This window comes from Rutidosis leptorrhynchoides, chromosome 1, assembly GCF_046630445.1.
Source record: "Rutidosis leptorrhynchoides isolate AG116_Rl617_1_P2 chromosome 1, CSIRO_AGI_Rlap_v1, whole genome shotgun sequence".
Taxonomy (NCBI): Eukaryota; Viridiplantae; Streptophyta; class Magnoliopsida; order Asterales; family Asteraceae; genus Rutidosis; species Rutidosis leptorrhynchoides.
In genome coordinates this window covers 621,603,160-621,675,248 of record NC_092333.1, presented here as the reverse complement: position 1 = coordinate 621,675,248, position 72,089 = coordinate 621,603,160, and positions in this window count along the sequence as shown.

Genomic DNA, 72,089 nt, shown 5'->3' with positions numbered 1-72,089 from the left:
ATATTATGTAATCTTGAGATACCATAGACACGTATACAATGTTTCGACCTATCATGTCGACACATCTATATATATTTCGGAACAACCATAGACACTCTATATGTGAATGTTGGAGTTAGCTATACAGGGTTGAGGTTGATTCCAAAATATATATAGTTTGAGTTGTGATCAATACTGAGATACGTATACACTGGGTCATGGATTGATTCAAGATAATATTTATCGATTTATTTCTGTACATCTAACTGTGGACAACTAGTTGTAGGTTACTAACGAGGACAGCTGACTTAATAAACTTAAAACATCAAAATATATTAAAAGTGTTGTAAATATATTTTGAACATACTTTGATATATATGTATATATTGTTATAGGTTCGTGAATCAACCAGTGGCCAAGTCTTACTTCCCGACGAAGTAAAAATCTGTGAAAGTGAGTTATAGTCCCACTTTTAAAATCTAATATTTTTGGGATGAGAATACATGCAGGTTTTATAAATGATTTACAAAATAGACACAAGTACGTGAAACTACATTCTATGGTTGAATTATTGAAATCGAATATGCCCCTTTTTTATTAAGTCTGGTAATCTAAGAATTAGGAAACAGACACCCTAATTGACGCGAATCCTAAAGATAGATCTATTAGGCCTAACAAACCCCATCTAAAGTACCGGATGCTTTAGTACTTCGAAATTTATATCATATCCGAAGGGTGTCCCGGAATGATGGGGATATTCTTATATATATGCATCTTGTTAATGTCGATTACCAGGTGTTCACCATATGAATGATTTTTATCTCTATGTATGGGATGTGTATTGAAATATGAAATCTTGTGGTCTATTGTTACGATTTGATATATATAGGTTAAACCTATAACTCACCAACATTTTTGTTGACGTTTAAAGCATGTTTATTCTCAGGTGAATACTAAGAGCTTCCGCTGTTGCATACTAAAATAAGGACAAGATTTAGAGTCCATGTTTGTATGATATTGTGTAAAAACTGCATTCAAGAAACTGATTTCGATGTAACATATTTGTATTGTAAACCATTATGTAATGGTCGTGTGTAAACAGGATATTTTAGATTATCATTATTTGATAATCTACGTAAAGCTTTTTAAACCTTTATTTATGAAATAAAGGTTATGGTTTGTTTTAAAAATGAATGCAGTCTTTGAAAAACGTCTCATATAGAGGTCAAAACCTCGCAACGAAATCAATTAATATGGAACGTTTTTAATCAATAAGAACGGGACATTTCAGTTGGTATCCGAGCGTTAGTCTTAGAGAACCAGAATTTTGCATTAGTGTGTCTTATCGAGTTTGTTAGGATGCATTAGTGAGTCTGGACTTCGACTGTGTTTACTTGAAAAATTATTGCTTAACAAATTTTGTTGGAAACTATATATTTTTAACATGTGAATATTATGTGATATATTAATCTCTTAACGCGTTTGATATTATGTGATAGATGTCTACCTCTAGCACAAATCCCATTGACTCACCTAATAATAACGAAGAGTCGAATATATATTGGACTGATTCACAAGTTCCCGAAGAGGAACCGGAAGAAGAATCAGAACCGGAAGAAGAATCAGAACTGGAAGAGGAGGAACCGGAGGAGGAAATAGAACCGGTGGGGAAAATAATAAAACGGTTAAGTAAAAGAAAATCCTCAACCAACCGACCAAGGTTAATTATGGTCAATGGTGTTTCCGCCAAGGAAGCAAAATATTGAGAGGATTACCAATTCTCCGATGAATCGGATTCCGACGAGAATTCCGATGATGTTATAGAAATTACCCCAACTGAATTTAAAAAGGCAAAAGAAAATAATAAGGGAAAGGGCATAAAAATAGAGAAATCTAATTCCAACCCCGATGAACTTTATATGTATCGTCAACCCCCGAAGTCCTTAAGTTGTAACAATGACCCGGGAACCTCTAAACCACCAGGTTTTTCTAAACCAATGTGGAAAACGACGGCTCGTATTAGGGGAACATCATATATCCCTAGAAACTTGGCAAAACGAACCAAAACTGAACAAGAAGAAACGAGCGAGTCGGAATAAGATAGTTGTATTCGTGTGGTGTAATATATGTAATATAGTGTTCTTATGCTTTATGATATATGTAAAATTTGCTTGTATTAATAAGTATTTTTTTTATGAATCTAACTCTTGTCTAATTTACAGTATAAAAACACAAAATGGATAGACAACCCAATATTTTAAGAGACCTACCCGGAGACATGATTGATGAAATCTTGTCTAGAGTCGGTCAGAATTCTTCGGCACAACTATTTAAGGCGAGATCAGTTTGTAAGACATTCGAAGAACATTCCAAGAATGCCTTGGTTTATAAAAGGCTTTTGTTCGAAAGATGGGGGATATCACATTGAGAAATCGATAAGTTACGATGTGTTTACTTTGACGCATATATTGCGGGGAACCCAAATGCTATTTTACGCAATGGGTTAAGAAATTATTTTGACTCAATATATCCGAATATTGGACTTCGTGATTTAGAAAAAGCGGCTAACATGCAACATAAAGAAGAATGTTATGCTTACGGATTAGTAATGTTCGCTTCTCACCAAAGTGAGAACAAGAACATCGGGCTACAACTATTAAACAAAACGTTCCCACAAGTGACGGAGTCAGTAATTGGTGTAAGAAATGAGGTTTTTTAGATTGTTACGGGACTGTTGGACATTACGTAACCCTCGTCCCTTTGACGACGTTACAACACGCTGTCTTATCAACGGCCATAACGGTTATGTTCCACAAGACCAAGGATGGGAAGTAATCCTAGTAAAACCAGAATGCATGACTTGTTTCTGGACGTATGAATTACGTGTCTTTATTGCCTTTGCTGAACGACTTGTGTACTAGCTAGAATTATCTTCACAACCATCTTGTATCAAATTTATTGTGTGCTATATTTCATGCTATATGTAAAATAAGCGGTATTGTAAGTTTGTAAAATATTATGTAAAAGTTTGAACGCGAAATATTATTATAATCAGTTTTTCATATAGAATTGTAGTAGTTGAATTGTATATTAGCTACTAAGTATGAACTTAACGGGTAGGTACTACCCGAATTTAAACTTATAAAACGCTAATATGAAGAAAAAGCTTTTATAAACGAGTTCATATTATGCTACGAAATACTATTAACTACTCTTAATATTCTGTATGATTAACTTGTTCCATTTGACTATTTTGAAGGAAATGGCACCGACTACTCGACACACCGTGAATATGAATGAAGAGGAATTCCGTACTTTTCTAGCTTCAAACATAGCCGCAGTACAGGCTGCGCTACATACCAACAATAACCTTGGATCTGGCAATACAGGAAATCGTGTAGGATGCACCTACAAAGAATTCACTGCCTGCAAACCTTTGGAATTTGATGGAACCGAAGGACCGATCGGATTGAAACGGTGGACCGAGAAGGTCGAGTCGGTGTTTGCCATAAGTAAGTGTACTGAAGAGGACAAAGTGAAGTACGCTACGCATACCTTCACAGGTTCTGTGTTAACATGGTGGAATACCTATCTAGAGCAAGTGGGACAAGATGATGCGTACGCAATACCGTGGTCAGCATTCAAGCACTTGATGAACGAGAAGTACCGTCCCAGAACCGAGGTCAATAAGCTCAAGACAGAACTTAGAGGGTTATGAACCCAAGGATTTGATATTACCACGTACGAAAGACGATTCACAGAATTGTGCCTATTGTGTCCGGGAGCATTCGAAGATGAGGAAGAGAAGATCGACGCGTTTGTGAAAGGATTACCGGAAAGAATCCAAGAAGATATAAGTTCACACGAGCCCGCCTCCATACAATAGGCATGTAGAATGGCTCACAAACTAGTGAACCAGATTGAAGAAAGAATTAAAGAACAGACTGCTGAAGAGGCCAATGTGAAGCAGGTCAAAAGAAAGTGGGAGGAAAACGGTGATAAGAATCACCAATACAACAACAACAGCAATTACAACAATAATCGCAACAATTATCCCAACAATCGCAACATCAATCGCAACTACAACAAACGGCCCAACAACAACAACAACAACAACAACAACAGCAACTACAACAATCATCCCAACAACAATAATAACCGCAACAACAACAACAATCAGAAGCAGCTATGCCAAAGGTGTGAAAAGTATCACTCGGGGTTCTGCACCAAATTTTGCAACAAGTGTAAAAGAAATGGTCATAGCGCGGCGAAGTGTGAGGTCTACGGACCAGGGGTTAATAGAACGAAAGGAACAAATGGTGTCGGAACGAGTAATGGCGGAGCAAGTAGTGTGGGAGCAAGTTATGCCAATGTAGTTTGTTATAAATGTGGAAAACCGGGCCACATTATTAGAAATTGCCCGAACCAGGAGAACACGAATGGACAAGGCCACGGAAGAGTTTTCAATATTAATGCGGCAGAGGCACAGGAAGACCCGGAGCTTGTTACGGGTACGTTTCTTATTGACAATAAATCTGCTTACGTTTTATTTGATTCGGATGCAGATAGAAGCTATATGAGTAGAGATTTTTGTGCTAAATTAAGATGTCCATTGACGCCTTTGGATAGTAAATTTTTACTCGAATTAGCAAATGGTAAATTAATTTCAGCAGATAATATATGTCGGAATCGGGAAATTAAACTGGTTAGCGAAACATTTAAGATTGATTTGATACCAGTAGAGTTAGGGAGTTTTGATGTGATAATCGGTATGGACTGGTTGAAAGAAGTAAAAGCAGAGACCGTTTGTTACAAAAATGCAATTCGCATTATACGAGAAAAAGGAAAACCCTTAATGGTGTACGGAGAAAAGGGCAACACGAAGCTACATCTTATTAGTAATTTGAAGGCACAAAACTAATAAGACAAGGTTGCTATGTTGTTCTAGCACACGTCGAGAAAGTACAAACTGAAGAAAAAAGCATCAATGAGGTTCCCGTCGCAAAAGAATTTCCCGATGTATTTCCGAAAGAATTACCGGGATTACCCCCACATCGATCCGTTGAATTTCAAATAGATCTTGTACCAGGAGCTGCACCAATAGCTCGTGCTCCTTACAGACTCGCACCCAGCGAGATGAAAGAACTGTAAAGCCAATTACAAGAACTTTTAGAGCGTGGTTTCATTCGACCAAGCACATCACCTTGGGGAGCTCCTGTTTTGTTTGTCAAGAAGAAAGATGGTACATTCAGGTTGTGTATCGACAACCGAGAGTTGAACAAACTTACCATCAAGAACCGCTACCCACTAACGAGAATCGACGACTTATTTGATCAACTACAAGGCTCGTCTGTTTATTCAAAGATTGACTTACGTTCCGGGTATCATCAAATGCGGGTGAAAGAAGATGATATTCCAAAGACTGCTTTCAGAACACGTTACAGTCATTACGAGTTTATGGTCATGCCGTTTGGTTTAACTAATGCACCAGCTGTGTTCATGGACCTTATGAACCGAGTGTGTGGACCATACCTTGACAAGTTTGTCATTGTTTTCATTGATGACATACTTATTTACTCAAAGAATGACCAAGAACACGGTGAACATTTGAGAAAGGTGTTAGAAGTATTGAGGAAGGAAGAATTGTACGCTAAATTTTCAAAGTGTGCATTTTGGTTGGAAGAAGTTCAATTCCTCGGTCACATAGTGAACAAAAAAGGTATTAAGGTGGATCCGGCAAAGATAGAAACTGTTGAAAAGTGGGAAACCCCGAAAACTCCGAAACACATAAGCCAGTTTTTAGGACTAGCTGGTTACTACAGAAGGTTCATCCAAGACTTTTCCAGAATAGCAAAACCCTTGACTGCATTAACGCATAAAGGGAAGAAATTTGAATGGAATGATGAATAAGAGAAAGCGTTTCAGTTATTGAAGAAAAAGCTAACTACGGCACCTATATTGTCATTGCCTGAAGGGAATGATGATTTTGTGATTTATTGTGACGCATCAAAGCAAGATCTCGATTGTGTATTAATGCAACGAACGAAGGTGATTGCTTATGCGTCTAGACAATTGAAGATTCACGAACAAAATTATACGACGCATGATTTGGAATTAGGCACGGTTGTTTTTCATTAAAGACTTGGAGGCACTACTTATATGGGGTCAAAAGTATTATATATACCGACCACAAAAGTCTTCAACACATATTTAATCAGAAACAACTGAATATGAGGCAGCGTAGGTGGATTGAATTATTGAATGATTACGACTTTGAGATTCATTACCACCCGGGGAAGGCAAATGTGGTAGCCGATGCCTTGAGCAGGAAGGACAGAGAACCCATTCGAGTAAAATCTATGAATATAATGATTCATAATAACCTTACTACTCAAATAAAGGAGGCGCAACAAGGAGTTTTAAAAGAGGGAAATTTAAAGGATGAAATACCCAAAGGATCGGAGAAACATCTTAATATTCGGGAAAATGGAACCCGGTATAGGGCTGAAAGGATTTGGGTACCAAAATTTGGAGATATGAGAGAAATGGTACTTAGAGAAGCTCATAAAACCAGATACTCAATACATCCTGGAACGGGGAAGATGTACAAGGATCTCAAGAAACATTTTTAGTGGCCGGGTATGAAAGCCGATGTTGCTAAATACGTAGGAGAATGTTTGACGTGTTCTAAGGTCAAAGCTGAGCATCAGAAACCATCAGGTCTACTTCAACAACCTAAAATCCCGGAATGGAAATGGGAAAACATTACCATGGATTTCATCACTAAATTGCCAAGGACTGCAAGTGGTTTTGATACTATTTGGATAATAGTTGATCGTCTCACCAAATCAGCACATTTCCTGCCAATAAGAGAAGATGACAAGATGGAGAAGTTAGCACGACTGTATTTGAAGGAAGTCGTCTCCAGACATGGAATACCAATCTCTATTATCTCTGATAGGGATGGCAGATTTATTTCAAGATTCTGGCAGACATTACAGCAAGCATTAGGAACTCGTCTAGACATGAGTACTGCCTATCATCCACAAACTGATGGGCAGAGCGAAAGGACGATACAAACGCTTGAAGACATGCTACGAGCATGTGTTATTGATTTCGGAAACAGTTGGGATCGACATCTACCATTAGCAGAATTTTCCTACAACAACAGCTACTATTCAAGCATTGAGATGGCGCCGTTTGAAGCACTTTATGGTAGAAAGTGCAGGTCTCCGATTTGTTGGAGTGAAGTGGGGGATAGACAGATTACGGGTCCGGAGATTATACAAGAAACTACCGAGAAGATCATCCAAATTCAACAACGGTTGAAAACCGCCCAAAGTCAACAAAAGAGCTACGCTGACACTAAAAGAAAAGATATAGAATTTGAAATTGGAGAGATGCTCATGCTTAAAGTTGCACCTTGGAAAGGCGATGTTCGATTTGGTAAACGGGGGAAATTAAATCCAAGGTATATTGGACCATTCAAGATTATTGATCGTGTCTGACCAGTAGCTTACCGACTTGGGTTACCTCAACAACTCGCGGCTATACATAACACTTTCCACGTCTCGAATTTAAAGAAATGTTTTGCTAAAGAAGATCTCACTATTCCGTTAGATGAAATCCAAATCAACGAAAAACTTCAATTTATCGAAGAACCCGTTGAAATAATGGATCGTGAGGTTAAAAGACTTAAGCAAAACAAGATACCAATTGTTAAGGTTCGATGGAATGCTCGTAGAGGACTCGAGTTCACCTGGGAATGAGAAGATCAGATGAAGAAGAAATACCCGCATCTATTTCCAGAAGATACGTCAACACCTCCAACTGTTTAAATTTCGGGACGAAATTTATTTAACGGGTAGGTACTGTAGTGACCCGAACTTTTCCATGTTTATATATATATTAAATGAAATTGTTATTTACATGATTAAGTGTTTCCAACATGTTAAGCAATCAAACTTGTTAAGACTTGATTAATTGAAATAGGTTTCATATAGAGAATTGACCACCCAAGTTGACCGGTGATTCACGAACGTTAAAACTTGTAAAAACTATACGATGACATATATATGGTTATATATATATAGTTAACATGATTTTATTATAAGTATGTATCTCATTAGGTATTTTAACAATGAATTATATACATAAAAATGAGACTATTAATTTAAGAAACTCGAAAACGATATATATAACGATTATCGTTATAACAACGTCTTACTAGGTACATATGAATCATATTAAGATATTGATACACTTAGTTAATTATGTTAAATGATAAGTAAATATATTATTAAGTGTATTAACAATTAAATACATATGTAAAAATAAGACTACTAACTTAATGATTTCGAAACGAGACATATATGTAACGATTATCGTTGTAACGACATTTAACTGTATATATATCATACTAAGATATATTATATATCATAATATCATGATAATATAACAATTTAACATCTCATTTGTTATAATAAACAATGGGTTAACAACATTCAACAAGATCGTTAACCTAAAGGTTTCAAAACAACATTTACATGTAACGACTAACGATGACTTAATGACTTAGTTAAAATATATATACATGTAGTGTTTTAATATGTATTCATACACTTTTAAAAGACTTCAAGACACTTATCAAAATACTTCTACTTAACAAAAATGCTTATAATTACATCCTCGTTCAGTTTCATTAACAATTCTACTCGTATGCACCCGTATTCGTACTCGTACAATACACAGCTTTTAGATGTATGTACTATTGGTATATACACTCCAATGATCAGCTCTTAGCAGCCCATGTGAGTCACCTAACACATGTGGGAACCATCATTTGGCAACTAGCATGAAATATCTCATAAAATTACAAAAATATGAGTAATCATTCATGACTTATTTACATGAAAATAAAATTACATATCCTTTATATCTAATCCATACACCAACGACCAAAAACACCTACAAACACTTTAATTCTTCAATTTTCTTAATATAATTGATCTCTCTCAAGTTCCATCTTCAAGTTCTAAGTGTTCTTCATAAATTCCAAAAGTTCTAGTTTCATAAAATCAAGAATACTTCCAAGATTGCAAGTTTACTTCCAAGTTTTCTTATCCATTCCAAGTAATCATCCAAGATCAAGAAACCTTTGTTACTTACAGTAGGTTATCTTTCTAATACAAGGTAATAATCATATTCAAACTTTAATTCAATTTCTATAACTATAACAATCTTATTTCGAGTGGAAATCTTACTTGAAATTGTTTTCGTGTCATGATTTTGCTTCAAGAACTTTCAAGCCATCCAAGGATCCTTTGAAGCTAGATCTATTTTTCTCATTTCCAGTAGGTTTATCCAAGGAACTTGAGGTAGTAATGATGTTCATAACATCATTCGATTCATACATATAAAGCTATCTTATTCGAAGGTTTAAACTTGTAATCACTAGAACATAGTTTAGTTAATTCTAAACTTGTTCGCAAATAAAAGTTAATCCTTATAACTTGACTTTTAAAATCAACTAAACACATGTTATATATCTATATGATATGCTAACTTAATGATTTAAAACCTGGAAACACGAAAAACACCGTAAAATCGGATTTACGCCGTCGTAGTAACACCGCGGGCTGTTTTGGGTTAGTTAATTAAAAACTATGATAAACTTTGATTTAAAAGTTGTTATTCTGAGAAAATGATTTTTATTATGAACATGAAACTATATCCAAAAATTATGGTTAAACTCAAAGTGGAAGTATGTTTTCTAAAATGGTCATCTAGACGTCGTTCTTTCGACTGAAATGACTACCTTTACAAAAACGACTTGTAACTTATTTTTCCGACTATAAACCTATACTTTTTCTGTTTAGATTCATAAAATAGAGTTCAATATGAAACCATAGCAATTTGATTCACTCAAAACGGATTTAAAATGAAGAAGTTATGGGTAAAACAAGATTGGATAATTTTTCTCATTTTAGCTACGTGAAAATTGGTAACAAATCTATTCCAACCATAACTTAATCAACTTGTATTGTATATTATGTAATCTTGAGATACCATAGACACGTATACAATGTTTCGACCTATCATGTCGACACATCTATATATATTTCGGTACAACCATAGACACTCTATATGTGAATGTTGGAGTTAGCTATACAGGGTTGAGGTTGATTCCAAAATATATATAGTTTGAGTTGTGATCAATACTGAGATACGTATACACTGGGTCGTGGATTGATTCAAGATAATATTTATCGATTTATTTCTGTACATCTAACTGTGGACAACTAGTTGTAGGTTACTAACGAGGACAGCTGACTTAATAAACTTAAAACATCAAAATATATTAAAAGTGTTGTAAATATATTTTGAACATACTTTGATATATATGTATATATTGTTATAGGTTCGTGAATCAACCAGTGGCCAAGTCTTACTTCCCGACGAAGTAAAAATCTGTGAAAGTGAGTTATAGTCCCACTTTTAAAATCTAATATTTTTGGGATGAGAATACATGCAGGTTTTATAAATGATTTACAAAATAGACACAAGTACGTGAAACTACATTCTATGGTTGAATTATTGAAATCGAATATGCCCCTTTTTTATTAAGTCTGGTAATCTAAGAATTAGGGAACAGACACCCTAATTGACGAGAATCCTAAAGATAGATCTATTGGGCCTAACAAACCCCATCCAAAGTACCGGATGCTTTAGTACTTCGAAATTTATATCATATCCGAAGGGTGTCCCGGAATGATGGGGATATTCTTATATATATGCATCTTGTTAATGTCGGTTACCAGGTGTTCACCATATGAATGATTTTTATCTCTATGTATGGGATGTGTATTGAAATATGAAATCTTGTGGTCTATTGTTACGATTTGATATATATAGGTTAAACCTATAACTCACCAACATTTTTGTTGACGTTTAAAGCATGTTTATTCTCAGGTGAATACTAAGAGCTTCCGCTGTTGCATACTAAAATAAGGACAAGATTTGGAGTCCATGTTTGTATGATATTGTGTAAAAACTGCATTCAAGAAACTGATTTCGATGTAACATATTTGTATTGTAAACCATTATGTAATGGTCGTGTGTAAACAGGATATTTTAGATTATCATTATTTGATAATCTACGTAAAGCTTTTTAAACCTTTATTTATGAAATAAAGGTTATGGTTTGTTTTAAAAATGAATGCAGTCTTTGAAAAACGTCTCATATAGAGGTCAAAACCTCGCAACGAAATCAATTAATATGGAACGTTTTTAATCAATAAGAACGGGACATTTCATATAACCCATATTTTCCTTAGCTCTATCCCGCTCGTAAAACTTGTTTTTAAATTACTCGAACGGCACTCCGTCGTAGTATTTTATGTATAATACTAATTAATAATACTAATATTAATAAGATTAATAATAATATTAATCTTAATATTATTAATAATAATAATAATAATAATAATAATAATAATAATAATAATAATAATAATATAATAAATAAATATAATGCATACAGAGTGAGGATAGATGGATAGATGAAAAGGTGTAAAAACTGAACCCAAACTCGAGCAATTTATAGAACCTTTTCTGAAAAAGTACCCCATGCGATCGCATGAGATTTGTGCTTCAAGGCCATGCGATCGCATGGCCCTCTGATCCAGCTCACAAACTTTTAACTTTTTGTTTGTCGACATAATTTTATATAATATATATAATATATTTAATTTATATAATTAATTATATATTATATTAAATTCACATGCATAGTTGACTTGTAATTTTCGTTCCGATGACTCGTACGTTATCACTCGACTTATGTCCCGGTTCCGGTTTCTCGAACGCATTTTCGTACGCTTAGAAAACTTGTAATTTACGTTTTGTGACTCGTACCTTTGTCAAAATATAGTCTTAAATTATCAATAAACTATATCATTCAAAGTGTATCTTAAACTTTCGAGTGTTTTGGTCATTTACTTCTATAAATCATTGTCTAGCTATTTGTTGATATATATATATATATATATAATAACAAATCGTTTTATGACCAAGTTAATATATATTTTCAACATTCATAAATACGTTTTAAATATACGTCGCAAGTTATTCATACAATTAATATTCCAACTTATCATATATATTCAAATAAATATTTAAACCAATAAGTTTAATGTACGGTATTAAACAATTAAAACTTTGTTACGTTTTCAAGTTATAGTATATATATGTATCTATTTACATATAATGGTTTGCGAATCGTTGAGAACAACCGAAGGGTACTTGAATAGTTCAAAAATTTTGAGATTCGGTTTTACAGACTTTGCTTATCATGTCGAAAACATTAAATCATTTAAAGATAAAGTTTAAATTTGGTCAGAAATTTCCGGGTCATCACAGTACCTACCCGTTAAAGAAATTTCGTCCCGAAATTTAAGTGAGGTCGTCATGGCTAACAATAGAAATGTTTTCATGACGAATATGAGTTGATAAATAGAATTTTATCACCGTTGAATTATATGGATAAAACAATCCAATTTCTCGAAGTGTATGAGAGAAGTTATCGTAAAAGAGTGAAATGAAAGAATAGAGATTCGTCTTAGCTTTTGACGTAGTTACGATTGATTTCCGGAATTTAAGGAATAGAAAATCTTCATAATCTAAATAAGATTTGATTCTTCGGAATTTGCTGAAATTAGGATTTTCTTTGATTAAATGCGTAATCTGCCTCGATTACTATGTCTGATATTTCGCTATAAATTGACCTCTTCCATTTCATTTGTTTTCATCACTCCTATAATCTTCTTCCTTATTTAATACTTCTTAATAGATTGTGAAAATGTTCATCCAGTTCTGATTCTTGATATACTCCTAACTTTCATATTTATCATTCTTCTTTTTCATCTGCCGTCGGAGGAATCTATTCACTTTTACTATACTCTTAGCTTTGTAGTGTTTTTAGTTCTCCCGTGTCTTTAAATTGATATACGCATTGATATACATGGTTTGTAAATTTCGGGTTTGTTATCGGGATTATATTCTCCTTTATATTTCGAAGCTTCATGCTTTCATTCTCTCTTCCCACCTTCAAGTCAAGCGAATAATGGTCCAGAATTCGTAGGTATGGAGTTTTGGATGAACATAGTTTGTAGTGACCCGAACTTTTCCATGTTTATATATATTAATTGAGATTGATATTTACATGATTAAATGTTTCCAACATGTTAAGCAATCAAACTTGTTAAGACTTGATTAATTGAAATATGTTTCATATAGACAATTGACCACCCAAGTTGACCGGTGATTCACGAACGTTAAAACTTGTAAAAACTATATGATGACATATATATGGATATATATATAGTTAACATGATACTATGATAAGTAAACATATCATTAAGTATATTAACAATGAACTACATATGTAAAAACAAGACTACTAACTTAATGATTTTTAAACGAGACATATATGTAACGATTATCGTTGTAACGACATTTAACTGTATATACATCATACTAAGATATATTATATATTATAATATCATGATAATATAATAATTTAACATCTCATTTTTTATAATAAACAATGGGTTAACAACATTCAACAAGATCGTTAACCTAAAGGTTTCAAAACAACATTTACATGTAACGACTAACGATGACTTAACGACTCAGTTAAAATGTATATACATGTAGTGTTTTAATATGTATTCATACACTTTTGAAAGACTTCAAGACACTTATCAAAATACTTCTACTTAACAAAAATGCTTACAATTACATCCTCGTTCAGTTTCATCAATAATTCTACTCGTATGCACCCGTATTCGTACTCGTACAATACACAGCTTTTAGATGTATGTACTATTGGTATATACACTCCAATGATCAGCTCTTAGCAGCCCATTTGATTCACCTAACACATGTGGGAACCATCATTTGGCAACTAGCATGAAATATCTCATAAAATTACAAAAATATGAGTAATCATTCATGACTTATTTACATGAAAACAAAATTACATATCCTTTATATCTAATCCATACACCAACGACCAAAAACACCTACAAACACTTTCATTCTTCAATTTTCTTCATCTAATTGATCTCTCTCAAGTTCTATCTTCAAGTTCTAAGTGTTCTTCATATATTTTACAAGTTCTAGTTACATAAAATCAAGAATACTTTCAAGTTTGCTAGCTCACTTCCAATCTTGTAAGGTGATCATCCAACCTCAAGAAATCTTTATTTCTTACAGTAGGTTATCATTCTAATACAAGGTAATAATCATATTCAAACTTTGGTTCAATTTCTATAACTATAACAATCTTATTTCAAGTGATGATCTTACTTGAACTTGTTTTCGTGTCATGATTCTGCTTCAAGAACTTCGAGCCATCCAAGGATCCGTTGAAGCTAGATCCATTTTTATCTTTTCCAGTAGGTTTATCCAAGGAAATTAAGGTAGTAATGATGTTCATAACATCATTCGATTCATACATATAAAGCTATCTTATTCGAAGGTTTAAACTCGTAATCACTAGAACATAGTTTAGTTAATTCTAAACTTGTTCGCAAACAAAAGTTAATCCTTCTAACTTGACTTTTAAAATTAACTAAACACATGTTCTATATCTATATGATATGCTAACTTAATGATTTAAAACCTGGAAACACGAAAAACACCGTAAAACCGGATTTACGCCGTCGTAGTAACACCGCGGGTTGTTTTGGGTTAGTTAATTAAAAACTATGATAAACTTTGATTTAAAAGTTGTTATTCTGAGAAAATGATTTTTATTATGAACATGAAACTATATCCTAAAATTATGGTTAAACTCAAAGTGGAAGTATGTTTTCTAAAATGGTCATCTAGACGTCGTTCTTTCGACTGAAATGACTACCTTTACAAAAACGACTTGTAACTTATTTTTCTGACAATAAACCTATACTTTTTCTGTTTAGATTCATAAAATAGAGTTCAATATGAGACCATAGCAATTTGATTCACTCAAAACGGATTTAAAATGAAGAAGTTATGGGTAAAACAAGATTGGATAATTTTTCTCATTTTAGCTACGTGAAAATTGGTAACAAATCTATTCCAACCATAACTTAATCAACTTGTATTGTATATTATGTAATCTTGAGATACCATAGACACGTATACAATGTTTCGACCTATCATGTCGATACATCTATATATATTTCGGAACAACCATAGACACTCTATATGTGAATGTTGGAGTTAGCTATACAGGGTTGAGGTTGATTCCAAAATATATATAGTTTGAGTTGTGATCAATACTGAGATACGTATACACTGGGTCGTGGATTGATTCAAGATAATATTTATCGATTTATTTCTGTACATCTAACTGTGGACAACTAGTTGTAGGTTACTAACGAGGACAGCTGACTTAATAAACTTAAAACATCAAAATATATTAAAAGTGTTGTAAATATATTTTGAACATACTTTGATATATATGTATATATTGTTATAGGTTCGTGAATCAACCAGTGGCCAAGTCTTACTTCCCGACGAAGTAAAAATCTGTGAAAGTGAGTTATAGTCCCACTTTTAAAATCTAATATTTTTGGGATGAGAATACATGCAGGTTTTATAAATGATTTACAAAATAGACACAAGTACGTGAAACTACATTCTATGGTTGAATTATCGAAATCGAATATGCCCCTTCTTATTAAGTCTGGTAATCTAAGAATTAGGGAACAGACACCCTAATTGACGCGAATCCTAAAGATAGATCTATTGGGCCTAACAAACCCCATCCAAAGTACCGGATGCTTTAGTACTTCGAAATTTATATCATATCCGAAGGGTGTCCCGGAATGATGGGGATATTCTTATATATGCATATTTTTAATGTCAGTTACCAGGTGTTCACCATATGAATGATTTTTATCTCTATGTATGGGATGTGTATTGAAATATGAAATCTTGTGGTCTATTATTATAATTTGATATATATAGGTTAAACCTATAACTCACCAACATTTTTGTTGATGTTTTAAGCATGTTTATTCTCAGGTGATTATTAAGATCTTCCGCTGTCGCATACTTAAATAAGGACGAGATTTGGAGTCCATGCTTGTATGATATTGTGTAAAAACTGCATTCAAGAAACTTATTTTGTTGTAACATATTTGTATTGTAAACCATTATGTAATGGTCGTGTGTAAACAGGATATTTTAGATTATCATTATTTGATAATCTACGTAAAGCTTTTTAAACCTTTATTGATGAAATAAAGGTTATGGTTTGTTTTAAAATGAATGCAGTCTTTGAAAAACGTCTCATATAGAGGTTAAAACCTCGCAACGAAATCAATTAATATGGAACGTTTTTAATCAATAAGAACGGGACATTTCAGTTGGTATCCGAGCGTTGGTCTTAGAGAACCAGAAAATTTGCATTAGTGTGTCTTATCGAGTTTGTTAGGATGCATTAGTGATTCTGGACTTCGACCGTGTTTTCTTTAAAAATGATTGCTTAACATTTTTGTTGGAAACTATATATTTTTAACATATGAATATTATGTGATATATTAATCTCTTAACGTGTTTGATATTATGTGATAGATGTCTACCTCTAGAACAAGTCCCATTGACTCACCTAATAATAATGAAGAGTCAAATGTAAATTGGAATGATTCGTGGACTGATTCACAAGTTCCCGAAGAGGAACCGGAAGAAGAGTCGGAACCGGAAGAAGAATCGGAACCGGAAAAAGAATCGAAACCGGTGGGGGAAATAATAAAACGGTTAAGTAAAAGAGAATCCTCAACCAACCGACCAAGGTTAATTATGGTCAATGGTGTTTCCGCCAAGGAAGCAAAATATTGGGAGGATTACCAATTCTCCGATGAATCGGATTCCGACGAGAATTCCGATGATGTTATAGAAATTACCCCAACTGAATTTAAAAAGGCAAAAGAAAATAATAAGGGAAAGGGCATAAAAATAGAGAAATCTAATTCCAACCCCGATGAACTTTATATGTATCGTCAACCCCCGAAGTCCTTAAGTTGTAACAATGACCCGGGAACCTCTAAACCACCAGGTTTTTCTAAACCAATGTGGACAACGACGGCTCGTATTAGGGGAACATCATATATCCCTAGAAACTTGGCAAAACGAACCAAAACCGAACAAGAAGAAACGAGCGAGTCGGAATAAGATAGTTGTATTCGTATGGTGTAATATATGTAATATAGTGTGCTTATGCTTTATGATATATGTAAAAATTGCTTGTATTAATAAGTATTTTTTTTATGAATCTAACTCTTGTCTATTTTACAGTATAAAAACACAAAATGGATAGACAACCCAATATTTTAAGAGACCTACCCGGAGACATGATTGATGAAATCTTGTCTAGAGTCGGTCAGAATTCTTCGGCACAACTATTTAAGGCGAGATCAGTTTGTAAGACATTCGAAGAACGTTCCAAGAATGCCTTGGTTTATAAAAGGCTTTCGTTCGAAAGATGGGGGATATCACATTGGGAAATCCATCAGTTACGATGTGTTTACTTTGACGCATATATTGCGGGGAACCCAAATGCTATTTTACGCAACGGGTTAAGAAATTATTTTGACTCAATATATCCGAATATTGGACTTCGTGATTTAGAAAAAGCGGCTAACATGCAACATAAAGAAGCATGTTATGCTTACGGATTAGTAATGTTCGCTTCTCACCAAAGTGAGAACAAGAACATCGGGCTACAACTATTAAACAAAACGTTTCCACAAGTGACGGAGTCGGTAATTGGGGTAAGAAATGGGGTTTTTAGATTATTACGGGACTGTTGGACATTACGTAACCCTCGTCCCTTTGACGACGTTACAACACGCTGTCTTATCAACGGCCATAACGGTTATGTTCCACAAGACCAAGGATGGGAAGTAGTCCTAGTAAAACCAGAATGCATGACTTGTTTCTGGACGTATGAATTACGTGTTTTTATTGCCTTTGCTGAACGACTTGTGTACTAGCTAGAATTATCTTCACAACTAACTTGTATCAAAGTTATTGTGTGCTATATTTCATGCTTTATGTAAAATAAGCGGTATTGTAAGTTTGTAAAATATTGTATAAAAGTTTGAACGCGAAATATTATTATAATCAGTTTTTCATATAGAATTGTAGTAGTTGAATTGTATATTAGCTACTAAGTATGAACTTAACGGGTAGGTACTACCCGAATTTAAACATATAAAACGCTAATATGAAGAAAAAGCTTTTATAAATGAGTTCATATTATGCTACGAAATACTATTAACTACTCTTAATATTCTGTATGATTAACTTGTTCCATTTGACTATTTTGAAGGAAATGGCACCGACTACTCGACACACAGTGAATATGAATGAAGAGGAATTCCGTACTTTTCTAGCTTCAAACATAGCCGCAGTACAGGCTGCGCTACATACCAACAATAACCTTGGATCTAGCAGTACAGGAAATCGTGTAGGATGCACCTACAAAGAATTCACTGCCTGCAAACCTTTGGAATTTGATGGAACCGAAGGACCGATCGGATTGAAACGGTGGACCGAGAAGGTCGAATCGGTGTTTGCCATAAGTAAGTGTACTGAAGAGGACAAAGTGAAGTATGCTACGCATACCTTCACAGGTTCTGCGTTAACATGGTGGAATACCTATCTAGAGCAGGTGGGACAAGACGATGCGTACGCACTACCGTAGTCAGCATTCAAGCACTTGATGAACGAGAAGTACCGTCCCAGAACTGAGGTCAATAAGCTCAAGACAGAACTTAGAGGGTTACGAACCCAAGGATTTGATATTACCATGTACGAAAGACGATTCACAGAATTGTGCCTATTGTGTCCGGGAGCATTCGAAGATGAGGAAGAGAAGATCGACGCGTTTGTGAAAGGATTACCGGAAAGAATCCAAGAAGATATAAGTTCACACGAGCCCGCCTCCATACAACAGGCATGTAGAATGGCTCACAAACTAGTGAACCAGATTGAAGAAAGAATTAAAGAACAGACTGCTGAAGAGGCCAATGTGAAGCAAGTCAAAAGAAAGTGGGAGGAAAACGGTGATAAGAATCACCAATACAACAACAACAGTAATTACAACAATAATCGCAACAATTATCCCAACAATCGCAACATCAATCGCAACTACAACAAACGACCCAACAACAACAACAACAACTACAACAATCATCCCAACAACAATAATAACCGCAACAACAAAAACAATCAGAAGCAGCTATGCCAAAGGTGTGAAAAGTATCACTCGGGGTTCTGCACCAAATTTTGCAACAAGTGTAAAAGAAATGGTCATAGCGCGGCGAAGTGTGAGGTCTACGGACCAGGGGTTAATAGAACGAAAGGAACAAATGGTGTCGGAACGAGTAATGGCGGAGCAAGTAGTGTCGGAGCAAGTTATGCCAATGTAGTTTGTTATAAATGTGGAAAACCGGGCCACATTATTAGAAATTGCCCGAACCAGGAGAACACGAATGGACAAGGCCGCGGAAGAGTTTTCAATATTAATGCGGCAGAGGCACAGGAAGACCCGAAGCTTGTTACGGGTACGTTTCTTATTGACAATAAATCTGCTTACGTTTTATTTGATTCGGGTGCGGATAGAAGCTATATGAGTAGAGATTTTTGTGCTAAATTAAGTTGTCCATTGACGCCTTTGGATAGTAAATTTTTACTCGAATTAGCAAATGGTAAATTAATTTCAGCAGATAATATATGTCGGAATCGAGAAATTAAACTGGTTAGCGAAACATTTAAGATCGATTTGATACCAGTAGAGTTAGGGAGTTTTGATGTGATAATCGGTATGGACTGGTTGAAAGAAGTGAAAGCAGAGATCGTTTGTTACAAAAATGCAATTCGCATTATACGAGAAAAAGGAAAACCCTTAATGGTGTACGGAGAAAAGGGCAACACGAAGCTACATCTTATTAGTAATTTGAAGGCACAAAAACTAATAAGAAAAGGTTGCTATGCTGTTCTAGCACATGTCGAGAAAGTACAAACTGAAGAAAAGAGCATCAATGATGTTCCCGTCGCAAAAGAATTTCCCGATGTATTTCCGAAAGAATTACCGGGATTACCCCCACATCGATCTGTTGAATTTCAAATAGATCTTGTACCAGGAGCTGCACCAATAGCTCGTACTCCTTACAGACTCGCACCCAGCGAGATGAAAGAACTACAAAGCCAATTACAAGAAATTTTAGAGCGTGGTTTCATTCGACCAAGCACATCACCGTGGGGAGCTCCTGTTTTGTTTATCAAGAAGAAAGATGGTACATTCAGGTTGTGTATCGACTACCGAGAGTTGAACAAACTTACCATCAAGAACCGCTACCCACTACCGAGAATCGACGACTTATTTGATCAACTACAAGGCTCGTCTGTTTATTCAAAGATTGACTTACGTTCCGGGTATCATCAAATGCGGGTGAAAGAAGATGATATTCCAAAGACTGCTTTCAGAACACGTTACGGTCATTACGAGTTTATGGTCATGCCGTTTGGTTTAACTAATGCACCAGCTGTGTTCATGGACCTTATGAACCGAGTGTGTGGACCATACCTTGACAAGTTTGTCATTGTTTTCATTGATGACATACTTATTTACTCAAAGAATGACCAAGAACACAGTGAACATTTGAGAAAGGTGTTAGAAGTATTGAGGAATGAAGAATTGTACGCTAAGTTTTCAAAGTGTGCATTTTGGTTGGAAGAAGTTCAATTCCTCGGTCACATAGTGAACAAAGAAGGTATTAAGGTGGATCCGGCAAAGATAGAAACTGTTGAAATGTGGGAAATCCCGAAAACTCCGAAACACATACGCCAGTTTTTAGGACTAGCTGGTTACTACAGAAGGTTCATCCAAGATTTTTCCAGAATAGCAAAACCCTTGACTGCATTAACGCATAAAGGGAAGAAATTTGAATGGAATGATGAACAAGAGAAAGCGTTTCAGTTGTTGAAGAAAAAGCTAACTACGGCACCTATATTGTCATTGCCTGAAGGGAATGATGATTTTGTGATTTATTGTGACGCATCAAAGCAAGGTCTCGGTTGTGTATTAATGCAACGAACGAAGGTGATTGCTTATGCGTCTAGACAATTGAAGATTCACGAACAAAATTATACGACGCATGATTTGGAATTAGGAGCGGTTGTTTTTGCATTAAAGACTTGGAGGCACTACTTATATGGGGTCAAAAGTATTATATATACCGACCACAAAAGTCTTCAACACATATTTAATCAGAAACAACTGAATATGAGGCAGCGTAGGTGTATTGAATTGTTGAATGATTACGACTTTGAGATTCCTTACCACTCGGGGAAGGCAAATGTGGTAGCCGATGCCTTGAGCAGGAAGGACAGAGAACCCATTCGAGTAAAATCTATGAATATAATGATTCATAATAACCTTACTACTCAAATAAAGGAGGCGCAACAAGGAGTTTTAAAAGAGGGAAATTTAAAGCATGAAATACCCAAAGGATCGGAGAAGCATCTTAATATTCGGGAAGACGGAACCCGGTATATAGGGCTGAAAGGATTTGGGTACCAAAATTTGGAGATATGAGAGAAATGGTACTTAGAGAAGCTCATAAAACCAGATACTCAATACATCCTGGAACGGGGAAGATGTACAAGGATCTCAAGAAACATTTTTGGTGGCCGGGTATGAAAGCCGATGTTGCTAAATACGTAGGAGAATGTTTGACGTGTTCTAAGGTCAAAGCTGAGCATCAGAAACCATCAGGCCTACTTCAACAACCCGAAATCCCGGAATGGAAATGGGAAAACATTACCATGGATTTCATCACTAAATTGCCAAGGACTGCAAGTGGTTTTGATACTATTTGGGTAATAGTTGATCGTCTCACCAAATCAGCACACTTCCTGCCAATAAGAGAAGATGATAAGATGGAGAAGTTAGCACGACTGTATTTGAAGGAAGTCGTCTCCAGACATGGAATACCAATCTCTATTATCTCTGATAGGGATGGTAGATTTATTTCAAGATTCTGGCAGACATTACAGCAAGCATTAGGAACTCGTCTAGACATGAGTACTGCCTATCATCCACAAACTGATGGGCAGAGCGAAAGGACGATACAAACGCTTGAAGACATGCTACGAGCATGTGTTATTGATTTCGGAAACAGTTGGGATCGACATCTACCGTTAGCAGAATTTTCCTACAACAACAGCTACCATTCAAGCATTGAGATGGCGCCGTTTGAAGCACTTTATGGTAGAAAGTGCAGGTCTCCAATTTTTTGGAGTGAAGTGGGGGATAGACAGATTACGGGTCCGGAGATTATACAAGAAACTACCGAGAAGATCATCCAAATTCAACAACGGTTGAAAACCGCCCAAAGTCGACAAAAGAGCTACGCTGACATTAAAAGAAAAGATATAGAATTTGAAATTGGAGAGATGGTCATGCTTAAAGTTGCACCTTGGAAAGGCGTTGTTCGATTTGGTAAACGAGGGAAATTAAATCCAAGGTATATTGGACCATTCAAGATTATTGATCGTGTCGGACCAGTAGCTTACCGACTTGAGTTACCTCAACAACTCGCGGCTGTACATAACACTTTCCACGTCTCGAATTTGAAGAAATGTTTTGCTAAAGAAGATCTCACTATTCCGTTAGATGAAATCTAAATCAACGAAAAACTTCAATTCATCGAAGAACCCGTCGAAATAATGGATCGTGAGGTTAAAAGACTTAAGCAAAACAAGATACCAATTGTTAAGGTTCGATGGAATGCTCGTAGAGGACCCGAGTTCACCTGGGAGCGTGAAGATCAGATGAAGAAGAAATACCCGCATCTATTTCCAGAAGATTCGTCAACACCTTCAACAGCTTAAAATTTCGGGACGAAATTTATTTAACGGGTAGGTACTGTAGTGACCCGAACTTTTCCATGTTTATATATATTAATTGAGATTGATATTTACATGATTAAATGTTTCCAACATGTAAAGCAATCAAACTTGTTAAGACTTGATTAATTGAAATATGTTTCATATAGACAATTGACCACCCAAGTTGACCGGTGATTCACGAACGTTAAAACTTGTAAAAACTATATGATGACTGATATTGCTCTAAACATACATATTATTAGACGCAATATCAGTTATATTTCATCAGATTTTATCATTTAAAAAGACATTCAACGTATAATATTCAAGAAAAACGACAAAAGTGGACAAGAGCTTGCTATTTGAAGAAACGACGATAAAACGATAGTTTTAACCAAATTTATATCAAGAAAAGTTTATCCGAATGAAAGTACAAGATAGTTGAAGAAAAGAGTTCAAATGGAAAGTACCAAGTCAGTACACGTCGATACGGGATCAACAAAGAACAAACGAAAAAGAAAAATAAAGAAAACTGCCATCAACTCATACGCGAATCGTGTAGGATTACACGAAACGTGTAGCAAGTTAGCCTTACGTGAATCGTGTGAGTCTACACGAAACGCTTAATATTAGGCCGAATTAATCATGAAACTGAAATGGGGCGGCTACTTTTGGTGTTAAAAATCAATTCTTTTTCTCAAATGCTGCAGAAAGTAAAGGGCATTAACAAAATAAAGGTCACCTACTACTTCAAGATCAAATATAAATACGGAGTACAATCAGACACATTAGGAGGCAGGAGGCAGGAGGCAGGAGGAGAATACAACACAAGTTTATACATATCAATTACTATACATAAATACTACTGTCATTTTATTACTCTGTAAAATTAGTTTCAAATATTTAGGGGGTATTGTTCGTGATTAAGGGTGTATTTGTACGCGTGAAAGGGGTGTTATTATTGTAATTTTCCTACCGTTTGAAGTTAATGAAAGTGAAGATATTTTAGTTAGTTTACTCTGTTAAAATTAGCGTTATTATTATGTTTGCATATATATATTTTTATGTTTACCCTAGTGTAATGAATAGCTAAATTTCCCTAGTGTTTGCTTAAATGTAGAGCCCCTATTGAAATGGATTGTTACCATTTGTAAAAGTTAAAAATGTAACTTTAGTATTTTTAATATTGAGCCTAGTTAAAAGAACCATTTTTATGTAATTAGGTATTTAACCCTTGCCACTTAATTTATTAAATTTAAATAACGAAAGTTGTTTTTATTTACATAAATTAAGCTTCAACATTAAAAATGATCTAGACGAATTTATGGATAAGTTATTAACACCAATTTAGAAATAAACTTCGGTGGTTTGGGTGATATCAATAAATTATATGACAGTGAAATTGTAAAAAGGGAAACCGTTACGATTTGGGTATTGGCGAAAGTCAAAACTAGGCTAGGTCTCAATTTAAATACTTAAGGAATAGTAGCTATCTAAAAAGAATCCGATGAAAATTAGATTTTATTTAGTTAGTCTTAACCTTATATTTATTCGAAAGAAAAATATAAAGTTTATTACTAAAACATTTTAAATAGGGCGTAAACTCAAAACAATCCATGGACCTAGGGGTGACACATTTAAGTAAACACTCCCATTTATCCCATTATTATTTCTTGTAAACGTATTATTATTATTATTTATGAATTATTATTATAAAATATAAAAAGAATACATAAAAACACTCGAATCTGTACCAGTTAGTTTTGTCACATCGTATAAGTCATACGCGAATCGTGTATGGTATACGCGAAACGCGTATGCCTGTTTATCAAACTGTACGATCAGATCTACACAATTCGTGTAAGGTTTAAGATGTACGCGATACGCGTATAAATACGCGAAACGCGTACTGTATAAACGCGGCTACAGTACCAGTTAGGGTAAAATTAGGGTTTTAATTATTTAATTATTTATATTTAGGTTATTACTATATAATTAATATTAGTTATTATAAAATACCTTAATACATGTTTTAACCTTATAATTAGTGTTAAATAAAAGTTTATAACTTATAATTAGTTTGTAATTAGTTAAATTACTATTCCTAATAATTTATATTAATATAATTAAAACTTGTCATTTAGTTAATTTAAATAAGTTTATATTATAATTGCTCAAAACAAAATTCTAAACATATAGTTTTATTAAAAGTTACTATTTTAATTGCTATTTAGTAATATAATTGTCGCATCATAATCAGTATATTTTCATTTAGTTCCTTTTTAAGTTAATTATTGTAATCTTGTAATTTTAATTAGTAAATTAGTTTAATTTATTTTCTATTACTGTTATATTATAAATTCCTAATCCAAAACCCCCTTTAATTAAGTTTGACATCAAAGACTATTAAAAACCATTAAACACTCCATCTCCCTGTGGAACGAATCGGATTTACCAACAAACTAAACTACATGAATAGGACTAGTTGCCTATATATGTGTGAAATCAACCTGAATTCAATAAAATACCACATATACAATAAATCAATTCGTGTAACAAAACAACTCAAATCCGTTCATAAATAAAGGTTACGATCCAGCACATCAACTTTTTGGCGCCGCTGCGGGGAAGTTGGCAGTTAAATAAATAGATAATTTTTCTGATTCGTAGTAGTAGTTGGATTTGTACGTGGACCGGGTTGTTGGATCACCAATTTTATTGGTCAATAGAAGGATCCTGCCCCTCTGCTGCATCTTTTGGCTATTCGAAACGTGGGCAAAATCAGAAGGATAATCTGTTTGTTTAAAGGTTTTTATCATTGTTTTTATGTTATTCGATCCTCTCGAGGAAATTCATTTCCAAGAAAGTTCAAAGTTTTTGAATAAATCCTTTAATTCTTTGTACAATTTCCCAAATTGTATGATCCGTTCAATCCTAAACTCGTTAAACTTAATCCGGAACCTCAAAGAATTAATAAAAGGACAAAAACAACAAAAAGAAATAGGAAGTACTAGTAATTTTAAAACACCGAAAAACACTAAAAAAGAGAAACAAGTAGGTAACCCTAGATAAACCTTTAGTGTTGTGATCTCATAATAGAATTTAATGTATGAACTTACGTTCCTCCAACGCTGAATTAACTCCTTCACATCCTGAACCCGAAAGAAAATTCCACGAACGCCTAAGAGCTCAAGAAGTAGAATCTCTTGCTAAAAATTTAGAGTCACTTTTCTTAGAATCCGACTCTGAACCAATAATTCAACCAATCATAGAGCCGATTATTAAAGAAGAAGAAGAAATGGCTGATACAAATCAAACGATGGAAGCATTAATGAAGGCCACAAGAAAAGGTCAAGGCCACGCAATCATCCAACCCACGATGAGTGATGGCTTTGAAATAAAAGGTCAATTTTTACACATGGTAACTAATACATGTCAATTCGGTGGAGCCCCAAATGAGGATGCTAACGAGCATCTTCATAAGTTTGTAAGCATTTGCAAGCTTTTCAAAATCAAAGATGTCACCGATGAAGTTGCATGTTTAAAAATCTTTCCATGGTCCTTAAAAGATGATGCAAGAGATTGGCTAGACTCATTACCAGAAGGTTATATTGAAAACTGGAATGATATGATGGATAAAATTTTGTCAGAATTCTTTCCTGCTTCAAAAGCAGCAAAATTACAAAGTGACATAAATCACTTTAAACAAAAGCCTAATGAAATTCTTTATGAAGCTTGGACCCGATTCAATAAAATACTTCGAATATGTCCTCAACACGGGTTGAATACATTCCAAAAGGTCCAAATATTCTATAAAGGAGTCAATGTGGCAACTAGAAAAGATATAGATGTTGCAGCTGGAGGTTCGATCATGAAGAAAACACCTGAAGACGCTCACACAATCATTGCTGATTTAGCTTCCCATTCTCATAATTGGCATCAAGAAATAGAATTCTCTAGATCATCAAATGTTGCTAGTATTGAAAGCAATGATGAAATTGCTTCTTTAAAAGTTCAAATAGCAAATCAAGCAAGGCAAATCGAGAAAGTAACCAAGGAAATGCATGCTATCAGAGTAGGATGTGAACTATGCCAAGGTCCCCATCTTACTAGAGATTGTGATCAAAGTACAATGGAAGAGCAAGCAAATTTCTTAGGTTACTTACGAAAAGGTGAAATGAACTTCAGTGATTTTCCAGCTATAGAAGCAAACAACCGAAAATATCCTCCTATAAACAGCTATCAAGTAGGAGGACCTTCAGGATCAAATAATAATAACTATCAAAATAATAATAACTATCAAGGAGGAAATCCAGGTTACCAAAATAACCGGAATTTCCCAAATCAAAATCAAAGAAATCCGCCACCAGGTTATAATAACCGAAATCAACCTCAACGAAATTATCAAAATAATTTCCAACACAATCAACCACAACCATTAGCAATTATGCAACCTCAACCTGAGAGGAAATCTGGTTTAGAAGATCTCTTAAGAGATTTTATGGTTAAGCACGAGCAAAATGCAGAGCTCCAAACTCAGCAAATCCGAAATCAACAAGCCACAATACAAAACTTAGAAAGGAATGTTGGAAGGATATCACAGTTACTATCAGAGAGACCACCAGGTACTCTCCCCTCAAATACTCAAGTGAATCCCAACAACCCCCAAACAAGGAACGAGCATGTAAATGCTATAACTACTAGAAGTGGTTTAACTACTAAACCGGAGACTCTTAAGTCCCCGGAAGTTCCTTTATGTCCTTCTGTTTTACAAAATCCGGTTGATGAAAATGAGCAAGTTGACAAAGAACAAGAGAAAGATGATCCACCTGAGGTCATACCAAAGAAAAGTGAAGAACCAACAGTAAAGGTGCATAAGGAACCTATTCCATACCCAAAAGCATTAAAAAAGGACAGACTCGCAAGGCGATATGAGAAATTTGCGGACATGATTAAGCAAATTAGCATTAACATGCCACTCGCGGAGGTTCTTAGGGATATGTCCAATTACGGGAAGTTTTTAAAGGATCTCATATCCTCGAAGGGTAAATACCACGACGTTTCTGCCACATTCCTCCATGAGGAATGTTCGGCCATCTTAAAGAAACAAAATGTACCTCCAAAATTAGGAGACCCTGGTAGTTTTATCATACCATGTATGATGGGTGATTCGGTAGTGTACGATGCACTAGCCGACCTAGGTGCAAGTGTTAACTTAATGCCTTACTCGTTATATTTAAAACTTGACTTAGGAGACTTAAAACCAACCTGGATGGGTATTCGATTAGCAAACCAATCATTTGATACTCCCATAGGTATAGCCGAGGATATACTTGTAAAATTTGGCTCACTTATCTTTCCCGTCGACTTTGTTATTCTAGAAATGCAAGAGGACAAAAAAGTTCCTATCATTTTAGGACGTCCTTTCCTAAACACTGCAGATGCTATCATTAATGTCCAAAAAGAACAATTGAGTCTAGGTTTGGGAAACGAGAGAATAATTTGTCACATTGACAAAGCCATGAAAAGACCCACTTCTACCGATGACTCTTGTTTTCAAATTGATGTTATAGATCTTTGTGTCGAGAATGAATTGAAGGAGCTACTTGAAATTGATATCCCGGGGTTAGCCCCGGTAAGTGAGAATGAATACTTCAATATTGATAAAGATTGTGATGAGTTGATGAAGGTGGTCACGGATGACGAGACCATAATAGAAGAAATTCCCATGGAAGAGGAATCGTTTGAGGAAATCAAAAATGAAGATAGATTTCGTATAAAAAATTCCTTAGAAGAACCACCCGTACTAGAGCTTAAAGAGCTACCCAAACACTTGGAGTATGCTTATCTCGAAGGTACATCTAAATTACCAGTAATTATTGCTTCACATCTTTCAGATAATGAGAAGGATAAGCTAATTTCTGTATTAAAAAACCCATAAAAAGGCTATAGCCTGGAAAAAAACCGACATTCCGGGAATAAACCCGTCTTATTGTACACATAAAATTCTCCTTGAGAATGACTACAAACCCGTAGTACAAAGACAACGCAGGCTAAATCCCAACATGAAAGAGGTTGTTAAAAAGGAGGTCGTCAAGCTTCTTGACGCCGGGTTAATCTACCCCATCTCCGATAGTCCATGGGTTAGTCCAGTACAAGTAGTACCCAAAAAGGGGGGTACAACCGTTATATTAAATGAAAAGGACGAACTCATCCCAACTAGAACAGTTACCGGCTGGAGAGTCTGTATTGATTACAGACGTCTAAATGATGCCACTAGAAAGGATCATTTCCTGTTACCTTTTATTGATCAAATGCTTGAACGATTAGCGGGAAAAGAATATTATTGCTTTTTAGACGGTTTCTCCGGTTACTTCCAAATTCCAATTGATCCCAACGACCAAGAAAAGACCACATTCACTTCTCCTTTCGGTACCTTTGCCTATCGCCGCATGCCGTTTGGTTTATGCAATGCACCCGAAACCTTTCAAAGGTGCATGATGGCAATCTTTGATGATATGGTAGAGGATTGTATGGAAGTCTTCATGGATGACTTTTCCGTGTTTGGAGACTCCTTTGAATCGTGTCTTTTCAATCTAGAACGTATGCTTATCCGATGTGAGAAAGCAAACTTGGTCCTAAATTGGGAAAAATGCCACTTCATGGTGAAGGAGGGCATTGTACTTGGTCACAAAATATCTCGTGCGGGAATAGAGGTAGATAAAGCTAAAATTGAAGTTATCTCTAAGCTACCTAAACCATCAAATGTTAAAGCAATTAGAAGCTTTCTTGGTCACGCAGGATTCTATAGGCGATTTATCAAAGATTTTTCTAAAATCGCCCGCCCATTGACCAAGCTTCTTGAAAAGGATGCTCCATTTGACTTTGACACTAATTGCGAGAATGCATTCTCGATTCTTAAGTCAAAACTCACACAAGCTCCCATTATGGTATCTCCAGATTGGAGTATACCATTTGAGCTAATGTGTGACGCAAGCGACTATGCTTTAGGTGCTGTTTTAGGACAACGTCCCGATAATCATTTTCTTCCGATTTATTATGCAAGTAAAACTCTAACGGGAGCCCAAATTAATTATACCACCACGGAAAAAGAACTCCTAGTGGTTGTTTATGCATTTGATAAATTTCGGTCATATTTGGTGTTGTCCAAAACCATTGTTTACACGGACCATTCGGCACTTAGGTATTTATTCTCGAAACTAGATGCAAAACATCGTCTCATACGCTGGGTTCTTTTACTTCAAGAATTTGACATTGAGATACGTGATAAGAAAGGAGCTGAGAATCTAGCTGCCGATCATTTATCCCGACTTGAAAACCCCGAATTAGATAAACTTGATGACACAATCATCAAGGACACATTTCCTGACGAATCTCTAATGAGGGTTGAAAAAGAATCTGAAATCCCATGGTTTGCCCATTTTGCAAACTATCTTGCTTCAGGCATTCTACAAAATGGACTTACTTATCAGCAAAAGAAGAAATTCTTTGCGGATTTAAAGTCTTATTTCTGGGAATACCCAGACCTATTTCGTGTTGGTGCGGATCAAATAATTCGCCGTTGTGTGTACGGACAAGAAGCTCAACAAATTCTTGAGCATTGCCATCAAGGGCGAACCGGTGGTCATTTCGGACCAAACCACACTGCAAGAAAAATCCTTGAATCGGGCTTTTATTGGCCCACGATCTTTAAAGATGCCCATGATTTCGTTCGGACTTGTAACGCATGCCAACGAACGGGTAACATCACGAAAAAGGATGAGATGCCTCAAACCGGCATCCAAGTTTGTGAAATCTTTGACATTTGGGGAATCGATTTCATGGGACCCTTTCCAAGTTCACATAAGTGCAAGTACATACTAGTAGCCGTTGACTATGTATCCAAGTGGGCTGAAGCAAAAGCTTTGCCTACAAATGATGCTAGGGTGGTGGTAAACTTCTTGAAAAATCTCTTCTCACGCTTTGGAATCCCAAAAGCACTCATATCCGACCGAGGAACACATTTTACCAACAACCTTCTTGAAAAGGTGTTGAAGAAGTATGGCGTAACTCATCGTTTCTCTACTTCGTACCACCCGCAAACAAGTTGTCAAGTGGAGAACACGAATCGTGCTTTAAAACGCATACTTGAGAAGACGGTTAATAACAACCCTAAAATCTGGCAACGCAAGTTAGATGATGCATTGTGGGCTTTTAGGACTGCGTATAAAACACCAATAGGTACCACACCATTTAGACTTGTATACGGTAAAGCATGTCATCTACCTGTTGAAGTTGAACACAAGGCGTACTGGGCTATGAGAGAATGTAATACCGACCTTGTACAAGCCGGAGAAAATAGGTTATCACAACTTAACGAACTAGATGAATTAAGATTACAAGCCTATGAAAATTCTAAAACATATAAAGAAAAAACTAAAGTATGGCACGATGCACGATTAAAAAAGAAAGAATTTGAACAAGGGGATAAAGTATTGGTATTCCAATCACGTTTCAAGTTTTCACCTGGTAAACTTAGATCCCGATGGAATGGGCCATATATAATAAAACAGGTTTTTCCATCTGGATATGCAGAGTTGTATGGTAAAGACGGTGGAACTTTCAAAGTGAACGGACACAGACTCAAGTTATACTTTGAAGAAATCAATACTACGGAAAGAGACAAAACCACCTTCTACCCTAAGGACAAATAAATTCAGGGTAACTCTAAGGTTTTAAACTCCATTCTCAATTTTTATTCTTATCTTTAAGAGTGGGGTTAGATTGGTCTTTCCCTAGCAGACCCTAAAGAACTAGTCTTCTCCCTCCATTCTACCTTTTTAATTTCTTTTTGTTTTTATTGTGTAATTTCAAGATGCGCAGTCAGTATATCTACAACCATTTCATTTTAAAGTGCGATAAGATTTTACCGAGGGATGTGGTGTTAGATATTAAGAAAAGATGCGATAAGGCGAGGAAAGAAGAAAGACAGAAACTAAATGAGACAAACTATGCAAGAGGAAAATCTAAATCAGCTAAAAGGCGTAGAGCACGTCATTTGGGTAAATGTGTGAAATGTGGAAAACTGACTCACTCCGGAGATTGCCCAAAGAACCAAACGGACTCTAATTACGAGTACGTAACCTTATGCCGAAAAGGGTCTTTAAAATGTGCAGAAGAAAACCTCTTAAACCAGCGAGGTTACGCCTACGAAGCAATGGGGAGCGAAATAATGCGACTCCACTACGAGGCGAGCCAACGAGGCTTCACCCTTTAAATCTTTTTCTCGCCAATTGTGTGTTTGTGCATTTTTGTGTGTAATGTTTTGGTGTGTTTGGTTTGTTTTTGTTTGTTGTATGTTCTATTAAAACGGTCTACCATTTAAAAGTGATGAACCTTGAGTTCAATATGTTTTCATTAAAAACGATAAATGTTAAGTGTTACAACTGAATTATCGTTTTCCAAATTGCACGAAATTTCTTGTTGGATTCATAAGATATCTGTTAAATAGTAAACCACGAAAACAAAATAAAAAAAAAAAAAAATTCCTTTCTACTAAATTGAAGGTGAAACGCCTTGAGTTTAACTTGTTTCTTTGAAAATGAAAATGTTTAGGTGTCACAACTGAATTTTCATTCTTCAAATTGCACAAAATTTTTTGTTGTTGTTAAATTCTAAAAGTCTACAGTAGATTGCAAAATATACCTTTTTATCAATAACCGTAAAAATATATAACTTGTAAATCTTTGTCGTGGATAATGATAGGTTTGACGACCGAATTTATCTCTACCTAATCGATAGGAAACAAAGTTTTAAGTTTGAAAATTAGTTGATTTAGGGGTATACAAAAAAATAGAGTGTATTTTAATTTGTGTAATTTTTATTTTTCATGTACTTAAAATTAAAAATGTTAATAATTTTAACACAAAAATAGAGTGTTTTTATTTTATTTTAAATTTGTTTTCGAAAAACATTAAAAACTTTAACTTTTAATGGATTGAATTTTATAAATTGAAATAAAAAATTTATAAACGGATTAAGATCAGGTGTAACAACCGAATTTCCGTTACAAATATAAATCTATAAAAGATATTTTAAAATCAATTGTTTATAAGTTGAAAAAAAAAAAAAAAATACAGACAAAGCATACGCGAATCGTGTAGACCTACACGAAACGCGTGGAATACAAAGCATACGCGAATCGTGTAGACCTACACGAAACGCGTGGAATACAAAGCTTACGCGAATCGCGTAGACCTACGCGAAACGCGTAAGGTCAAAAATAGCTGAACATAACTGATCGGGCAGCAGACCTGTTTTCACACTCTAAATTTTATTTTTTCTGCTGTGGACGAGAAGAAAACCCCAAAAACCCGAAAATCACACCCAAAAACTTAAATTAACACTTCCAATCTTCTCCAAATCTTCAATCTTTCAACATGCCTAGATTGGTAAGGGTCCTAAACCCATTTTGCTTAGTGTTCTTCAAGTTTTTCATTATTTTTCTTTATAGTTTTAATCCGATTTATATGCATGTTTTTGTTGAATTTTGCTTGATTAATGCTATATCTATGTTGTTAGTAGGATAATAAACCCGATTAGCATAAAAAAATGATGTTTAATTGGTTATTGAAAATTAGGGTTTATACAAAATTGGGGAAAATTAGGAAATTGATACTGAGGTGTGTTATTTTGGTTGTAATTAGTTGTTTTTGAGTGTTTTGTTAGTAGTTAGAACTTTTGAACATGATTTTGATTGTTTGACTTTGTGATTTTTAATTTTAGCCTAAATTTGTTAATTTTTTTTGCAAGTTCATTTTAATGAATCAAGTATGAACTTTAATGCTATTAAGGATTGTTTAGAAGTTGAAATACACGCAATGTGATTGAGTTGAATTAGATACACTTAGATAAATTGCGTGTTTTCACTTGTGAATTAAACTTTGCATATGAAACTTGATTTTTGATTTATGATTTTTGGTTAGTTTCTGCTTTGTTTTGAATTATAGAACTAAATCTTCCAATGTTGTTGGAATAGATTGATTCATGTGGTGATGAAACAAGCTTGTTTGTTGATTAAACTCTTTGCTAACATTGACACATCCTATTGGGATGATTTCCTTGTTTTTAAAATGTTATGCAGGGACCATTTAGAATGAGAGCATTTAACCAACAACAAGCACAAGATCAAGTTACCCCCGAAATGGAACAACAACTCTTGAACCTACACCCTATCCTGCAATTTCCTAACGAAATACATCAAAGGGTGCAAAAAGTTAAGGATTTACTCATTCTGGTAAATCGAACCATCTCTCCAGTTTACGTTGTTGATTGGGATCCCCTAGGAGACCCAGTCAATTTAGATACACCGATAAGGGAAATTTTAACCCAAAGTTTCACGAATGAATTTGGGGAAATTAGGTATTATAATGACTTTGAGAGATTGTTTAGGTTAAATTCTCCTGTATATAGAGAATGGTGTTTAGAATTTTATTCTACCGTTAGGATGAATATACACCCGGAAAATATCGAAGATACTAGTTTCCTACAATTTAGATTGGGTGGTGTAGATAGAGTAATGTCCCTAGGCGACATGACTATGGCCTTAGGGATTTATGACGGTAATGAGATGAATGCTCCAGGTTTTTGGGAATATATTTTTACAGGAGCTAGGTATACAGGAGATTATGATTCTTTGAGTGTCTGGCGCTCTTTTTCCCAAAAGAATACTTATGTAGCAGGCCAAGAATCATACCTTAAGATCACTGATGTTCGCTATCGAATAATTCATAAATTTATAGCGAACACAATTAACCAAAGGGCATTCCTTAATACAGATAAGATTAATTATGTTGACCTTTGGTATTTGGATGCAATTAGAGATAGGGATACATTTATTAGTATACCCTATGGAGTGGCCTACTTTTTAGCCCATTTTGGTAAGGGTGCTCGAGGATCCAGTGACATGTCGGGGGGTCACTATGTCACGTGTTTGGCAGCCTGGTTTGGTCTCGACCCGAACGAATTTGACCCTCCAATCCAACCAATAGATCAACCGGTTCGTAATTTGGGATTGGAGGTGTATAGGACAGCTAAGGCTATACGTGTAAGGGGTGGGGTACGTAGTTTAAGGCAACAGGAAGTTGCTGCTCACGCACCTATGGAGGAGGATGATGAACCCGCGAGGGAAGCAAGGAGGAGACGCAGAGAGACAGATCAGGCTAGCTCGTCTCATACATGTACTTCTGATTTCGATATGCTCCAAAACTCGTTTAACGCATTGAGTTTAGATGTACGTAATTCATATCAAAACTGGGGAGCGAGATCAGAAGATCAGTACACTGCTTTATCTCGGCAATTAGGGGACATTAGGCATACCCAGCTAGATCAATATAATATGCTGTCTAACATCCGATATGATCAGAGGGGAATGGGAAATCAATTAGAGTGGGCGCACCAACAGGCATATCTATACGCGTCTAACCCGCAAGCTTACGCACCCTCAGCCTTTCCATCATATCCCCCATGGCAATCACCCGATGACCCTCTACCTCCACCCTATGACCATAACGCCGCCATAGCCGCGAGTCAGGATGCATATAGGCGTTTCTATGAGGAACAACGCCTAAACGAGCAACGGCAGCGACAGCAACAGGAGGAGAGCGAACGGGGAGGACCATTTTGGAGCCCATTTGACTAGTTCTATTGTTTTAAACATTTTTATTTTTATGGTGTGTAATAACGTAATTGAATGGTGCGTATTGATATTTTTTATACTTCTTATGTTTTATTATATATTAGTAAGAAATTAGTGTGGGGTAAAATTGTTTTGTACGATTGATGTACAACCCCATGTTTTGTGTGCTTTTACATGGTTTTGACAGGTACAGAAGAAAATGCAATTAGACGAAACGAAACAACGAATTACATTGTGATACAAACGTTGGATAAAATCATAGGTAAAACAATTTGAAAATCCAAATCGGTTAACAAGGGAAGTTCAAATATTCTACACTTTTTATCCTCTCAAATTTATACATTATTATCTGCTTTTATGTAATGAGGGCATTACATAATCTTAAGTGTGGGGTGGGAATATATAAATTCTCGAGAACTTATAAGTTATTGGTTTTTATGAAAATTTGAAAATCTTTAAACAAATATAACAAATAAATTTTTAAGGTAACTACGAGCAATTAAAGATCAGGTGTCAAAAAACCGAAATTGTTGTCTCAATACATTAAAAACGCATAAGTTTATTTGTTTAAAACCTATAAAAGAAAACCAAGTATAACAAGAATTTATAAAACCTTATGTTGAGAACCATATATCACATGTTTCTATGAAGTTATTGCAGATATCATTGCTTTGGAACGTATAAACCTGAATATTCCACTATTACGAGTAATAGAGGATGAATCAAGTCCATCCCGTAAGGAAGTAAAGTCTTCCAAATTGACACACTTGCTAACTTATGTTAGAAGATGTAGTCCAGAACAGCTGTAGGTTGACGAAAAATCTTGTAAAGTCATCCCTAAAATCGGCTGGAAATCCACCTAACCTCAGCATCAAACAGGGTTTTTGGTGGTCAGACTTATCCTAACCATGAGAAGGATAAGTTTCGTACAATGGGGGGGCACAATGCAAATTAGCTTTTAAGACTAATGAATCTAATCCCCAGATGGATGATCTCCGTAAAGATTAACCGCATCTATGTTTGACCGCGGTCAACATACATATGCCATAACAAATTGAGGTGTGCAAACTCATGGTTCACCGATGATATTTGGACACGATATAATTTTGTTCTAAAACTTATGCTATTTTATGAATTATATTTGTGTAAAACCATTTTTTGGACATTCGGCTTCAAGTTCCATGATACTACAATCATGGGGGCGAATAGCTTGCTAATCGCCGACTGAGACTTCGGTTTTCAGTTACCCTCAACCGGAATTTGAGGTTAAAACCGGAAAACGTGTCTAGTGTAAAAACTAGCATGACATTTTATAAAATCATAAAACGTTTTCACAAGGTCCAATTTTCCCTAAGGATCCAAATTTTTAAACCCTAATCACGAGTTTCATGTTTGTTTCTGTTGTCAGAATTTCGTTTCGTGTGGTGTGCGTGTGATCCAATAAATACTGTGTTGTGTAATATATTTCATATAGCGTGTGTTTCATTTCGTGTAGTGTGTGTTGTGTGATCTTAATGTTCAATAAGGAAAAATATATAATGTTCTAATTCTGTTCAAAGATGTAATTGCTTGAGGAAAAGCAACATTCTAGTGTGGGGTATTTTGATATTGCTCTAAACATACATATTATTCGACGCAATATCAGTTATATTTCATCAGCTTTTATCATTTAAAAAAACATTCAACGTATAATATTCAAGAAAAACGACAAAAGTGGACAAGAGCTTGCTATTTGAAGAAACGACGATAAAACGATAGTTTTAACCAAATTTATATCAAGAAAAGTTTATCCGAATGAAAGTACAAGATAGTTGAAGAAAAGAGTTCAAATGGAAAGTACCAAGTCAGTACACGTCGATACGGGATCAACAAAGAACAAACGAAAAAGAAAAATAAAGAAAACTGCCATCAACTCATACGCGAATCGTGTAGGATTACACGAAACGTGTAGCAAGTTAGCCTTACGCGAATCGTGTGAGTCTACACGAAACGCGTAATATTAGGCTGAATTAATCATGAAACTGAAATGGGGCGGCTACTTTTGGTGTTAAAAATCAATTCTTTTTCTCAAATGCTGCAGAAAGTAAAGGGCATTAACAAAATAAAGGTCACCTACTACTTCAAGATCAAATATAAATACGGAGTACAATCAGACACATTAGGAGGCAGGAGGCAGGAGGAGAATACAACACAAGTTTATACATATCAATTACTATACATAAATACTACTGTCATTTTATTACTCTGTAAAATTAGTTTCAAATATTTAGGGGGTATTGTTCGTGATTAAGGGTGTATTTGTACGCGTGAAAGGGGTGTTATTATTGTAATTTTCCTACCGTTTGAAGTTAATGAAAGTGAAGATATTTTAGTAAGTTTACTCTGTTAAAATTAGCGTTATTATTATGTTTGCATATCTATATTTTTATGTTTACCCTAGTGTAATGAATAGCTAAATTTCCCTAGTGTTTGCTTAAATGTAGAGCCCCTAGTGAAATGGATTGTTACCATTTGTAAAAGTTAAAAATGTAACTTTAGTATTTTTAATATTGAGCCTAGTTAAAAGAACCATTTTTATGTAATTAGGTATTTAACCCTTGCCACTTAATTTATTAAATTTAAATAACGAAAGTTGTTTTTATTTACATAAATTAAGCTTCAACATTAAAAATGATCTAGACGAATTTATGGATAAGTTATTAACACCAATTTAGAAATAAACTTCGGTGGTTTGGGTGATATCAATAAATTATATGACAGTGAAATTGTAAAAAGGGAAACCATTACGATTTGGGTATTGGCGAAAGTCAAAACTAGGCTAGGTCTCAATTTAAATACTTAAGGAATAGTAGCTATCTAAAAAGAATCCGATGAAAATTAGATTTTATTTAGTTAGTCTTAACCTTATATTTATTCGAAAGAAAAATATAAAGTTTATTACTAAAACATTTTAAATAGGGCGTAAACTCAAAACAATCCATGGACCTAGGGGTGACACATTTAAGTAAACACTCCCATTTATCCCATTATTATTTCTTGTAAACGTATTATTATTATTATTTACGAATTATTATTATAAAATATAAAAAGAATACATAAAAACACTCGAATCTGTACCAGTTAGTTTTGTCACATCGTATAAGTCATACGCGAATCGTGTATGGTATACGCGAAACGCGTATGCCTGTTTATCAAACTGTACGATCAGATCTACACAATTCGTGTAAGGTTTAAGATGTACGCGATACGCGTATAAATACGCGAAACGCGTACTGTATAAACGCGGCTACAGTACCAGTTAGGGTAAAATTAGGGTTTTAATTATTTAATTATTTATATTTAGGTTATTACTATATAATTAATATTAGTTATTATAAAATACCTTAATACATGTTTTAACCTTATAATTAGTGTTAAATAAAAGTTTATAACTTATAATTAGTTTGTAATTAGTTAAATTACTATTCCTAATAATTTATATTAATATAATTAAAACTTGTCATTTAGTTAATTTAAATAAGTTTATATTATAATTGCTCAAAATAAAATTCTAAACATATAGTTTTATTAAAAGTTACTATTTTAATTGCTATTTAGTAATATAATTGTCGCATCATAATCAGTATATTTTCATTTAGTTCCTTTTTAAGTTAATTATTGTAATCTTGTAATTTTAATTAGTAAATTAGTTTAATTTATTTTCTATTACTGTTATATTATAAATTCCTAATCCAAAACCCCCTTTAATTAAGTTTGACATCAAAGACTATTAAAAACCATTAAACACTCCATCTCCCTGTGGAACGAATCGGATTACCAACAAACTAAACTACATGAATAGGACTAGTTGCCTATATATGTGTGAAATCAACCTGAATTCAATAAAATACCACATATACAATAAATCAATTCGTGTAACAAAACAACTCAAATCCGTTCATAAATAAAGGTTACGATCTAGCACATCAATGACATATATATGGATATATATATATAGTTAACATGATACTATGATAAGTAAACATATCATTAAGTATATTAACAATGAACTACATATGTAAAAACAAGACTACTAACTTAATGATTTTTAAACGAGACATATATGTAACGATTATAGTTGTAACAACATTTAACTGTATATACATCATACTAAGATATATTTTATATTATAATATCATGATAATATAATAATTTAACATCTCATTTTTTATAATAAATAATGGGTTAACAACATTCAACAAGATCGTTAACCTAAAGGTTTCAAAACAACATTTACATGTAACGACTAACGATGACTTAACGACTCAGTTAAAATGTATACACATGTAGTGTTTTAATATGTATTCATACACTTTTGAAAGACTTCAAGACACTTATCAAAATACTTCTACTTAACAAAAATGCTTACAATTACATCCTCGTTCAGTTTCATCAACAATTCTACTCGTATGCACCCGTATTCGTACTCGTACAATACACAGCTTTTAGATGTATGTACTATTGGTATATACACTCCAATGATCAGCTCTTCCTAACACATGTGGGAACCATCATTTGGCAACTAGCATGAAATATCTCATAAAATTACAAAAATATGAGTAATCATTCATGACTTATTTACATGAAAACAAAATTACATATCCTTTATATCTAATCCATACACCAACGACCAAAAACACCTACAAACACTTTCATTCTTCAATTTTATTCATCTAATTGATCTCTCTCAAGTTCTATCTTCAAGTTCTAAGTGTTCTTCATATATTTTACAAGTTCTAGTTACATAAAATCAAGAATACTTTCAAGTTTGCTAGCTCACTTCCAATCTTGTAAGGTGATCATCCAACCTCAAGAAATCTTTGTTTCTTACAGTTGGTTATCATTCTAATACAAGGTAATAATCATATTCAAACTTTGGTTCAATTTCTATAACTATAACAATCTTATTTCAAGTGATGATCTTACTTGAAGTTGTTTTCGTGTCATGATTCTGCTTCAAGAACTTCGAGCCATCCAAGGATCCGTTGAAGCTAGATCCATTTTTCTCTTTTCCAGTAGGTTTATCCAAGGAAATTAATTTAGTAATGATGTTCATAACATCATTCGATTCATACATATAAAGCTATCTTATTCGAAGGTTTAAACTCGTAATCACTAGAACATAGTTTAGTTAATTCTAAACTTGTTCGCAAACAAAAGTTAATCCTTCTAACTTGACTTTTAAAATTAACTAAACACATGTTCTATATCTATATGATATGCTAACTTAATGATTTAAAACCTGGAAACACGAAAAACACCGTAAAACCGGATTTACGCCGTCGTAGTAACACCGCGGGCTGTTTTGGGTTAGTTAATTAAAAACTATGATAAACTTTGATTTAAAAGTTGTTATTCTGAGAAAATGATTTTTATTATGAACATGAAACTATATCCAAAAATTATGGTTAAACTCAAAGTGGAAGTATGTTTTCTAAAATGGTCATCTAGACGTCGTTCTTTCGACTGAAATGACTACCTTTACAAAAACGACTTGTAACTTATTTTTCCGACTATAAACCTATACTTTTTCTGTTTAGATTCATAAAATAGAGTTCAATATGAGACCATAGCAATTTGATTCACTCAAAACGGATTTAAAATGAAGAAGTTATGGGTAAAACAAGATTGGATAATTTTTCTCATTTTAGCTACGTGAAAATTGGTAACAAATCTATTCCAACCATAACTTAATCAACTTGTATTGTATATTATGTAATCTTGAGATACCATAGACACATATACAATGTTTCGACCTATCATGTCGACACATCTATATATATTTCGGAACAACCATAGACACTCTATATGTGAATGTTGGAGTTAGCTATACAGGGTTGAGGTTGATTCCAGAATATATATAGTTTGAGTTGTGATCAATACTGAGATACGTATACACTGGGTCGTGGATTGATTCAAGAAAATATTTATCGATTTATTTCTGTACATCTAACTGTGGACAACTAGTTGTAGGTTACTAACGAGGACAGCTGACTTAATAAACTTAAAACATCAAAATATATTAAAAGTGTTGTAAATATATTTTGAACATACTTTGATATATATGTATATATTGTTATAGGTTCGTGAATCAACCAGTGGCCAAGTCTTACTTCCTGACGAAGTAAAAATCTGTGAAAGTGAGTTATAGTCCCACTTTTAAAATCTAATATTTTTGGGATGAGAATACATGCAGGTTTTATAAATGATTTACAAAATAGACCCAAGTACGTGAAACTACATTCTATGGTTGAATTATCGAAATCGAATATGCCCCTTCTTATTAAGTCTGGTAATCTAAGAATTAAGGAACAGACACCCTAATTGACACGAATCCTAAAGATAGATCTATTGGGCCTAACAAACCCCATCCAAAGTACCGGATGCTTTAGTACTTCGAAATTTATATCATATCCGAAGGGTGTCCCGGAATGATGGGGATATTCTTATATATGCATATTGTTAATGTCGGTTACCAGGTGTTCACCATATGAATGATTTTTATCTCTATGTATGGGATGTGTATTGAAATATGAAATCTTGTGGTCTATTATTATAATTTGATATATATAGGTTAAACCTATAACTCACCAACATTTTTGTTGACGTTTTAAGTATGTTTATTCTCAGGTGATTATTAAGAGCTTCCGCTGTCGCATACTTAAATAAGGACGAGATTTGGAGTCCATGCTTGTATGATATTGTGTAAAAACTGCATTCAAGAAACTTATTTTGTTGTAACATATTTGTATTGTAAACCATTATGTAATGGTCGTGTGTAAACAGGATATTTTAGATTATCATTATTTGATAATCTACGTAAAGCTTTTTAAACCTTTATTGATGAAATAAAGGTTATGGTTTGTTTTAAAATGAATGCAGTCTTTGAAAAACGTCTCATATAGAGGTCAAAACCTCGCAACGAAATCAATTAATATGGAACGTTTTTAATCAATAAGAACGGGACATTTCATAGTTAATGTTCTAAGAAGGGAATTGTAATGGCACGATCTTGATTTGTCAAATTACCAGAATATCTGGAAAAGACCGAATCATCAAGAAATATATTTTCTTGATATACTTAGAGATTATATGGAATGAAAGAGTTATATAACATGGTTCATGATGAGGGTGGGATCTGTGAACCTTTATCACGTTCCATTAGAAACTCAGCATGACTTACTGTAATATAATCACGTTGATCAAGTGTCATTATATTTTACTAATTCATGCTTCAGTTCCCAACACTACATCAAAACATTCATATTTTAAACTTGAAGGTTTCAGAATTTAGAAACTAAAATAGTTTCTTTTATGATGTAATACAGATAGCGCGAAAAGATGAATGGTTTCAGATAAGAATAATTATGAAAATATCTTCAGAAATATGGAGGATATTTATAATGGAAGATACTATGATATCTTAGAATTTCTTATATCAGAGGATGATGAAGAATATTGTCCGCAAGGGTTTAGATTTGGAAGCAAGTTATTTGATAAGGATTTTAGCAGACACTGAATCACTTGTATTCTTTGAAGGTAGATTTCGTTTTTGTGATTTGTCCACAGCCTCCTTCATGATCTGCTTAATCCGTTTTCCAGTTCCAAACCTTCTATTTTTCTCAGCTTTACCACCATACTATTCTTTATTATTAAACTTTTGACTGTTAAGGTCGTTTACAGTTTTTGCTGCTTCATCAGCATTTTTTCCAAAATTCGGAGAACTAGTTTCGTAGTTTGGGGTGTTTTTTTTGAAACTTCACATTCGAAGTATGTAAGTCTATAAGATAGATGTTATCTATATATAACTGTTGTTGTAGAAAATGCTGCGAGATTCAAAATACTGATTGCTAATTCCCGGTGGTTGGTATGGCAATTATTGTTACAAGATGTGGATGAGTACATGATAGGGTTTCAATGAACAATTATAATGGTTTTTCAGAGAGACTTAAACCAATGAGTAATGAAGTTGCTGGTAAGTTTACTACTAATGTGGTGGAACATGAAAGGTTCCCCGGTAACAAGAACGTATATGTCAAAGTTACAAGTCTGAAAGGTCGTCGTTGACTGGTTGAACGGTTGATAATACTGGATACTTTTGAAAAGGAATTGCAAGGTTATTTTCAGTAAAAACAATGCTAATGGATCTTGCACATATTTAAAGTCAAAGTATAGCTTTGAAAGATGTAGATATCTAAGAATGATGACACCGGTTCAGAGTTATGACTTGGATTCTGATCCGTCAATATCAGAATATGTAATTGAATTTGTATGAAAATGATTGTATATCGTTGTGAGCATTGTTAATAATTTTTGAATCAAAGTTGAAGAATGCACAGTGTAACATATTAATTGCGAACTTATATATTTCCTGGGTATTACCTACCCGTTAAAGATTTCACAATTAATACTTTGTACAAAAGAATTTTTATTACCGTCTTTATGAAAATATATGTATGTATATTTTCTTCCGATGTAACACAGATTTAATGAGTTAATATCATATTAAGCTCATTTAATTTTCGGCTTGACTTAGAAATGATTAATCTCTAAAACATTAAAGATTACATCATCTTTGCGGAGTATTTCGCTAATGTAATCAATACTTCATTATTTATTCTTATTCCTCGGTGAAGGATGTTGATGCTCGTGGAATTTTTTTTTTTTTTGAACCTTACAAGGCACAGATGATGTTTTCTGGAATGTTTTGAGTACATCGAAAATGAAAATGTAAAATCAATTATGTAATTGAATAATACACTTGGTTTATTATGAAATGAAATTCATTAAGTTGAAACAGAGATTGTAGTTAACAATGGTTAAGTTGTTAAGGAAGGATGTTCATCATTGCATATTAGTAATATGAACTAACCGAGTAGTACCTACCAGTTAAGATTCACGCGTAATAGCTTAGTACGAAAAGATTTATTTTGATTTCAAATTTCATATATATTAAATATACATAAAATTTCTTCAGGGAAAATGAGTTAATACTTCATCGGTTATTGTTGCTGGTATTTCTTGGTAACTACGATGCGTATGACGTTGATGTTCAAGGTACATATTGTGATGTTGAGGCTTGTGGTGCGGATGTTGTTGGTGGTGGTAATGGTACTGTTGGTGTTGTTGTCGATGGTACTGTTGATGCCGGTGATTCTGCTGGTGCTTGTAACCTTTGCACCATATTCTCCAAAGCCACCCGAGCGTGAAACTCGTTGACTTCTTCTACTACACCGGGATGATTGGCGGTTCTGACAAGCGGATGAATAAGATCCAGAATTTGAGAGAGTATATGATCATGACGAGATATTCTAGAGATGAGAGAGAAAATGGTATTACGAACAGGTTCGCCGGTAAGTGCTTCAGGTTCTTCGCCAAGAGGGCAATGTGGTGGATGGAATGGATCACCTTCTTCTTGTCTCCAATAATTAAGTAGACTACGAACCCATCCCCAATTCATCCAGAATAGATGATGGCTAATTTGTTTATCCATTCCGGTTACACTGTCTTTGGAATTCAGGTGAATATCCATATCGGAATAGTTGTCGGAGTTTAAGGAATTTGAACTAGATACGGGATTCATCTTACACGATTAGATAAAGAATTTTTGGTATGAAATGATTTTTGGGTATCGGATGATATTCTAATTACATAGAATACCAATATATAGTACAAGGGATCCCGCAAATTACGGAGAAATTTTCAAAAGCTGTCAGGTAAAGTTGACAGTAACAGATATGCTAAGATATGAAATTTGGTCTATACACTATCTATGCAATCAATGCAATAAGACGCGTTTAGACTTAAGATGATAGACAGGTAATTTCCGATAAGAAATGATAAGCAAAACTTTTGACATGCAGACACAGTCGAAGTCCAGACTTACTAATGTATCCTAACAATTATCAGTTAGACACACTCATGCAAGACCTGGTTCACTAGGACCAACGCTCTGATACCAACTGTGACGATCGCTCCAAATCCATATGGACGAACACGTCATTCATCTATTTCATTGCGAGGTATTTGACCTCTATATGATACGTTTTGTAAATATTGCATTCTTTTGAAAAGGCACACCATAAATGAATATTTAAATCCAAGGTTTTCGACATCTGATGATTTCTACATATAGACAATCACCGTAATATAATAGTTTACAATAGTACTTCCGTTGACAATGCAGTCAAAATAAGATACATGGTGATGATTTGGTGAATGCAACGTTTCCTTGAAAAAAAATGCCATGTAAGACTCCATGCACATAGCTTGTCTAACATATAAGCAAACAGTGAAAGACTTCTAGAAACCTGAGAATAAACATGCTAACAAGTGTCAACACAAAGGTTGGTGAGTTCATAGTTTTAATGTTTTACATAATCTGTACATAAAGGTGGATCACAAGATTTCAGTTGTTTCATCCAGAAACGTTTATCAAAATATTCTACGAAATTGAGCACCCTGGTAATTAAACTTAACTCGCGCCCACCAGTTCTTATAACTGGCAGTTACTAGTTACCAAAGCTAAGGGATTTTCGATTCAAACTCAGTATAGAATTTAGTATGTACTTGTATCCATTGCATTTAAAATAAAGTGCATGTATTCTTAGCCCAAAAATATATATTGCAAAAGCAATTAAAAAGGGAGCAAATGAAACTCACCTTAGCAGCACATAAGGTCATTCATCAAAAAGTGACCGTAACTTGGAATGCAAGATTAACCGTAGATCTCAACCTATAGAACATATGTTGGTCAATACATGTCTAACAAACAAGGTTGGGTCATATTGTATCACAATCCTAATGCTCGAGATCGACGTACAAAAGTTATCCAAAGTCGTTTCAAAAAGTCAATTTTGACAATAGTTCAACAAAGCGAGACGTAACTTATATAAGGATTCATTTACTCGGTTGGTAATATTCAAAAATTCAAATTATCATTCTTACAAACAAGTTGTTTAAATATTAATTGCAGATTCAAAAGCAATTTCAATTAACGTCAATCATAATTCAGTTGATCATATCTTTTAATCCGTTCATCGAAACTATTCGATATCTAAATGAAAAGTTATTGATTTTTCGCCAGCTTTCCAAAAACATGTATATCATATACCTTTTACCAGTAATATATGTATTTAATTTGTGATTCATTATAAACTGTTTAACGACGAAATTTAGCATACAAGCATGCTTAAATATATATACTCGAGCACTAGACATGGATACACAATTAATATATAAAAGATAAAATATGAGTGCTTACGTATCAATATTGAGATTCAATATTGTAGAAAAGTACGTAGACACAACGGAGATGATAAACACTAGGTTTGACTTGCGAACAGTACACATGAATATTACCATAACCTCCATAGCTATAACCCATATTTTCCTTAGCTCTATCCCGCTCGTAAAACTTGTTTTTAAATTACTCGAACGGCACTCCGTCGTAGTATTTTATGTATAATACTAATTAATAATACTAATATTAATAAGATTAATAATAATATTAATCTTAATATTAATAATAATAATAATAATAATAATAATAATAATAATAATAATAATAATAATAATAATAATAATAATAATAATAATAATAATATAATAAATAAATATAATGCATACAGAGTGAGGATAGATGGATAGATGAAAAGGTGTAAAAACTGAACCCAAACTCGTGCAATTTATAGAACCTTTTCCGAAAAAGTACCCTATGCGATCGCATGAGATTTGTGCTTCAAGGCCATGCGATCGCATGGCCCTCTGATCCAGCTCACAAACTTTTAACTTTTTGTTTGTCGACATAATTTTATATAATATATATAATATATTTAATTTATATAATTAATTATATATTATATTAAATTCACATGCATAGTTGACTTGTAATTTTCGTTCCGATGACTCGTACGTTGTCACTCGACTTATGTCCCGGTTCTGGTTTCTCGAACGCATTTTCGTACGCTTAGAAAACTCGCAATTTACGTTTTGTGACTCATACCTTTGTCAAAATATAGTCTTAAATTATCAATAAACTATATCATTCAAAGTGTATCTTAAACTTTCGAATGTTTTGGTCATTTACTTCTATAAATCATTGTCTCGCTATTTGTTGATATATATAATTACAAATCGTTTTATGACCAAGTTAATATATATTTTCAACATTCATAAATACGTTTTAAATATACGTCGCAAGTTATTCATACAATTAATATTCCAACTTATCATATATATTCAAATAAATATTTAAACCAATAAGTTTAATGTACGGTATTAAATAATTAAAACTTTGTTACGTTTTCAAGTTATAGTATATATATGTATCTATTTACATATAATGGTTTGAGAATCGTTGAGAACAACCGAAGGGTACTTGAATAGTTCAAAAATTTTGAGATTCGGTTTTACAGACTTTGCTTATCGTGTCGAAAACATTAAATCATTTAAAGATAAAGTTTAAATTTGGTCAGTTCCGGGTCATCACATCACGTGTTTCAACTTGCATTTAAATTATTGAGTGAAAATACTAGTTGTTGTAGTATTTTCCTTACTTTATCTCTGCATATAAACATCCCTACCCATCTATCTATCTTTATCTACACTACATCAAAATCCTCTCATTATCTATCATCAACTGAGAACCCATCTTCCTGTTGCAGTACTTCGGATGTTGCCCGGATCAGTTGAACACCATCCTCATCATTAGAACCACCAAATCCCCTTTTCTTTCTCTCTTCGTGAACAACCAACAGCAAACACCACAGTCCTTCTGTTTCTATTGTTGCAGCTCCCCATCCACCTCAAATCACCATGAAAACCCGTCACCCACAGCAGCTATAACTGTCACTCTCACCATATCTGTCACCATCTTCAACCTCCACCTTACCACCATATTCACCATCACATATCTCTTTCTTTTCCTCTTCTATCTCTCTATATATCTCTCCCCCTCTCTTCGTTGAAACTTCAAACCATCGTTAATCACTATAAATCTCACCACCATCTTTATCCTCTCCATCAATCACAACCATCACCTTATTGATGGTTATCACGAACCCATCATCATCAACAATCGAAACCCACGAGTTTGTTGTAGTCCTCCATCTTCACCCATCCTCATCTTACTATTTTGTTATTCGATTTCCTGTTTCTATCTGAATCATCGAAACCCACATGGGTTGCTGCTGCTACCTTCGGTTCATTGTTGTACCCAAGTCGAAACCAAAACAACCACCTTCGTTATCATGATGCTGTTGCTATGCAGTTCTTGTGTAAATTACAATTGTTGCTGTTTCTCTTCTGTTCGAACAAACACAACCTTCAACATTCAACTTGATCGATTATTTTATATTGCAACTTAAAAGTATAAGTCATTAAGTGGTACGTACTACTTTCCTTTTGCTTTTATTTATGGCCGACAACCATTAAAAAGACAAACCCCACCCATTAGTTTTCCTGTGTCAACGACTCTTTGTTCTGCAAGTTGATAGTTAATTGATTTGGGCCTGAATAAATTATTGGGCTGCTTCAATCCATTAAACCTCATTACGAATTTTTTTTTTGAGTTGGATTAAACATCAATTGAACCACTCCTAGTAGTCCATAGTTTTATGTTCCTGTCAAGATACAGCAGCCGATGTTGCTCACTTCAATCTGTCTCTATTTCTGTTATGGGTTAATGAAGATGATAGATGTCGATAAATGTTATGATGGTGATAAGTGTCAATGAGATGTTGGTGATAATGCTATACGACTAGGTTATATGACGGGATGATCATGTAGTTAATAAAGAGTGATGTGATAATGTTTCAATAATGATTAAATGATGATTCGTATGATGATAAGGATAATAATCGAATGATATAATCATAATGATGATATGATTAGGATTATGATTCTGATTACGATGGAACATAGAACGATGATGATGATTTTCGCAGGTTATGATTAATAATGGGTATTTGGTAGATTAAAATTGTTGAAGGAGGTAAAACAGATATATATAGTGAATACATAGATTTAGGTGGCTGGGTTATAAAACAGAAAAACAATTGTAGAGCATTGGTTAGGCATGTGGTTGTTTACCGAGAGGTCTGGGGTTCGAAACTGGGCGACAATATTTTTTTTAAATATGAGCTGTCTTAAAAACTCATGCTTGTTGGGCTGTTATCTTCTACTTGGGCCAGTAAAAACAATTTGTTGTTAGGCCGAGATAATCCAATATTCCAGTTGTCCGAAACTGTTGCAGTTTGATCTTGGGTTGAATCAATTTGAGTCTGTGAAGAAGATAGAAGAAGGGAAACGTATAGATATGGCATGAATAAAATTATGGTTTGACTATTATCAGGAAAACAGAAATAGATGAGTGGTTAGAGGGTGTTGCGGGTGAGCGAGATGTCATGGGTTCGAGCCTTGCCTGAAACATTTTTTTTTAGGAAAAAGCTTTTAAAGGTAGCAAACTTATTATTATTATTATTATTATTATTATTATTATTATTATTATTATTATTATTATGATGATGATGATTATTATTATTATTATTATTATTATTATTATTATTATTATTAGTAAAAGTATTGTTATTATTATTATTAATATCATTAACAATATTATTATCACAAATATTATTATTACTATTAACATATAACAGTTTTATTTATTTTTAGTAGTATTATCATTATTATTAATATTAAAAGTATTTTCATTTTTATTAACATTTTCATTATTATTAGAGTTATCATGATTTTTATCGTAATTAGTATTGTTTTTATATAACAAATTATTGATTTACAAAATAATGCTATCTATATGTATGTATATATGTAATAAAATAACTATATGTATAAATATTAATATACAAAATAAATATATATATATAAACTTTGAAATAACAAATATATTACTAAATTAAATAAATAATATATATAAACTGGTTTGATTATTATTACATGTTAATTATATGTTTTAATATATATAACTGATATAGGTTCATAAATCCGAGGCCAACCCTGCACTATTCAGTATCGTCGTATGAATATTTTTACTACAAAATATTGGATAGTGAGTTCATTTGATTCCCTTTTACTCTTTACAATTTTGGGACTGAGAATACATGCGCTGTTTTTACATCTGCTTTATTAAATGCTTTTGAAATATATTTTGAACTGCGAATACATGAAATGCTTTTATAAATGTTTGACGAGATAGGCACAAGCAAAACATTCCTCGAATGAATTATGTGGACATGATAATTGACACCGTTGAATTATGTGGACATGATAATTGCCACCGTTGAATTATGTGGACATGATAATTGCCACCAATTGATATGAATGTTATGTATCGAGAGAATGATTTTTATACACAGGTTATGTGTATTAGTTTTTGTGCACAAGATATGTGTACGATTACTAAGATTTATGAAAAAGGATTTCGTACACGAGAAAGGTGTACTGTATTTAAAAGATATCGCATGTACATTACAGGTGGGGTATAGGATTCGGGCCCATTTGTACCATGCAGCATTTAAATCTTGTGGTCTATCAAAATGATGAATTTTATTGTTTTATGATAAACTTATGAACTCACCAACCTTTTGGTTGACACTTGAAAGCATGTTTATTCTCAGGTATGAAAGAAACCTTCCACTGTGCATTTGCTCATTTTAAAGACATTATTTGGAGTCGATCATCGCAATGGGACCAGATGTTGGTGACTTCGTCCAGATGGATTAGGACGGGGTATGACATGTGATATCAGAGCGGTGGTCTTAGCGAATCAGGTCTTGCATTAGTGTGTCTAACTGATAGTTGTTTAGATGCATTAATGAGTCTGGACTTCGACCGTGTCTGCATGTCAAAAGTTTTGCTTATCATTTCGTGTCAAAAATTACCTGCTTATCATCCTTAGAAAATTACCTGCTTATCATTCTTAGTCTAGACACGTTTTACTGCATTGACTGCATGAATAGTGTATAGACAAAATTCATATCTTAGCGTATCTGCTAAGTCATATCCTAGCGTATCTGTTACTGTAGATTTGCCTGACATATGCCGTAAATTCCTCCATAATCTACGAAATCATTTGTTCTATATATATAGATATTCTATGTAATTAGAATACCATCCGATAGCTGAAAATCATTCATATCAAAAAATCCTTTACTCAATCTTATTAAATGGAACTCGTCACTAGTTCAAGTTCTTCGGAACCCGACAGCTATTCCGACATGGATGTTCACCTAAGCTCCGGAAGCAATGTCACCAGAATGAATCAACCAATCATCCATCCCCAATTCATCTGATGGGTTCGTAGTTAACTTAATCAATGGAGACACAAAGAAGGCGATCCTTTTCACCAATCGAATTTACCTCTTGGCGATGAACCTGAAGCACTTACCGGCGAACCAGTCCGAAATACTATTTTCACCCTCATTTCCCGAATATCTCACCACGATTATATTCTATCTAAACTTCTAAATCTTATTCATCCGCTCGTTCCGACCGACAATCATCCCGGAATAATGGAAGAAGTCAACGAGCTTCACGCCCGAGTTGTAGCCTTGGAAAATATGGTGCAAAACATACCAGTTTTGGTAACATCACCGGCACCAACAGTACCATCAGTAACAGCACCCGTACCATCAACAATCCATGCCTCAACATCTCATTTTGTACCTCGAGTATAATCATCGTTCTACGTATCATTCTACAACAATTATCTTCGTTCTTCATGGCGATTATGTAATCTTTAATGTTTTAGAGATTATGTATTCTAGTTCTAACGGTAAATCAAATGAGATTAATGTTATATTAACTCATTAAATCTATGATTACATCTGAAGAAAATATATATGTAAGTATATTTTCATAAAGATTGTAATTAAAAATTCTTTCGTACAAACGGTTAATGGTGAAAATATTTTAACGGGTAGGTAATACCCGAGGAATATTTAGATTTTACATTAATAAGTTACACTGTACATTCTTCCAATTTGATTCAACAGTCATTTACTATCTTACTTACATCCACCGATATACGTATCCGTCAACACAGAGTAACCATTTTCAATCAATTTCATATTTGGATTTTGAACTATCAGAATCCAACAAGTGGCATAATTTAGAAAATATTGGACAAAATAAAATTTGTTAGAAACAAACAAATTAACTATGAGAAAATTTTTGTTAAGAATCCACGCTAACTGTTGCTAGCTAACTGATTACATTTTATTTATCGCAATTTATATTCTCGCAATTTTATTTATCGTCATTTAATTTTTGTTATTTATTTTACGCACTTTAAATATCGAGACACGTATACAAGGTTTTGACATATCATATCGACGCATCTATATATATTATTTGGAATAACCATAGACACTCTATATGTAGTAATGTTCGAGTTAGCTATACAGGGTTGAGGTTGATTCTACAATAATATATATACTTTGAGTTGTGATCGAGTCTGAGACATGTATATAACGGGTCACTACATGTATTAATTAATTCGAATATTATATATTAAACTATATATGAATTGTGGAACTACTGATTGTGGACTCCGAACTATGGACTAATGACATTGGACAATTAAAATGAATTAAAATATTGATTATAACATATGAAACTAAACCTTTCTTCAAGTTTGCCACTTGATTTCATCTTAAACCTCATTTGTATCTTGACGATTACAATCTGTGTTCAAATCTTTCATGATTCTTGAAAACATCTCAATCGAGAGGATGAACCAACCGCACTTCATCTACGAAAGAAAAGATTGATGCATATGGTTATGCACCTGAAAAACTCTCGGAAGCTGAGTAAACATTTAACAAGTATCTGTGCTAGCTCCTTTGGCATTATTATTATCAAAAATAACCTTGTAATTCTTTTCAAAGTATACAATTTTGTCACAGCTCCAGCAAATCAACTTCGACTTTCATCCGGATTAGCTTTATTATAACCTTGATTTATACGTTACCCTATATGTTATTGTTATCGAAGAACCGTTTATATTCCACTACAGTAGCAGTAAACTTACCAATAACTTCATTACTCATTGACTTAAGTCTCTTCGAAGAACTATTATATTTGTTCATTAAAAACCTGCCTTCAAAGAATCCAAACAATTCAGCATCTGCTGAAGTCATTAACGAGTACGTTGCTCCTGACTATACACTTTTACGGACAAATATTCATCATCATCCATCGATATTAGAAATTCTAAGATATTATCGTATATTTCATTATAAATATTCTCAATATTTCTGAAGATATCTTCACAAATATTCTCGTCCAATATCAATTATCTCTCTGCAATATCTGTGTTATATCATAAAAGGAAACTGTTTTAGTTTCTATATTCTGTAAACTTTCGAATTTGAATTATGAATGATTTTGAAGTAGTGTTGGGAACTGAAGCATGAGTTAGTATAATATAATGACACTTGATCAACGTGATTATATTACAGTAAGTCATGCTGAGTTTCTAATGGAACATGACGATTCACAGACCATAATGTCATCATGTGCCATGTTACACGACTCTTACATTCTATCTAATATATAAACAAATCAAGAACATGTCTTCCTGATAGTTCCATCTTTTCTCTTGAATTCTGGTAATTTAACCAATCAAGATTGTGCTATTACAATCTCTCTCTAAGAACGTTAGTCATGTTCATTCGAAACTTCATACCTACGAATTCCGGAACATTATTCGCATGACTTAAATATGGGAAGAGAAAACATAAGGATTGAACTCCAAAATATAAAGAAAATGAAAAGAGTGGATTTATAGTAAAATATTCGACAGAGCAATCGAAACAGATTATCGCATTTAAGCAAGAAGATCCTAATTTCCTTAAATACCGAAGAATCAAATCTTATTTCAAAGATTTTCTTCAAATCCCTTAAATTCCGGAAATTAATCGAAACTACGTCACCGGTTAATACGAACATTCATTTACTCATTTCACTCTTTTGTGTTAACTTCACTCGTACTCCTCACATAAATGAATTGTTTTATCCATATTACTCACCGATGATAAAAACTTTAAATTCTATCTCATATGTGTCATGAAAACATTTTTATTGTTAGCCATGACAACCTCGATCAAATTTCGGGACGAAATTTCTTTAACGGGTAGGTACTGTGACGACTCGGAAAAATTTCGACTAATTTTGAACCAAACTCTCGATACGATTAAGCATTTTTGACATGATAAACAAAGTCTGTAAGGTTGAGTCTCAAAAATTTTTTGAACTATGTTATGAATTCATTTGACCTTCGACTATTCCCGACGATTCACGAACCATTATCTGTAAATAAATATAAATTTGAAATAGAAACTTATATGATTTAAATCTTTTGTGTAAATAGAATAGTATATGATATTACTATAAATCTATATATATATATATATATATATATATATATATATATATATATATATATATATATATATATATATATATGAAATGTATATTGAATATATGTATGATTTAGAATTTATTTAATAAACGCTCGTAGCACTCGTTTGTCATCTTGATAGTTATTAATCAAGTTAAAAACGAACTTATAATTTTAAAATAAACGGTGATCCGAAAATAAGTTCTATAAAATTTTAGGCTTACTAAAAATGTATTTAGGATCTAGTTATTAAATTTTAGCATTTTTTTATATTTTACCCATAAATGAGAGGGACAGTTGATGTAATTTTTATTTAAAAATTAGTGATCGAATTTTATACCATAATGACCAAAATAAATAAATATAATTAATTTAAAAATATGAGATTTTTCTTTGTATTTTTTTATCCGCCACTAATTAACAACGGAGCACGATATAGTACCCGTCCAGACTGTCGGCACAATAATAAATTGAGAGGCTTCACGTGTTTCAACTTGCATTTAAATTATTGAGTGAAAATACTAGTTGCTGTAGTATTTTCCTTACTTTATCTCATATAAACATCCCTACCCATCTATCTATCTTTATCTACACTACATCAAAACCCTATCATTATCTATCATCAACTAAGAACCCATCTTCCTGTTGCAGTACTTCAGATGTTGCCCGGATCAGTTGAACACCATCCTCATCATTAGAACCACCAAATCCCTTTTTCTTTCTCTCTTTGTGAACAACCAACAGCAAACACCACCGTCCTTCTGTTTCTATTGTTGCAGCTCCACATCCACCTCAAATCACCATGAAAACCCGTCACCCACAGCAGCTATAACCTTCACTCTCACCATATCTGTCACCATCTTCAACCTCCACCTTACCACCATATTCACCATCACATATCTCTTTCTTTTCCTCTTCTCTCTCTCTTTATATATATCTCTCCCTCTCTCTTCGTTGAAACTTCAAACCATTGTTAATCACTACAAAGCTCACCACCATCTTTATCCTCTCCATCAATCACAACCATCACCTTATTGATGGTCATCACGAACCCATCATCATCAACAATCGAAACCCACGAGTTTGTTGTAGTCCACCATCTTCACCCATCCTCATCTTACTATTTTGTTATTCGGTTTCCTGTTTCTATCTGAATCATCGAAACCCACATGGGTTGCTGCTGCTACCTTCGATTCATTGTTGTACCCAAGTCGAAACCAAAACAACCACCTTCGTTATCATGATATTGTTGCTATGCAGTTCTTGTATAAATTACAATTGTTGTTGTTTCTCTTCTGTTGACTAACATAAAAGAACAAAGAAAAGAGTATGTTTGTTAAGCTTACAAGACAAAAGATGAAAGAAGCATCCCACACGTTATCTGTTCTTACCTCTTCTATTCGAACAAGCATAACCTTCAACGTTCAACTTGATCGATTATTTTATATTGCAACTTAAAAGTATAAGTGCCGTTAAGTGGTACGTACTACTTTCCTTTTGCTTTTATTTATGGCCGACAACCATTAAAAAGACAAACCCCACCCATTAGTTTTCCTGTGTCAATGACTCTTTGTTCTGCAAGTTGATAGTTAATCGATTTGGGCCTGAATAAATTATTGGGCTGCTTCAATCCATTAAACCTCATTACGAATTTTGTTTTGAGTTGGATTAAACAGCAATTGAACCACTCCTAGTAGTCCATAATTTTATGTTCCTGTCAAGATACAGCAGCCGATGCTGCTCACTTCAATCTGTCTCTATTTCTGTAATGGGTTAATGAAGATGATAGATGTCAATAAATGTTATGATGGTGATAAGTGTCAATGAGATGTTGGTGATAATGCTATACGACTAGGTTATATGACGGGATGATCATGTAGTTAATAAAGAGTGATGTGATAATGTTTCAATAATGATTAAATGATGATTCGTATGATGATAAGGATAATAATCTAATGATATAATCATAATGATGATATGATTATGATTATGATTCTGATTACGATGGAACATAGAACGATGATGATGATTTTTGCAGGTTATGATTATTAATGGGTATTTGGTCGATTAAAATTGTTGAAGGAGGTAGAACAGATATATATAGTGAATACGTAGATTTAGGTGGCTGGATTATAAAACAGAAAAACAATTGTAGAGCATTGGTTGGGCATGTGGTTGTTTACCGAGAGGTCTGGGGTTCGAAACTGGGCGACAATATTTTTTTTAAATATGAGCTGTCTTAAAAACTCATGCTTGTTGGGCTGTTATCTTCTACTTGGGCCAGTAAAAAACAATTTATTATTGGGCCGAGATAATCCAATATTCCAGTTGGCAGAAACTGTTGCAGTTTGATCTTGGGTTGAATCAATTTGAGTCGGTGAAGAAGATAGAAGAAGGGAAACGTATAGATATGGCATGAATAAAATTATGGTTCGACTATTATCAGGAAAACAGAAATAGATGAGTGGTTAGAGGGTGTTGCGGGTGAGCGAGATGTCATGGGTTCGAGCCTTGTCTGAAACATTTGTTTTAGGAAAAAGCTTTTAAAGGTAGCAAACTTATTATTATTATTATTATTATTATTATTATTATTATTATTATTATTATTATTATTATTATTATTATTATTATTATTATTATTATTATTATTATTATTATTATTATTATTATTATTATTAGTAAAAGTATTGTTATTATTATTATTAATATCATTAACAATATTATTATCACAAATATTATTATTACTATTAACATATAACAGTTTTATTTATTTTTAGTAGTATTATCATTATTATTAATATTAAAAGTATTTTCATTTTTATTAACATTATTATTATTATTAGAGTTATCATGATTTTTATCGTAATTAGTATTGTTTTTATATAACAATTATTGATTTACAAAATAATGCTATCTATATGTATGTATATATGTAATAAAATAACTATATGTATAAATATTAATAGACAAAATAAATATATATATAAACTTTGAAATAACAAATATATTACTAAATTAAATAAATAATATATATAAACTGGTTTGATTATTATTACATGTTAATTATATGTTTTAATATATATAACTGATATAGGTTCGTGAATCCGAGGCCAACCCTGCACTATTCAGTATCATCGTATGAATATTTTTACTACAAAATATTGGATAGTGAGTTCATTTGATTCCCTTTACTCTTTACATTTTTGGGACTGAGAATACATGCGCTGTTTTTACAACTGCTTTATTAAATGCTTTTGAAATATATTTTGAACTGCGAATACATGAAATGCTTTTATAAATGTTTGACGAGATAGACACAAGCAAAACATTCCTCGAATGAATTATGTAGACATGATAATTGCCACCGTTGAATTATGTGGACATGATAATTGCCACCGTTGAATTATGTGGACATGATAATTGCCACCGTTGAATTATGTGGACATGATAATTGCCACCAATTGATATGAATGTTATGTATCGAGAGAATGATTTTTATACACAGGTTATGTGTATTAGTTTTTGTGTACGAGATATCTGTACGGTTACTAAGATTTATGAAAAAGGATTTCGTACACGAGAAAGGTGTACTGTATTTAAAAGATATCACATGTACATTACAGGTGGGTATAGGATTCGGGCCCATTTATACCATGCAGCATTTAAATATTGTGGTCTATCAAAATGATGAATTTTATAGTTTTATGATAAACTTATGAACTCACCAACCTTTTGGTTGGCACTTGAAAGCATGTTTATTCTCATGTATGAAAGAAACCTTCCGCTGTGCATTGCTCATTTTAAAGACATTATTTGGAGTCGATCATCGCAATGGGACCAGATGTTGGTGACTTCGTCCAGATGGATTAGGACGGGGTATGACATAATTTACATATGTATATATAATACCAAAATCCCATAAATTACGGAGGAATCTTCGGAAGATGTCAGGCAAAGTTTACAGTAATAGATACGCTAAGATATGAATTCGTCTGTACACTATCTATGCAATAAATGCAGGAAAACGTGTCTAGACTTAAGAATGATAAGTAAGTAATTTCTGACAAGAAATGATAAGCAAAACTCGGTAAAAACAGATACGGTCATAGTCCAAACTCACTAATGCATCCTAGCAATTACCAGTTAAACACACTAATGCAAATTCTGGTTCCTTATGACCTCAAGCTCTGATACCAACTATGATGACCCGTCCAAATCCATTTGGATGAATACATCATTCATCGATTTCACAGTGAGGTACTGACCTCTACATGATACGTTTTGTAAACATTGCATTCTTTTGAAAAGGCACAACATAAATGAATATCAAATTCCAAAGTTTTTGAAATCTGATGATTTCTACATATAGAAAATCACCATAAATAATAGTTTACAATATTACATCCGTTGACAATGCGGTCAAAATAAGATACATGGTGATGATTTTGTGAATGCAAAGTTTTCTCAAATAAAGCATGTATGACTCCATGCACATAGCTTGTATAACGTATAAGCAAACAGTGGAAGACTTCTAGGAACCTGAGAATAAATATGCTTAAAAGTGTCAACACAAAGGTTGATGAGTTCATAGTTTTAATGTTGCGCATAATCTGTATATGAAGGTGGATCACAAGATTTCAGTTGTTTCATCCAAAATGTTTATCAAAATATTCTACAAAATTGATCACCCTGGTAATTAAACTTTAACGTATATATAATAAGTACTGATGTTTTAACATACATGCAACCAACATGTACAATACACGCAAACCAACGTGTACTAAACTCAAATAGCATATGTCTGTTTCATAGTTCAGGCTAGGGTTTCTATACCTGGAACAGACGTGGATTTCAAGCCCTATGGATCCATATATAACTACTCGCGCCCACCAGTTCTTATAACTGGCAGTTACAAGTTACCAAAGCTAAGAGATTTTCGGTTCAAACTCGGTGTAGAATTAAGTATGTACTTGTATCCATTGTGTTTAAAATAAAGTGCATTTATTCTCAGCCCAAAAATATAGATTGCAAAAGCAATTAAAAAGGGAGCAAGTGAAACTCACAATACTGTATTTCGTAGCAATTATTCATATGACGGCACTGAACAAGTGAAGGGTTGGCCTCGGATTCACGAACCTATATATATATATATATATATATATATATATATATATATATATATATATATATATATATATATATATATATATATTAAAATAATAAACAAGCTAGGTCAGGTCATAGTGTATCACAAATCCTAATGCTCGAGACTGACATGCAAAAGTTAACAAAAGTCATCAAAAAGTCAACCTTGACAAGTGTTTAACAAAACGAGACGTGTCTTATATAAGAATTCGTTTACTCGACTAGTAGTATTCAAAAATCCAATTTATTAATCTTATAAACAAGTTGTTTAAATATTAATTGTAGATTCAAAAGCAATTTCAATTAATGTCAATCATAATTCAGTTGACCATAACTTTTAATTCGTTCATCGAAATCACGCGATTTCTAAATGAAAAGTTATTAATTTTTCGATAGCTTTCCAACGACATGCATATCATATACTTTATATCAGTAGCATATGTATCAAATTCGTGATTCATCATAAGCTATCTAACGACAAAATTAAAGCATACAAGCATGCATAAACATATATACTCGAGCACTAGACATGGATACACTATTAATATATAAAAGATAAGATATGAATGCTCATGTATCAATATTGTAATTCAATATTGCAGGAAAGTACGTAGACACAACGAAAATGATAAACGCTAGGTTGACCTTTGACTTATGATCATAACCCCCAAGCAATACCCATAACCTCCATAGCTATAACCCATAATTTCCTTAGCTCTATCCCGCTTGAAAAGCTTGTTTTGAAATCATTTCGGCATAACCTCGTTGTAATATTTTATGTATAATAATACTAATAATAATACTCCTAACTATAAGATTAATAATAATATTAATCTTAATTGTAATAATAATAATAATAATAATAATAATAATAATAATAATAATAATAATAATAATAATAATAATAATAATAATATTAATAATAATAATAATAATAATAATAATAATAATAATAATAATAATAATAATAATAATATATATTTATGTTTGTACGAGTGTGTGAGTGAATGAATCAGAAACAGAAATGATCGAGCTTTTATAGGCCACTTGTGAAAAAGACGGGTTCGCGATAAGTACCTTTATTAATAATTAGACTTATTTGCCAATAAATTATCTTATTTGAAATGTAACTTATACATTTTAATATTTTGGTCATTTGCTTCTTTAAATCGTCTTCTCGTTATTTACTACAATATAATTAATAATATTTTTAAATCAAGACGTTTTATATCTAAGTTAATATTATATTTTATAACATTGTAAAATATACATATATTTTCATTTAGAAATATATTAATTTGTACATCTTATGATATATATATATATATATATATATATACATATCGATTTACATATAATTGTTCGTGAATCATCGAGAGTAGTCGAAGGGTAATTGAATATATATATATATATATATATATATATATATATATATATATATATATATATATATATATATATATATATATATATATATATATATATATATATCAGTAGTTCAAAAATTTTGAGATTCAACTTTATAGACTTTGCTTATCGTGTCGAAAACATTATTTATACAAAGATTAAGTTTAAATTTGGTCGGAAATTTCCGGGTCGTCACAGTACCCACCCGCTAAAGAAATTTTGTCCCGAAATTTGACATAGATCGTCATAGTTGACAATAAGAATGTTTTCATGACGAATACGAGTTGAAAAGTAGAGTTTTATCACCATTGAGTAATATAGACAAAACAATTCAATCATGCGAAGAGTTAGAATGAAGCTAACATAAAAGAGTAAGATGAGAAATAAAGTTTCGTCTTAACTTTTGACATAGTCACGGTTGATTTTCGGATTTCAAGGAATTTAAAGATAATCCTTGAAATCTATAAAAGATTTGATTCACCGGAAATCAAGGAAATTATGATCCTCTTTGATTAAATGCAGTAATCTGCCTCGATTACTATGTCTGATATTTCGCTATAAATTGACCTCTTCAGTTTCATTTATTTTCACCACTCCGATAATCTTCTTTCTTATTTTTATACATCCCCATAGATTGTAAAAATGCTAAATCCAGTCCTGATTCTTGACATTTTCTTGGCTATCGTATCTGTCATTCTTCTTTTTCTTCTTCCACCGGAGGAATCTATTTACTTCTACTATTACCTTGGAGTTATAGTGTTTTTAATTCTCTCGTGTCTTTACGTTGCAATACGTATTGATATACACGGTTTGTAATTAATGTGTTGTTGTCAGACTTTATATATTCTCTTATATTTAGGAGCTTCATGCTTTTGTTTTTCCTTCTCGACTTCAAGTCAAGCGAATAATGGTCCAGAATTCGTAGGTATGGAGTTTCGAATAATCATAATATACAAAGCAGAAAGGAAAGGTAATAGCACAATTTGATTTGTCAAATTACCAGAATATCTGGAATAGACCGAATCATGAAGAAAATATTTTCTTGATATGTTTAGAGGTTAAATAGAATGAAAGAGTTATGTAACATGGCTCATGATGAGGGTTTGATCTGTGAACCTTTATCACGTTCCATTAGAAACTCAACATGACTTACGGTAATATAATCACGTTGATCAAGTGTCATTATATTATTCTAACTCATGCTTCAGTTCCCAACCCTACTTCAAAAATATTCATATTTAAAATTCGAATTTTTTAGAATTTAGAAACTAAAACAGTTTCTTTTATGATATAACACAGATAGCGTGAAGAAATGAATAATTTCAGATAATAAAAGTTACGAAAATATCTTCAGAAATATCGAGGATATTTATAATGAAAGATACGATGATATCTTAGAATTTCTAAGATCGAAAGGTGATGAAGAAGATTTGTCCGCAAAGGTTTAGAGTCAGGAGCAAGGTATTCGTTAATGACTTCAGCAGATACTGAATTATTTGGATTCTTTGAAGACAGGTTTAGTCTTTGTGATTTGTCCACAGCCTCCTTCATGGTTTGCTCAATCCGTTTTTCAGTACCAAATTTTCTTTTGAGCTTTTCCAATCTACCATTCTTTATCATCAAACTTTTGACTGTTAATGCTGTCTACAGTCCTTGCTGCTTCATCAGCATTTTCTAAATTTTTGAAAACTGATTCGTAATCTGAGATGCTTATTCAAAAATTCAGAATTGAAGTTCGTAAGTCCAGGAGATAGATGTTATATGTTTATATATATAAATGTTGGCGTAGAATCGCTGTGAATCTCAAGAATAATGATCGAAGTTTTTTAGTCTGGCAACTACCGTTACGAGATGCAGATGAGTACATGATATAGTTTCAATGGATAAATATAATGACTTTTCGGAGAGGTTTAAGTCAAAGGGTAATGAACTTGCTGGTACATTCACTGAAATATAAAAGGTTCCCCGGTAACAAAAACATACATATCACGGTTATGATAAGGCTAATCTGAAAAGCCGACGTTGACTAATTGGAAGTGTGATAAAACTGGATAAAAAAATTGCAAGGTTATTTTCGGTAATAACAATGCCAATGGATCACAGATTTATGTTAAATCTTGACTTGGATTCTGTTTTGTCAAAATCAGAATATGTAATTGAATTTATATGAAATGATTGTGTATCGATGTGAGGGTGGTGAATATAGTTAATGATTTTTGGAATCAAAATTGAAGATTGTACCGTGTAACATATTAATTGTGAACTTAAATATTTTCCGGGTATTACCTACCCGTTAAAGATTTCACAAGTAATATTTTGTATAAAAGAATTTTTATTACAGTCTTTATGAAGATATATGTATGTATATTTTCTCTGGATGTAATACGGATTAAATGAGTTAATATACTATTACTCTCATTTGATTTTCGGCTGGAACTAGAAATAAATAATCTCTAAAACTTTAGAAATTACGTAATCTTCGCGAATGATTTCCTTCAACGTAATTAAAATTATGAATCAATACTTCATTATTCGTTATTATCGATATTTTCTCAGTGAATCATGTTGGTGCTCGTGGAATTCTTGTATACTTCGCAAGATATGAATGGTGTTTCTAGAAAGTTTCGAGTACATCGAAATGAAAGTGTAAAATCAAACTCATAATTGAATAATACACTTGGTTTATTATGAAATTGAATTCCTTGAGTTGAAACAGAGATTGTAGTTAACGATGGTTAAGTTGTTAGCGAAGGATGTACATTATAGCATATTAGTAATATGAATAAACTGAGTAGTATCTACCCCTATTTAATTCATACATAATAGCTTAGTACGAAAAGATATATTATGGTTTCTAAAATTCTTTGGAAATAATGGGTTAATATTTCCATAACTCGTTATTTCAACATACTCATTGGTGATTGTGGTGTCGATATCGTTGATGGTTATGGAGCTGGTGTAACTTGTGGTGCTACAGGTGTTGCTGGTGTTGGTGATACTGATGCTGGTGGTACTACCGGTGGCGCTTGTATAACAAGTCTAGCTTGTAAATCACGCACCATTCTTGTCAGGGTTTCTACTCTTTCTTCTATCATTTCGGTCTACTCATATGGTTTATGGTTAAGGCTAGAATAGATAATCTCTAAGACTTTAGAGATTACATAATCACCGCAGAATGTTTCTAAAATGAAGTTATGATTTAATACTTCATCGATTATTGTTGTTGGTACTTCATGGTATCTATGGTGCGTATGACCTTGATGCTTGTGGGACAGTTTGTGATGTTGAAGCATGGGATGTGGATGTTGTTGGTGGTGGTAATGGTACTTTTGGTGTTGATGATGGTGGTATTGTTGATGCCGGTGATGCTGCTGGTGCTTGTAACCTTTGCACCATATTCTCCAAAGCCACTACTCGAGCGCGAAACTCGTTGACTTCTTCTATTACACCGGGATGATTTTCGGTTCGGATGAATAAGATCTAGAATTTGAGATAGTACATAATCGAGACGAGATACTCGGGAAATGAGAGAGAAAATGGTGTTTCGGACTGGTTCGCCGGTAAGTGCTTCAGGTTCTTCGCCAAGAGGGGAATGTGGTGGATGGAAGGGATCACCTTCTTCTTGTCTCCAATGATTAAGTAGGCTATGAGCCCATCCTCAATTCATCCAGAATAGATGATGGCTAATTGGTTGATCCATTCTAGTCACACTGCTTTCGGAGCTCGAGTGAAAATCCATATCGGAATAGCTGTCGGAATCTAAGGAATTCGAACTAGATACGGGATCCATCTTGTGTAATCAGGGAAATGATTTTTGATCTGAAATAGATTATAGGACTTAGATTTGGTATTCTTCAATACATAATTTACATATGTATATATAATACCAAAATCCCATAAATTACGAAGGAATCTTCGGAAGATGTCAGGCAAAGTTTACAGTAACAGATATGCTAAGATATGAATTCGTCTGTACACTATTGAAAGGACCCGTTCATATCGATTATAAACGATTCACAATAGCTGATTACATCGCGAGGTTCTGACCTCTATATGATACATTTTACAAACATTGCATTCGTTTTTAAAAGACAAACTTTCATCACACCGAAAGTTGACAGGCGTTCATACCATTTCAGAATATATCCAATCTATAATTGACTTAATAATAATCTTATTGAACTCAATGACTCGAATGCAACGTCTTTTGAAATATATCATGAATGACTCCAAGTAATATCTCTAATATGAGCAAATGCACAACGGAAGATTTCTTTCAAACCTGAGAATAAACATGCTTAAAAGTGTCAACCAAAAGGTTGGTGAGTTCATTAGTTCATCATAATCAATCATTTCCAATAATATAATAGACCACAAGATTTCTATTTTCATTTTTCATAAACATCATCACATATCAGGCATTTCGCACAAACTGCATAGAGATAAAAATCATTCATATGGTGAACACCTGGTAATCGACATTAATAAAACGCGTCTAGAATATCCCCATCATTCCGGGACTCTCATCGGACATGATAAAATCGAAGTACTAAAGCATCCGTAACCCGGATGGGGTTTGTTAGGCCCAATAGATCTATCTTTAGGATTCGCGTTAATTAGGGTGTCTGTTCCCTAATTCTTAGATTACCAGACTAAAAAGGGTGATATTCGATTCGATAATCCAACCATAAAATGTAGTTTCGATTACTTGTGTATATTTCGTAAAACATTTATAAAAGCAACGCATGTATTCTCAGTCTCAAAAATATATATTGCAAAAACATTTAAAAAGGGAGCAAATGAAACTCACAATACTGTATTTTGTAGTAAAAATACATATGACGACATTGAATAAGTGTGGGGTTGGCCTCGAATTCACGAACCTATATCATTCATATATGTATTAAAACATATTCATGTACTTGAATAAATATATATATATTATTATTAATGATGTAATTGTTTTATTTATTAATTTATTAATTTATAAGTTTCATTATTTGTTTATGAGATATTAATATAGTTAAGTTGCGTATATTAAATATATCTTTATATAACCTTCAGTTTTTATACTTTTAATCTTGACCATATCTTTTAAATTTTTATTTTCATAATTATAATTATTTTAATACTATTAATATAGATATTGCTTAATAATAATAATAATAATAATAATAATAGTTTTAATGATGACAAAATAATAGTTTTTGTGAAAATGTTAATAATGATAATAATCTAAATAATAACAATACTAATAATCATTTTAATAATAATGATAACATTAATAATAATACTTATGTTATTAATAATAATAATAATAATAATACTAATGATTATAAAATGATACAAACTTTAATATTAATGATAATAATAACAAATTTTTATTACTTTCATAATAATAATAATAATAATAATAATAATAATAATAATAATAATAATAATAATAATAATAATAATAATAATAATAATAATAATAATCATAATGGTGATAATAATACTAAAATGTTAAATTAATAATAATAATAATAACGTTAATAATACTTATAATAATAATAATAATAATAATAATAATAATAATAATAATAATAATAATAATAATAATAATAATAATAATAATAATAATAATAATAATAATAATAATGGTTATAATACCTATAACTATATTAATAATACTAACTATAATACTAATACTAATTATAATACTAGTAATATTAACAATAGCTAATAATAATAATAATAATAATAATAATAATAATAATAATAATAATAATAATAATAATAATAATAATAATAATAATAATAATAATAATAATAATAGTAATAATAATAATAATAATAATAATAATAATAATAACAACAACAACAACAACAACAACAACAACAAATAGGAAGCTACCTCACAAAGATTTTCAAAAAAATAGCTGCCCACGCCCGGGCTCGAACCCCCGACTTCTCGTTACCCGTCAACACTCTAAACCATCCGTCTATTTCTGTTTTTCTGAATATATCCCATACCAACTATAATTAACCCGTTATTTCCAGTTTCTTATTCTTCCTTCTTCTTTGATTCAATCGACCAAACCAAAACCAAAAGTTTATAAATTCGAATCTTAGACTTTAAATTGATGTGTAACTAACCTAACTAGGATACTTTTGTTAAATCAAACAATCAAAATAAAATAAATAAAAAAATAGCCTGTTGTATCAGTTCACGAACACAACAAAACCATAAACTTGATTTTGATTTTAAAAACGTTTTGGACAATTTTTACAAAAGGAAATAGGTTGTATTTCACTCATATAAACTTTCCAATTCAACAATTTAATATAAAGTATTAAAACGAAAATGAATTTTACGATAAACAATTTCTTTGACTTTTCGAACTAGAACTTTGACTCTTGAATTCGAACTCAATTCGAATAATTGAAAGTTGAAACTTTGCATACAGATTCATTAAAAGATTCATAATACATCTGCGTTTTTACATTTTTGAAATTGATTCAAAATTGGGCTATTAATAAAAATGGACACGAACAGGGTACCTGCTGCGTCTGTTTATCAATTTTCTTTCTTTTTTTTTTATCGATTAATGAAGGTTAAGAGAGTGTATAACTGATAATGAGAGTGGGTAACTGAATGAATTGATTAACAATATGAAATAATTCATTCGTATATAAAGGACTGATTCTCGACAGGAAAGATCAAGCTGGCCAGGAAAAAAATAAAAAAAATAAAAAGCTGAGAATGACCCGAAACTGATCCTTGTTATTTTGTGTCAATTTAGATCGAGATTAGGGACAGAAACAAAGTTTAACTACAGAATGAGAGCTACATCAAACTGAATCGTACAAGCTTTCTTGACTTTATATATATATAATATATAATTAATATTAATAATTATTAAATATAATTATATAAATAATAATAATAATACTTTTAATATCCTTAGTAAAATTTATAATAATAATATTAATAAAATAATACTATTAATATTAATAATAATGATAAAAATAATAAAATCATGATAATGATAACTTTAAATGAAGATAATAATTTTTAGTTATAATAATAATACTAATTAATAATAATTATGTTAATAATAATAATCATAATATTATTTATGAGATAATACTAATAACATATTTAAAAATAATGATAATGATAATAATAATAATAATATGATGATATCAATAATAACAATGATAATTTCAATAAATTTAATAATAATCAATAATAATAAAAATGACAATAATAATAATGTTATTAATATTACTAATAATAATACTAATTATAATAATATTAATATTATTAATGATAATAATTATATTAAAATGATATAATAATTTTTACATATCAAATTTCATATCTATATGCTATATATAATAATATCAATAATACTGATATTACTTTAAATATTGAAAGTAATAATAATATATATCAATTATATTTTTATTTGTAAGTAAGTTTAATATTATATCTTATTAGCTATGTAATTTTTAATAATTGTATTATATATCCTATGATAACATTTATTTTATATTGAATATTTATTGTATATATTATTTATTGAAATCATATATATACATATAGATTTATAATAATATCATGTATATGTTTGTATATATATTATTTTTAATTGTATTAAATTATTCTGTTTATTATTTTACATTTTTAATTCTAATAAATTAAAGTGTAACTTATTTATTCAAAATATTATATATGTTCTTATATTTATATTTATATATTTACATATTTATTTACAGACAATAGTTCATGAATCGTCGAGAGTAGTTAATGGTTAAATGGATATATTAAAACAGTTCAAAAATTTTGAGACCCAACTTAACAGACTTTGCTTATCATGTCGAATTCATATAAGGATTAAGTTTAAATTTGATCGAAAATTTTCGGGTTGTCACAGTACCTACCCGTTAAAGAAATTTCGTCTCGAAATTTGATTAGGATGGTCAAGACTGATAATAAGTATGTTTTCATGACGCATACGAGCTAGAAATTAGAGTTTTTATCATTAGTGAGTAATATGGATAAAACGATTCATTTATGTGAAGAGTACGAGTGAAGCTATCACAAAAGAGTGAAATGATTAAATGCAGGTTCATCTTAACCGGTGGCGTAGTCACGATTGATTTTCTGAATTCAAGGGAAAAGATATCAAGATAATATGTTCTTGATATGTTTAGAGGTTAGATAGAATGTAAGAGTCGTGTAACATGGCACATGATGACGTTATGGTCCGTGAATCATCACGTTCCATTTAGAAACTCAGCATGACTTACTGTAATATAATCACGTTGATCAAGTGTCATTATATTATACTAACTCATGCTTCAGTTCCCAACACTACTTCAAAAACATTCATATTTTAAATTCAAATTTTTCAGAGTTTAGAAACTAAAATAGTTTCCTTTTTGATGTAACACTGATTTTGCGAGGAGATAAATGATTTCAGATAAGAATAGTTATGATAATATTTTCAGAAATATTGATGAAATTTATAATAAAAGATACGATGATATCTTAGAATTTCTAATATCGATGAATGATGAAGAATCGTTCGTAAACGTTTAGAGTTAAAAGCAAGGTATTCGTTAATAGATTCAGCAGATACTGAATCATTTGGATTCTTTGAAGGCAGGTTTAGTCTTTGTGATTTATCCATAGCCTCCTTCATGGTTTACTCAATTCATTTTTCAATACCAACATTTCTGAGCTTTGCCAACATACAATTCTTTATCATCAAACTTTCGACGGTTAAGGTCGTATACGGCTGTCTACAATTTCTGCTGCTTCATTCAGTTTTTTTCTTCAAAATTTGAAGTATTGATTCGTAGACTGAGTGCTTTTCAGAATTTCAGAATGAAAGATCAAAATTTTAAGAGATAGATTATATGTATACATATAACTGTTGATGTAGAAACGTTGCGAAATCCAAAATACTGATTGCTGATTCCTATACCTGGTATGGTAATTCTTGTTACAAGATGCAGTTGAGTTCGTGATAGGGTTTCAATGAATAAATATAGTGATTTTTCGGAGAGATTTAAATTAATGAGTAATGAAGTTGCTGGTAAGGTTACTGCTAATGTGGTGGAATATAAATGGTTCTCCGGTAACGATGACGAAAGGCAAACTTATATATCGAGGTTATAACAAGGCTAATTTGAATGAAAGTCGAAGTTGATTTGTTGGAGCTGTGATAAAATTGGCTATCTCGAACAGGAGTTGCAATGTTATTTTCGGTAATAATAATGCTAAAGGAATTAGCACAGCTATGTGTTAAACGTTTACTTAGTTTCCTAGAGTTTTTCAGGTGCATAACTATATGTATAAATCTTTCCTTCCGTAGATGAAATGCGGTTGGTTCATCCTCTCGATTGAGGTGTCTTCAAGAATCATGAAAGGTTTGAACACAGATTGTAATCGTCAAGATACAAATGAGGTTTAAGATGAAGTCAAGTGGTAAACTTGAAGAAATGTTTAGTTTCATATGTTATAATCAATATTTTAATTCATTTTAATTGTCCAATATTGGTAGTCCACAGTTAGTAATTCAATAATTCATATATATAATATTCGAATTAATTAATACGTATCGTGACCCATTGTATACAAGTCTCAGACTCGATCACAACTCAAAGTATATATATTATTTGAGAATCAACCTCAACCCTGTATAGCTAACTCTAACATTACCGCATATAGAGTGTCTATGGTTATTCCAAATAATATATATAGATGACGTCGATATGATATGTCAAATCATTGTATATGTGTCCCGATTTATCCGACGATATTTAAAGTGCGTAAAATAAATAACAGAAATTAAATGACGATAAATAAAATTGCGAGAATTAAAATTGCGATAAATAAATGTAATAAGGAATTAACAGTTAGCTAGGAACAATTAGCTAGGATTTTGTTATCGTGGTTTCTTAACAAAGTTGCTCATAGTTAATTTATTTGTTTCTAACAAATTTTATTTTGTCCAATGTTTTCTTTATTATGCCACTTGTTGGATTCTGATAAGTTAAAATCCAAATATGAAATTGAATGAAAATGGTTATTCTGTGGTGAACGGATTCGTATTTCTGTGGATGTAAGTAGGATAGTAAATGACTGTTGAATCAGATTTGAAAGAGTGTACAGTGTAACTTATTAATGTGAAATCTAAATATTGTATTACCTACTCATTAAAATATTTTCACCATTAACGGTTTGTATAAAAGAATTTTTAATTACAATCTTTATGAAAACATATATACATATATATTTTCTTCAGATGTAATCATGGATTTAATGAGTCAATATGATATTAGACTCATTTGATTTACCGTTAGAACAAGAATATATAATCTCTAAAACATTAGAGATTACATAATCGCCATGCCGAATGAAGATAAATGATGTAGAACGTTACGTAGGACGAAGATAAT